The following is a 54,001-nucleotide window of genomic DNA, read 5'->3' on the forward strand; positions in this document are numbered from 1 at the left end:
GTGTGGCTATAGCCCAGGAATAGTCAGGGAAGCAGATAATTTAGTTAAAATGTCTCAACATAATAAGGGAGGTGGGCAGGTGGGGATAACTTAAAAGGAGTGCATAAAAGAATGTTGTCCAAGTTGGCACCAGAGTTGGGGAGTTTTAAGAGGTTTAGCAGCCTGGCCGTCAATATCCACAATGGCTATGGAGGCAAGTGAAACAGGACCTTGAAAAGAATACCTTCTTAAGGGTGGGGGAGATTACAAAGTACATCTATCAGTTAGGGTGGGGCAGAAACCAATCACAATGGTGGAATGTCATCAGTTAAGGCTATTTTCACTTCTTTTGTGGATCTTCAGTTGTTTCAGGCCATCTGGATATATACGTGCAGGTCACGGGGCATATGATGGTTTAGCTTGGGCTTAGAGGCCTGACAGTTGTCACTTCTCCAGAACAGCCAATCTTTTTTTTTTTTTTTTTTTTGAGAGAGAGAGAAAGAGAGCGAGACACAGAGAGATAGAGACAGAAAGACAGACAGACACACACACACAGAGAAAGAGGTCCAAACAGAGGAAAGGACAGAGGAGAGTAGCTTCTTGCAAGAGAGAGAGAGAGAGACAGAGAAAGAGAGAGATAGAGAGAGAGAGAGAGAGACAGAAACACACACACACACACACACACACACACACACCTCACAGAGGTCCAAACGGAAGAAAGGAGAGAGGAGAGCAGCTCCTTGCAGGAGAGAGAGAGAAAGAGACAGAGAGAGACAGACAGAGAGATAGCCAGAAAGAGAGACAGAGAGAGACACACAGAGAGACAGAGAGAGAGAGAGAGAAGGAGAGAGAGACGAGAGAGAAAGATCCCAAAAAATGGAGAAGGGCCAATCTTCAACCTCTCTCTGCCATTCTGGTTCTGCCCCAAACTCAACCCTACTTCCTCTTTTTCTTTTTGTTTTACCTATTTATATCTCTCATACAGAAGCTAAAAAGCAGACCTCAGCAGAGCTCTGGTTGTTTTATGTGAGCAGAAGCGGGTATCCTACTTAGCACATACACATGTGAGGAAAAGTGTGGGTATCTGTGTTTCTGCACTAAGGTGTGGGATTTGTTTTCTACAAGCCCCACACATAACCCAGCCCCCTCCACAAGCTGGGTCTTGATGCCTTTGCCAGTAGGTCACTTGGTGATTGAGGTCAAGTCTTGTGACCTCCCTGGGTCTTAGTATTATCCCCTAAAGAGTAAAGAACGACAATCTCTAAGATGGCTCCCAGTTAAAACGTTGAGTTTTGTTTGTTTTTTGTTGTTGTTATTGTTTTTCTTTTGAGACGGAGTCTCACTCTGTCGCCCAGGCTGAAGTGCAGTGCCACAATCTCAGCTCACTGCAACCTCTGCCTCCCAGGTTCAAGAGATTCTCCTGCCTCAGCCTCCCAAGTAACTGGGATTACAAGTGCCTGCCATCACGCCCAGCTAATTTTTGTATTTTTGGTAGAGACAGGGTTTCACCATGTTGGCCAGGCTGGTTTTCAACTCCTGACCTCAGGTGATCTGCCTGTCTTGGCCTCGCAAAGTGCTGGGTGGGATTACAGGAGTAAGCCACCACGCCTGGCCCATCTGTTTTTTAATGTTATCTCCTTCTAAAGATCTTCCCCTCAATATCTCTAAGGAAGAAAGGTTGGATCTTAATAGGAAATCTAGTTTCTTAAGACTTTTATGCTTCTCACAGAGCCAGAGTTACTTTTGTGAGTGTATTCACCAATTGCCTTTGGTCTAACTGAAAAAACAAACCCCACACCTTAGTGCAGAAACACAGATACACAGAAAGAGACAAAGTTCTCACCTATACCCCTTCCCCCATACTCCTAATTCCTGTGAAAGACCAGCAAAAAAATGGATTTTTATCCCAGTATGGATTTTGTGTATATTCACACTAAATACAATTCACAAAGTTTTATCTTTCTATGAAGAAACTAAATGCCACAGTGTATTCACACTTACAGGAATTTAAAGCTTTTATTGTAAAGCTAAGGCAGCATGAAGAGTAAGTGCTGTAATTTAATGTATAAATTCATTCTATGTTGATTTCTATAGTAGGAAAAAGCAACTTTGGTCTGTCTGTGGTTCCATCATCAATTCACTGAGTTAAATAGAAAGCTTCAGGAATATAGTATTAACAGAGACCCCAAAATTACAGATAAATCCAGTAATGGAGCTTACAATACAGAATTAGAGGGTGCTAATTAATGAATTTTGGGAACAAGTCAACAGTCAATAAATATTCATTAGGAAGTTGCAGTATATATTTCTCTAAGTTACCAAGTGACCTAGATATGGAATATTGAAAAAGATAATTTTGTATCTTTTTTAATTCCTGCTAAATTAATAGAAATATACTACTTGTATTTTCATCACCTACAACATTATTAACATTTTAGGGTGTAATTCTCCACACTTTTGTCTATGTGTATGATTTTATAAAATATGAAGTACTGTAACACTGCTTCAGATTCTGCTTTTTCTCTTCAAATGCATCTGGGGTCCTAGTAATATGTAATTTCTTAACCTGGATAGTGGTGAACACAGATCTGTTTGCTTTGAGCTAACTTATTGAGCTATGTAATTATGTTTTTTCTGTGTGTATATTTCAATTTTTTAAAGTTTATTTAAAAACATATCCTAGGCTGGGCTTGGTGGCTCACGCCGGTAATCCCAACATTTTGGGAGACGGAAGCAAGTGGATTGCTGGAGCCCAGGAGTTCGAGACCAGCCTAGCCAATAGAGGGAGACCTCGTCCCTACTAAAAATTTAAAAAATTAGCCGGGCATGGTGGCTCACACCTGTGGTCCCTGCTACTCAAGACCTGCCTGCGCAGTATAGTGAGACCTTGTCTCTACTAAAAAAAAAAATAAATAAATTAGTGGTCCCAACTACTCAGGAGGCTGAGGTGGGAGGATGGCTGGAACCCAAAAGGGTGAAGCTGCAGTGAGCCATGATCAAACCACTGCATTCCAGCCTGGGCGAGAGAGTAAGACCTTGTCACACACACACACACAAAATTCCATCCTATATATTCCAAGTCAACATATATCTATATTACTCTAAATGGCTCTATAGTATTTCATGTTATGGATATATCATAATTCATTAAACAAATTCTGTATTTGGGGACATTTATAAGATTTACAACTTGTTACATGTACACTGCCTTCAATAAAAACTCTTCTATGTCTGCATTTATACTCGTGTCATAGGGCAGATTCTCTACAAAAATAAACACTGAGATTAAGATGTGCATTTAAGATGTTTACTGCAGGCCGGGCGCGGTGGCTCACGCCTGTGATCCCAGCACTTTGGGAGGCTGAGGCGGGCGGATCACCAGGTCAGGAGATGGAGACCATCCTGGCTAACACGGTGAAACCCCATCTCTACTAAAAATGCAAAAAAATTAGCCGGGCGTGGTGGCGGGTGGCTGTAGTCCCAGCTACTCAGGAGGCTGAGACAGGAGGGAGAATGGCGTGAACCCGAGAGGTGGAGCTTGCAGTGAGCCGAGATCGCTCCACTGCACTCCAGCCTAGGCGACAGAGCGAGACTCCGTCTCAAAAAAAAAAAAAAAGTTTACTGCACAGCAATCTTGGGGCAATACCTGCAGAGGGAGTGAAGGAAGCATTATCGGGCAGAAGAGGTAGGATTTTGATGCAGTCACAACAAAGGCCTTGGCCAATCCCACAGGTATTCTAGCTTTCTTTAGAGCTAGATTGACCTTCAGAGTTGTTCTGAATTAAGGTAAAGGGACCAAGCCTTTATATCCCGTTACCATTTATTAGATGTTGACTGCCCTTGGGGAGGAGGCTTCACTTTTAGCAGGATGGTTCTCTGCCACTGTTACGCTCTTGCCAATGCACCACAATGTAGTAGTCTCTCGCTGCCCAAGGCATCATCCTAAGTTCTTTGTCTCATGACCAAGAAAGTTAAGGATCCTGGACACCAAGGGTGAGGTTGGAGTGAAAGTTTAATAAGCAAAAGAAGAAAGCTCTCCGCTGCAGAGAGGGGACCTGGAAGAGGACTGTTGTTTCTACAGTTGAATGCAAAGGTTTTTATAGGAAACCCTTGAGGGCTGGGAGTCTCCTTTGCATAAGGGGTGAATGTGTCGTAGCCCCACCGTGTCTTCCTAATGTGCATGCGGGCCCCTTATTGCACGTGTGTCAGGGGACGGAATTTTCCATTGCAGGCATGTCTAAGCAAGTCACCTGGGTAGCCCTTCTCATGTTTGTGGGCGTGTCTTAGGCAAGCCCCTGTGCAAATTCCCGTATCTGTGCCTGCAGGCTGTTGTTTTGTTTGAAAGGATTAAACCAAGGACCCACCCTAACTGCCTGCCTGACTGGTTTTTTTCTTTTCTCCTCTGTCAACACAAAGGGCTATTCCCAGAGAGAAAGAGACTCAGCTGAGAGCTAGCTGTTCATCACCATCACTAGTCAGTGGAGGGAATGAGTGCCGTGTTCCCGAAGTGGGGGAACTGGGACATGCACCACCGCATCCACTACACCTTGCCCAATTACTTCCTTGGCATATATTCCTAGATGTGTTTAGAGAACATGGACTTTTGATAAGGCTTTAGATAATGTCAATTGTCTTCTATAAAAGTGGTATTTCAGCGAGGTGGCTCACGCCTGTAATCCCAGCACTTTGAGAGGCCGAGGCGGGCAGATCACGAGGTCAGGAGTTTGAGACCAGCCTGGCCAATATGGCAAAACCCCGTCTCTACTAAAAATACAAAAATTAGCCAGGCATGGTGGCGGGAGCCTGTAATCCCAGGTACCAGGGAGGCTGAGGCAGGAGAATCGCTTGAAACAGGGAGGTGGAGGTTGCAGTGAGCCGAGTTCGTGCTGTTGCACTCCAGCCTGGGCAACAAGAGCAAGACTCTGTCTCAAAAAAAAAAAAAAAAGGTATTTCACTTCTAATAGGAGAGCAAGAGACCATTTTTTCTTCTGTGTCAAACAACAGCATGCCCTTGCCTGCTCTTTTATCTGTGATTCCACAGCATTTCACACTTTATTATACCATGTCTCACATTCAGTGGGAATTCTTTCTTCTCAGTCTCCCAAGTTACACTGTTTTCAAGAAAAGGAAGGGTGTTTTATTCACACATATCTCCTGATCATGTGCCATGTATACAGTTGGTCTCCAATTAATACATGTTAAGTAAATTAATGTCTCATTGTAGAAGGCTACGGAGTCACAGAAGATTAACTGACTAGAAACAAAGAAAATACTATACAAAAAATATTAGACATGGTGCAGAATCAAAAGGTGGTTGTGGAAGAGATGGAATGTGTTTTTCATGAAGGAGGAATGTAACTACCCAGTGGCTTCACCTTGCCCACAGCCTAGACAGAGCCAGTTTATCAAGACAGGGGAATTGCAATGGAGGAAGAGTAATTCACACAGAGCCGGCTGTGTGGGAGACCGGAGTTTTATTATTACTCAAATCAGTCTCCCCAAGCATTCAGGGAAGCAGAGTTTTTACGGACAGCTTGGTGGGTGGGGGGAAGCCAGTGAGCCAGGAGTGCTGACTGGTCAGTTAGGAAACAAGATCATAGGGAACTGAAGCTGTCCTCTTGCACTGAGTCAGTTCCTGGGTGGGGGACACAAGATCAGATGAGCCAGCTTATCAATCTGGGTGGTGCCAGCTGATCCATCAAGTGCAGGGTCAGCAAAATATCTCAAGCACTGATCTTAGGAGGAGTTTAGGGAGGGTCAGAATCTTGTAGCCTCCAGCTGCATGACTCCTAAACCATAATTTCTAATATTGTGGCTAATGTTAGTCCTACAAAGTGAATCTAGTCCCCAGGCAAGAAGGAGGTCTGCTTTAGGAAAGGGTTGTTATTGTCTTTGTTTTAAACTACAAACCATAAAGCAAGTTTCTCCCAAAGTTAGTTCAGCCTACCCCAGGAATGAACAAGGACAGCTTAAAGCTTAAAAGCAAGATAGAGTTAGTTAGGTTAGATCTGTTTCACTGTCTCAGTCATAATTTTGCAAAGGTGGTTTCAGAAAGGTGTCATGATGTGTACAATATCATCTGAAAAAGAATAAATGAGAAGCCTAGCTCTCCAATAAAAAGGCAACAATTAATGACTGCTACTGTAGAAAGGTGAATTATCAAAAACAGAGAAGTGGTGTAATAAATATAGCTCAGGTAATATAAAAGGTCAGGGAAAAAAGTATGTTTTTTCCCCAGCTCTGCTACTTATAACTTGATGAGACTTTTCGATAAATCTTTTTGGAAGCTCTTAAAAACTACCAATGCCAGCCAGGTACAGTGGCTTACATGTGTAATCCCGGCACTTTGGGAGGCCAAGGCGGGCAGAACACTTGAGGTCAGGAGTTTGAGACCAGCCTGGCCAACATGGTGAAACCCCTAGTTATAAATAAAGTTTTGGTGCCACAAAAGAAATAGCACTCGAATATAAAATTTTCTTTGTAATTCTCAGCAAGGCAATGTACTTCTATAGAAGGGTGCACCCTTACAGATGGAGCAATGGTGAGCACACACTTGGACAAGGGAGGGAAAGGGGTTCTTATCCCTGACACATGTGGCCCCTGCTGCTGTGTCGTTCCTCTATTGGCTAGGGTTAGAACGCATAGGCTAAACTAATTCCGACTGGCTAATTTAAAGAGAGTGACAGGGTGAGTGGTTTGGTGGGGAAAATGGTTATGGCAGAGGAAGTAATCGGAATGAGTCAGGGTGGAGCAGGTAATTGGAATGAGTCAGGGTGGAGCAGGTAATCGAAAAAGGTTGCTTTACGAGGAAGTTAAAAGTAGAAGGCAAAGAATTGAACATACTGACATACTGATTCTTTGAAGAGAAATTTAGAACTCATATCTAACAACCCCTCCTCTTATATTTCCTTACAGTTTTTTCTCTTCAAAGTTCTTTAACATGTCTCGGCTTAGTTGTTTTGCTTGATTTTCCAAAAGAAGAAGCTTCTCTGGATAAGGTGGAGGATAGTTAAGGGAGGTTTTAGTGAGTGCCATTTTTATGAGCCTCTGCACCAACCCATGGATGCATGGTGTGACACAGCACCTGACAAGAATAAGTACACCCATTACGGCTGTGAGGGAAGTAAGAATTGAGGCTATTATTCTTTTCCATTTACTGAACCACTTTCCTAGCCCTCCTATAAAGGGGTCATTTACCCCTGAGTTGTTGGCTAACTCATTGGACACAGCAGTCAGACCTTGCAATGCCTTTGTTGTACTTCCATCAGGGGCAGTGTTGTTTGGGATGAAGGTACAACATTGAGTTTTAATCATGATGCAAATTCCTCTTCATTCTGCTAATATGTCTAAGGCTATCCTATTTTCCCAAGCCATCTGGCTAGTAGCCTCTAATTGCTTAGCTATTCCTTTAACAGCAACTCTAGTGTAGTTAATAAATTGCTGTTGGTTGTAATAGATGTAGTTTATCCAATCTACATTTTTATTAATTGTCCCCCACCAAAATATTGACTCAAATCCTGCAGCTCTTTGATTTCAGGTTTTAAATTGATCTGGTATTCCCCATGGGATTCCAATTGCATTTAAATAGATGTGAGTCGAAAGACCCGTAAGTGGCTTCTTCTTGCTTTACAATGTCTTATTTTTCCTTCCTCCAATTGATGAAATGCCAGGGTGAAAGGGATAGCCAATTGTACTAAAGCACAAGTGCCACTCCAGTTATTTGGCAGAGCTTCCGGTAAAGGTCCACAATACCACCACACATCCGCTAAGGGATGAACAAAGGCTGACTAATTTGTAAGCTCTTGGAAAGTCTTAAACTCACTGCATCCCTTCAGGTCTCCAAGGAATGCTAAGTTTCCTCCCTGTCATGAGACACACTAAGTGAACTTAGTGTTGGGAGATGGAACACTCCCAACATCCCTGAGGGGATGGCCCTTGGGGGCTGACCCACAGGGTGCCAGACTTCAGGATATAGCAGAGAGAGAGAGCATGGCATGACTTGTTACTCCAGGCTGTAGAATCCTGGAAAAGAGCTACCATGCAGCCCATGCCTGGTCGACTGAAGGACCACCCTAGTGGAAAGGGGACAATCTGGGCCTCTGGCCTGCCATGCACACAAGCATAACAATTGCTTTTGTTTAACGTGCGGATGGAATATTTGATCCATTCCAACCAGGCATTTGCATCTTGGTATCCCGTCTTAATTGCCAGTTTGTTTTAAGTCTTTAACTTCTATGATAGCTATCTTGGTCTTGTCATTAGATGGAGGAGGAGCAATTGTTCCATGTGAGAGGGTTTGGAAGAAGGCTTAGAGGAAGGTGCAGGTGGTGGGGGATCAAAGAAACACATTGCAAAGAATCCAATAGAGTCTGTCCCTGAAACCTCAGCCCCCATACCATAAAACTGACTTAAAGAAGGGAACCAGCTTAGAAAAGTGGAAGAACTTTGAGGGTTTGAGATAATAACCTGTAGAGGATGGCACTGGTTTACCTGACAGTTGGGTGGCAGGGCTGTCCCTCTAGTAAAACGAATGTATGGTTTTAGGAAATTACAAAAAACCAGTTGGGACAGTCTATCCTTGCTCTTTAGTGGTCCATAGAACGTTGGACCAACTACGGCATAAAAGCTCTAAATTGGGGGGCAAGACTCCTGGTTGACACGGGGGTCTTTATCAAAATCTCCCCAGATTAAATGGTCCCAATTCACTAATGCCCAGTCTGAGGAGAGTCAGGGGGGACAGGGGTACTTTTCTGAAGTAGAGAGCTGTCTTTGACTTGGCCAATCCCCACAGGGTATAACAAGGCAAGCATCTAATGCAATAGCTTGAGGTGAAATTGACTTGGTTATGTTAATAACTAGATGGTCAGCAATAGAGTGAGGAAAGAAGAAAGAGTAATAGAATAGATGAAAGAGAGTTAAATTTTTCTTAGCTTTAGTTTGGTAGGGTTTTCCTCTGGGACTATGGCCCACGACTCTGGAGGGGGTGGTGCTTTCTTGACTAGGGTGTGATGAGTCCATCCCCTTTCCGCTGTATGAACAGCAGTCTCGGTGGTTAGCAGCACAAGGTAGGGTCCTTCCCAGGCTGGCTCAAGTTTTCCTTCTTTCCACACTTTGATGGGAACATGATCCTCAGGCTGGCTGGTTTACCGGAAATTCTAGGGGTGGTACCTGTGCTAAAAGACTTTTAGTTTTGAGGGCAAGGAAAGTGGAAGATAAACCAAGTATAAAATTTCTAGGAAATCGATATTTTGTTTTAAATGTGGGGACATCAGCAGTGGACTTTAGAGTCCTTGGTGCCTTCTTACTGAGAATTTCCTTTAGCACCTATTTTTATTAGTTTTTAGACCAAAGAAAGCCAAATACCATTTTATATTTGACAATGCTTCCTGTATGATTTTTATACCACGTAAGCTAAATTTCACCTTTATATTAGTGTGTTATTAATGTTAAACTTAATTTTAATAAAATCTTGTAGACATATTTATCTAATTCTTAATGTCTGACTGTAATGTAAGATTTTTATAGTCTTTTTAACCTTCTATAATTTTGGTTAAAGAGCAGGTTAGTGCTTTAAGAAAAACCTGTTGTGCTTTTATATTAATGTCCAGTTCACAGAAAAACTAGATTATACCCCTTTAACTTTAGCCAATATGTTTACACACAGAATTTCCTTTACAATTAATGTTTCAGAACTTGCTTAAACCTTTATAACCAGATATATTTTTTTAACCTTTTAATATAGGTAAAAATCCACATTCTTATGCCTCCTTATAATACTTTTACCAAAGGTATATCTTACTTTCCTTACACACCTTGCACATAAACTGTTTCTTCAATAGTTTTACATTCAGGAGGCCTAATTACTTTTAAATTATACAACATTTCTTGCATAAATTCCCTTTTACAACTTTTTTTTTCATGACTTTCACAGACAATTCTTCAAAATGCCTCAACTTTTTGACTTGTTGCAAACATCCCTTTCTTTAAACAGTTAATTTATCTTAAGACAAGAATTTACCATATAACATTCCTTTTCATAAATTCTCCCCACCCCCTTTTTTTTTCTCAAAGATGATAACCATTCTTTTCCAAAGCGAACTTCCTTCATGTCTGTGGACTAGGCTGTCTAAGGCCACAAGGTTAGAAGTTAGGATAATACATACACTGCTAACTTTTAGCAGACTTTACTTTTATTGAAAACCTTGTAAGTTTGGGATTTCAAGTATTCCTTGCTGTTAATAAGACCTCATTCAGTCCATATTAACTTAGAATTGTATAGATGGCTCCTTCCTGATTTGTAAGTACTTTAAGGCTTGGCTGAGCGCAAACAGCTTGCACATTTGAGCAGACCAATTATTAGGCAATTTTCCTAACTCTGCTTCTAGAAGAATTTCCTTGTCACTTACTGAATACCCATTGTGTCTTTTTCCCTCAATCACCCGGGGGCAACCGTCTATGGTCCTGTCCTGAAGGGAGTGTCCTCCTAGGTCTGGTCAGACCTTTGTATGGTAATTAAGATTTAGATCCCCTGTTAGGAAACCTGCTGGGTTAAGGGAATTTTCAGTGGTTAATGTTAAGTCACCTTTTTCTACAGAATAGCCTCACACTTTAAGGTTCTTAGTCAGTAAGCTACCTTTTTGCATTTTTTTTTTTTTTTTTTTTTGGACTTAGGATAGTTCTGACCTGATGAGGTTTGCTCACAATGAGGTTTCCTCTAGAAGTTATTTTTCTACTTTCTTCTGTTAGCAAAGCAGTTGCCACTACAGATTGAATGCATTTGGGCCATCCACAGGTTACTGGGTTAAGGATTTTTGATTAGGAAGGCTACGGGTTGTCAGTGGCCTTAGTGCTTTCGGGCTATGCCCTTGTTTACACTGACAACAAGGTGGTATTGGAGGGTTATAGGGTCACGGAGAAGACCTTCAATTATTAATTATAGGTTTTACATTTACCCTGGCTTTTAAAGAAATATAATACACTCTTTTCTCTTTACTACTTCTCTCTCTCTCTCTTTGACTCTGTCTCTTTCTCTTTGACTCCCTCTTTGTCTTTCTCTTTCTCTCTCTCTTTGACTCTCTGTCTCTTTCTCTCTGACCTCCTCCCCCCGTTTCTCTTTCCTCTTTGCTGGTCTTTCCCTGCCTCTGCCAGCTGCTTATGCTGCTATTCTCCCCTCTCCTTCCCCTTCCCTTTCCCCTAGGGGAGGGACCGGCGGGAGTGGAACTACTCTTTCTTCCCCCGAGGGGAAAGGAAAGGGGAGTTCTGAATATTTTTCTTACTACCAGAGGTTTGTATGAGGTTCAACCCCCTGTAATTTGCAGAAGGCTCAACCCCTCAAACCAGGGATGTCTTGCCTTGCTGCTCTGGAAGGTTGACCTGTTTCCTCCCTTTCCCCCTCTGAAGGTCCCTTGCACACTTCCCACTCATGTTGTCCTCTCTGGCTGCTCCCCAAAGGGAGAATTAGGCCCCTCTTAGTGTTGGCTTACGGGTATAAATCCCACAGCAGGATCTGCCCTAAGCCACAGGAGGCTTACAGAACCGCGGAGAGGACCCACTCACTCCATCCAGCAGTAGGACTTGTCGCCATCCACACGAACGACACCGCAAGTAGGGTTGTTTGTGATCATTCACGCACACACACATTTAGCCCTCCAGAATTTGACCACCAAGGAAGTACTTTACCGGCTCCTGCGGCTTCTCCTTCCCTGGTCTACGCACGGTCATCACTGCAGTATGTGAGAATCCTTTAAGTCAGGTTGCTAGCCAGTTTCTTTCTGCGTTGCTGAGAGCGCCGGTTATTCCTCACACTGGGTAGGTCCCACACTGGGTGGGTGTTGATTTCTCACCTCTGAGGCCACCACAAGGGGGCGGGGCATGCCTTCTCATGAGAGAGAACCAGAGCCCGCCTCCCGGAGGGGAATGTAATCCCTGGCGAAACCCCAAATTGTTAATAAAGTTTCGGTGCCGCAAAAGAAATAGCACTCGAATGTAAAATTTTTTTTTTAATTCTCAGCAAGGCAATGTACTTTCTACAGAAGGGTGCACCCTTACAGATGGAGCAATAGTGAGTGCACATTTGGACAAGGGAGGGGAAGGGGTTCTTGACCCAGACACACGTGGCCCCTGCTGCTGTGTCATTCCCCTACTGGCTAGGGTTAGACGGCACAGGCTAAACTAATTCTGAGTGGCTAATTTAAAGAGAGTGACAGGGTGAGTGGTTTGGTGGGAAAAAATGGTTATGGCAGAGCAGGAAATTGGAATGAGTCAGGGTGGAGAATGAGCAGGTAGTCTGAATGAGTCAGGGTGGAGAATGAGCAGGTAATCTGAATGAGTCAGGGTGGAGCAGGTAATTGGAATGAGTCAGGGTGGAGCAGGTAATTGGAATGAGTCAGGGTGGAGCAGTTAATCGAAGAAGGTTGCTTTACGAGGAAGTTAAGTTTAAAAGTAGAAGGCAGTTGAACATACTGACATATTGATTTTTTGAAGATAAATTTAGAACTCATATCTAACACCCTCTCTACTAAAAATACAAAACATTAGCCGGGCATGGTGGCGGGTGCCTGTAATCCCAGCTACCCTGGAGGCTGAGGCAGGAGAATCACTTGAACCCAGGAGGCAGAGGTTTCAGTGAGCCAAGATCGCACCATTGCACTCCAGCCTGGGTGACAAGAGCAAGAAAAAAATTAATTAATTAATTAATTAAATTTAAAAAGTCAAATAAACTACTGACGCCTGGATCCCACCACCAGAGTTTCCTGAGATAGTGTGGGGTAGACCTGCTAATCATGATGTTCAGATCTCTCCTAGTAATCTAGATGTTCAGCCACTGTTGAAATTTACTTTCATAGGCATGGTGGCTTATGCCTGTAATCCCAGCACTTTGGATCACCTGAGGTTAGGAGTTCGAGACCAGCCTGGCCAACATGGTGAAACCCCGTCTGTACTAAAAATACAAAAATTAGCCAGACATGGTGGTGGGCACCTGTAATCCCAGCTACTCAGGAGGCTGAGACAGGAGAATCTCTTGAACCTGGGAGGCAGAGGTTGCATTGAGCCAAAATCTCACCACTGCACTTCAGCCTGGGCAACAGGGCAAGACTCTGTCTCAAAAAAAAAAGAAATTTACTTTCACCAATTTACTTTACCTCATGTGTAAAATAAAAGAGGGAATAAAAAGATTTTAAAATGAGGCTGTTAGTATAGATCTCTAAATTCTCTTAAAACTCATTTGTTCCATAATTCTCTGAACTCAAGTGAAAAAGACAAGCAAATCCCCCAAATCCATAGGGCTGCTTGTGTGCTGTGTTTGGGGAAAAAGATCTGACCAAGGTTCTAGCTACCAAAGAGTTCTCTACTGAGGAAAGGTGAGCTCATTTCTTTCGTGTGTCCTCTCACAGCAGAAGAGGTTCTGAATGTCTTCCCAGAATCATGCAGGACTCTGTAATACTAGAAGTAGAAGCTGCAATGTTTAATGGGAGAAAGACTGAAAATAAGTTTCAGATACACAAAGATCTTACATAATGAATGATTCGTGGCCAGTGAGAACAAGACAATATACATGTATTCTAATGCATCTTTCTTATCTTGGTGGGGGGCTCTTACTGGGCATAATCTTTGAATTGAAAATAAATTTTTACCCCTACTTGACATATAACTAATTGTATTGCAATGAACACAAGCATTGAGTCTTACACTTACCTATGTACTCCCCCCATGAATCAAATATAGTTCTAGGAACAGAGTGGGTAAACACATTTTTCTTAAGTTAAATTGAAGTTTACCGATTAGTACAACAGTATAGATCTGAAGTCCAAGGTAAACGATGAAACAGACAATTAAACATGGCGATAGCTATAGTTAGATCAGCCTAGATTTTCATTGTCTCTCTGTTTGGGGATAATAGCTTAGTAATGGTGTCTGAAATTGTATTCTGGGTCAGACTAGATTGTAGTGATGATACTTCGTGTGAGTTACATTCTCTGGCGTATCTCCTTTGATAAAAATACTACAAGTAACACCAGATTAACAGATTTTATTTACCAATTGCTATTATTTTTTTAAAGAGACAGGGTCTCACAATGTAGCCCCGGCTGGTCTCAAACTCCTGGGCTCAAGTGATACTCCTGCCTCAGCCTCCCAAGTACCTGGGATTCCAGGCACATGCCACCATGCCCAGTGTATTTTCTAGTTCTTTAAAGTGATTAGGGAGTCCCAGGAACACATCATCCTCAGAAAAAGGCTAACTCATCTTAAGGTTCTACATTTGTCCTGATTTGTGTAGAAATCCCTCCTCTCAAAGTGTGCAACAAGAGAAAGGTTTTTAACGTGTCCTTTTCTGGGACTTTATCTTACTATTTATCTTTTATTTCATAGCCATTTTTTACGTAAGGTTCTTGTATCAGTTCAAACCCTGAGAACGTGCCAACAGACAACTTGAAGTGGTGTGGAGCAACATGCTGTTTTAATGAGCGCCTGAGTGCAGGCGGGCTGAGGCCTAAAATGGTGTCAGCACCAAACTGAGGAAGAGGCAGGGGTTTTATGGTCTCCTATAAACAGGAAGTGTCCCAGTTTGATGTGACCGCTACGTAGTACCCGGATGGCCTCTTTCTCGAACTTCAGGGTACGTGTCTTCCAGCCAGCTCTCTTCCTGCTTCTCCTATCTTGCTGGCACACGCTGCTGAAGCAAGTAGCCTTGCGCCTTGGGACTGGGCCTGAGAAGGGAGGAGTTACTCATCCCTTCAAGCTTTCAGGCCTCAGGGAGAATCTCATATTCCTGTCTATTTGGTTATAGAAAAAAGGGAAAAGGGATTACTTTCTCAATAACTACTTCAGGCGTGACACAGTGGGTGGTGAGAGCACCCTGAGAAAAGAAAACTTTAATTTTCGGGGGTATTCTTGAAAGATGGGTTGGTATCTACTGTGTCATTGTAGCAGGAGCACTGTCTGCATTGTCTGGAGACACATCTGTGCCTGCAAGACAGTTATGTTGAGAGGACAAGGAATTGTTGACAGGGAGAGTCATGGCCTTATTTGCTGCTTTACGAATGAAAGACCGTGTCTGGATTAAGGAAGGGAGGTAATTCTTGAGTGGCTCCGAGTCTGGTAAGGATGGAGGCCTTAAGACAAAATTTCAGCCATACATGATTTTGAAGGGACTATAAAAAGAGGATGCTTTTGGTGTTGTGTGGAGTCTCATGAGGGTGAAAGGGAGATTTCTTGTCCATGACTGATGGGTTTCAAGAGCTAGCTTGGTGAGTTGAGCTTTAAGGACAGAGTTGACTTTTTAAACTTTGCCTGAAGATTGAGGCCTGTAGGGTGTGTGGAGAACCCATTTTATTCCTAAGGATGTAGAAACGCCTTGCGTAATTTGGCTGTAAAGGTGGGCCCCTTATCGAACCGGATGGATGTTGGGAATCCAAAATGGGGAATTATATGCATGATGAGAGTTTCTGTGATGACATTTGTACCTTCTGAAGTTGTTGGGAACACTTCTACTTACCCAGAGAAAGTACAGACAAAGACTAGAAGATAGCGGAGCCATTTATCGGGTGGCGATGTGAGTGAAGTCTACTTGCCAATCTTGCCCGAGTACCTGGCCTTGAGCTTGGTGGGTAGGAAAAGGCAGTGGCCAGAGGGAGCCCTGGGGTGACACTGAGTGGCAGATAGAGCAGGACTGGATGATTTTTTTTAACATGGCTGGAAAGGTGAGGACAAGAGAGAATAGGGTGGAGAGGTTGTAAGAGAAGTTTGTAACTGACATGGAAAGGGTTGTGGAGACTTTGGAGGATAGGGATTATTTGAGAGTGAGGAAGAATGAAGCGCCCTTCCTTGACATACCATGGTCCTTGCTTTTGAAGGTTTTGGGCCTGGAAGTCCTCCTTTTCTTTTGAGGAGTAAAGAGGAGAGAACAAGGACAGGGACAGAGCGTGGCTGGGTTTAGATGGGAGCTGGTTAGTACGGTGATGTGGGGAGTTTCTATGAATAGAGCATATAGTTGGAGGAGCTGTGAGGCAGAGATGAGACTTAGTACACTGAGCTAGAATATCTTTGATGTTTTGGGTTGAACAAACTGTTAGGTTGGCATGGAGAGATAGTTTTAGGCTTTTAAGGGTGAGGACAGCAGCTGCCACCAATGCTTGGAGACAGGCAGGCCATCCAAGAACTGTGGCTTCAAGCTGTTTAGAGAGATGGCAACAACCTGGAGGGTGGGTCCTTTAGGCTGGGTTAGAACACCCAGTGCAACTCCATGCCGTTCATCGGTGTAGAGGGAAAAAGGTTTGGCGAGGTCTGTGTCTGGGAAAGTGAGGACGGGGGCTGAGGTGAGAGCCTTCTGGAGTAGACAGAAAGGTTGGGTAATAGGCTGTGCAGGGTTTAAAGGCTCATGGAGGGGGCCTTTAGCGGCTTGGTATAACCGTTTGTCAAGTAGAGTGAAGGAGGGAACCTCGAGGCTAAAACATCCTGCTAGTCCTAGAAAAGAGAGAATTTCTTGCTTAGTTTGTGGAGGTGGGAGGGAACGGAGGAGGGATATGCCGTTGGTTGTGAGCCTTCGGGTTTGTGGGGCAAGGGCTGAACTTAGGTAGGTGACTGAAGGGGTGCATATTTGTGCTTTCTTAGGGGAGACTTGATACCTTCGTTCTGCCAGGAAGTTTAAAAGAGAGATAGTATGGGTGTTGCAGTTTTTTTGAGAGGGGCTACCCAGGAGCAGATCATTAGCATATTGAAGGACAGTGGACCGTTTTAGGGATAAGGTACAGAGATTGCGAGCAAGGGCCAGTCTACAAAGGTGGGGGCTGTCTCTGAAACCTTGAGGTAGCACGCACCAGGTGAGCTGAGGTGAAAGGTGGGTGTCGGCGTTTTCCCACATAAAGGCAAAGAGGTTTTGGGAATCAGGGTGTAAAGGAATTGTGAAAAAAAAAGCAACCTTTGGGTTTAGAACAGAAAAATGGGTGGTATTGGAGGGAACTGAGGAAAGTAAAGTGTATGGGTTAGGAACTGCTGGACATACTGGGAGTACAGCTTGGTTAATGAGCCTGAGGTCCTGGACTGAGTGATTAAGTTCCAGCTGGCTTTTTAACAGGTAGAACTGGTGTGTTAAAAGGGGGGTTTGTTGGGCGGAGTAGGTGACAGGCAAGGAGGTGAGAAATGATAGGCTTTAGGCCTATGAGAGTTGTTTGGAGGATGAGATACTGCTTCTGTGATAGGAACTGGGTGGGCTCCTTAAGGGTAACGTGGACGGGGGTGTGGTGTTCTGCGACTGAGGGTGTGGAAGTATCCTAAACAGCAAGGTTAACTACGGTTGGGGGATAAGGAAAAGTTGCATGTTTTAATATGGGAGGTTGGAGGAGTAGAAGAAAGTTAGAAGCTCCGGAGGGGTCTGGGTTGATGCGTTGGGTACCATGGGGAACGTGGAGGTGGAGAGTAGTGTGGAGTTTTGAAAGGATGTCTCTGCCTAGGAGTGGAGTTGGGCAAGAGGACAGGACTAAGAAAGAGTGAGTGAAGGAAAAGGTGTTCAGGGAGCAGAAAAGTGGAGGGGGGCTCGGGGTTTGGAGACTTCTTCATCAATTCCTACAACAGAGACTTGGGAGGACTGGGTGGGTCCTGAAAATTTAGGAAAAGTAGGGTAGGTTGCCCGGTATTAATTGAAAAAAAAAACATACTGTCCTACCTGCCACCATCAGGGTTACCCTTGGCTCAGATGAAGCGATGGTAGTTGCCAGGGCGTCCATTCCAGGGCACCGTCAGTCTTCAGCAGCAAGGCCGATGAGATCCCAGTAGGAGGTTTTGGCCGGCTCAGGAAGGGATGGGGGCAGTCCTTGCGGGGGCTGCTCACAGTCCAACTTCCAGTGGGGTCCTCTGCAGAGGGGGCATGGCCTGGTGGGCTTACCTGGGTTTGGGCATTGTCTGGACCAGTGGCTTTCATTGCCACACTTGAAATAGGCAGCAGGTGGAGGTGGATTGCTAGGAGGCCTCCATGTGGAGCTGCAGCCCCGTGGGCCTGCAGGGCCCCTGATGGCGGAGGCAAGCATTTGAAACTCTGCCTGTTTTTTGCCTTTTACTTTCCTCATTATGATTGTTAAAGATTTTGAAGGCTAAATTAAGAAGGTCTTGTGGGGTTTGAGGGCCGTCATCAAGCTTCTGAAGCTTGCACTGAATATCAGGGTGGACTGGGAGATGAAGCCAAGGTTTAAAATAGTGGTTCCTTCTAGGTTGGCTGGATCTAGGTTGGTATACTTTCTCATGGCTTCAGTTAAACGAGAGAGAAAAAGGGCTGGGTTTTCGTCAGGACCTTAGGTGATTTCTGAAAGTTTTTCATAGTTGACTGCGTCTTGAGTCCTGCAAGGAGACACACAATTATTCGGTCTTGACAGCAGCATCCAGGGGCCCCATCTTGATAATCCTAGTGGGGGTCCTGGCTGAGGACTGCCTTTGTACCAGTGGGCTGGGCAGCCCAGTCATTAAGTGTATCAGCATGTGCCTGAGCTAGGGCCCAGATATGGTCTTGGTTTTCTGGGGTGAGGGTGGAAGAGAGGGTAATGTAGAGGTCATGCCAAGTTAGTTTATAAGACTGGGTAAGATACTGAAACTTCCTAATATAAGAGGTAGGGTTTTCTGGAAATGAGTCTTTTGTTAATTTGAGAATGATCAGTGAGGGAGAAGGGAACATGAATTTTAACAATACCTTTAGCTCCTGCTACTTCCCGAGGGGGGCACTCTAGCACTGGCGCTGAAGTAAGGGTGGGACATGGGCCAAAGATGATACCCAAGCAAGTATGGGCAGGAGAGAAGGAAGAAGCCAGAAGTGGTTGGTTCCTGCTGAGGGTTTGAAGGGGGAAGGGAGGTTGAGTTGATAGGCAGTGGAGGATAGATAGGGGCTTAAGGTGGTGGGATGGGTTTATAGGCCTCAGGAGAGGGCAGTGAGGAAAGAGAATGGGTACAGGCAATGCTAGAGTTGACCTGAGAAGGGCGGCGGGGTGTAGGAAGGGAAGTGGGTACATTTGGAGGTGATGCCAGCTGGGAAGATGGTGGCTGAGAAGACAAAGAACCTCTTAGGAGGTTAAAGAAGACGGTTGAGAGGGAAAGGTAGGGGCTGGGAGGGGTGGACAGCAGTCTGCTGGACCCAACGAGGAAAAAGAGGTAGGGTCAGGAGAAGAAAGGCGATCAGGGCGGCAAGAATGGAGGAGAAGGATTTGAACAGGTAAGCAAGAATTGTAGAGTTCGGGTTGTGATCTGAGTGCAAAAACGCCTGGACATAAGGAATTTCTCCCCATTTCTCCAGTCGTTGGCAATAATTGCTTAAATCAGTTAAAATTGTGAAGTCGAGTGCTCCATTTGCAGGCCATTTGGACCCATTATCCAATTCATATTGTGGCCAGACTGAATTACAAAAAAGACAACGTGCTTAGGGCAGATATCTTGGCTGAGGCCTAAGGTTTGCAGGTTTTTTTATGAGGCAGCCTAGAGGGCTATTTTTTGGAATGGACGACTGGGAGTTTTTTATAAAGGAGGGTAGGCTCGGGAAAACAGGGAAAAGGACACTGTCCTGGATGGCCAGAGGGAGACGATAAAAGGAGCGATCGTCACCGCTGCCTTTTTCATTCCTGGAATGGGATTGAATGGCTTAGAGGTGTCCCCCTAAGACCAGATGATCAGCAAGTGCTTGGCACACGCCAGAGCCTTCTTGGACCAATGTTGGATTTTCGGACCAGAGAAACCAAGAGAAACCATGCGGATTTTTCCCTGTTAACCAGGCTCCTGGGGAAACTTACCAGTAGGCGAGATCAGTGACCGGTGTGCACGCACAGAGAGGTGACTGGAGGCTGAGGAGCTTCCTTTGTCCGGCTGCTGTGGCCTGCTCTCCGGGGTGGAGGGGTAGGTCCACAGGGTATGCAGACCTGAGCCTCTCCCGGGTTTTGGCACCAAAATGTAAGGTTCTTGTATCTGTTTGAACCCCGAGAGGGAGCCAACAGACAACACGATGCGGTGTGGAGCAACATGCTGTTTAAATGAGCGCCTGGGTGCAGGCGGGCTGAGGCCTAAAATGGCGTCAGCACCAAAATGAGGACAGAGCAGGGGTTTTATGGTCTCCTGTAAACAGGAAGTGTCCCAGTTTGACGTGACTGCTATGTACTACATACTACAGTACCCAGACGGCCTCTTTTTCGATCTTCAGGGGTACGTGTCTTCCCACCAGGGCAGGGGTCTTCCAGCTGGCTGTCTTCCTGCTTCGGCTATCTTGCTGGTGCACGCTGCTGACACAAATAGCCTTGTGCCTTGGGACTGGGCCTGAGAAGGGAGGAGTTACTCATCCCTTCAAGCTTTCAGGCCTCAGGGAGAATCTTACAGTTTTTATCATGGACAGGTGGAAATCTAGATGGTTCTAATTCAGACCCCAAGTTTTGGAATGAGTTTGGCATCTCACTTTGAAGACCTGGGGATACTTAACTCCCAAATACCAGGAGGCTCCAAGTTTCCACTAGAGGGCCACACATACTTTGAGACAAGAAAGAGGTTGGCAAATATCACAGGAATTCTAAAGCAATAAGCTGCAAAAAGTAGGGGGAGGAGGAATGTTTTTATGCAGAGCCTTGTGAGAATGAGCTGCTGCTGGGAGGTGGGTGGGAGGGTGCACATAGCAGCAGAAGTGACTAAAACCACCACCACCTCCATCTTAGTTGTTTTCCTTTGTTGATGAAAAGAGTCAAACTCTGTAACGTATTTGAACAGGTTTGTTCTGAGCCAAATGTGAGTGACCAATGGCCCATGACACAGCCCTCAAGAGATCCTGAGAATATGTGCCCAAGGTGGTCAGGCTACAACATGGTTTTATATATTTTAGGGAAACATAAGCCATCAGTCAGTACATGTAAGATGTACACTGGCTCAGTTCAGAAAGGCAGGAAAACTGGAAGCGGTCAGCTTCCAGGTCACAGGCAGTTTCAAACATTTTCTGATTGACAATTGGTTGAAAGAGCCATTATTGGCTGGGCACGGTGGCTCATGCCTGTAATCCCAGCACTTTGGAAGGCCGAGGCAGGTAGGTCACTTGAGGTCAGGAGTTGGAAACCAGCCTGGGAAACATGGTGAAACCCTGTCTCTACCAAAAAATACAAAAATTAGCCAGGCATGATGAGGTACGCCTGTAATCCCAGCTACTTGGGAGGCTGAGGTGGGAGAATCACTGGAACCCGGGAAGCAGAGGTTGCAGTGAGCCAAGATGACACCACTGCACTCCAGCCTGGGTAACACAGACTGTGTCTCAAAGAAAAAAAATTATTATCTAAAGACCTTGGCCAGGCATGGTGGCTCACGCCTGTAATCTCAGCACTTTGGGAGGCTGAGGTGGGTGGATTACCTGAGGTCAGGAGTTTGAGACCAGCCTGGCCAATATAGCAAAACCCCCATCTCTATTAAAAATACAAAAATTATCTGGGTGTGGTGGCACACACCTGTAGTCTCATCTACTTGGGAGGCTAAGGCAGGAGGATCGCTTGAACCTGGGAGGTGGAGGTTGCAGTAAGCCAAGATCACACCACTGCACTCCAGCTTGGGCAATGAGCAATGAGCGAGACTCTGTCTCAAAATAAATAAATAAAATAAAGACCTGGAATCAATACAAAGGAAAGTCTGGGTTATGATAAGGAGTTGTAGAGACCAAGGTTTTATGACGCAGATAAAGTGTCCGGTAGCAGACTTCAGAGACAATAGATTGTAAATGTTTCTTATCAGACTTAAAGAGTCTGTTGTATTAGTCTTAAAGTCTGTGTTGATGTTAAGGCTGGTCAGCTAACCCTGAATTCCAAAAGGGAGGAGGGTATAATGAGGTGTGTCCAACTCCCCCTTCCCATGATGGCCTGCACTAGTTTTTGAGGTTAACTTTAGAATGCTTTTGCCTGAGGGGAGGGGTCCATTCAGATTGTTGGGGGGCTTAGAATTTTATTTTTGGTTTATACCTTCTCAAGAAAAGAAATAAAGCAAAACCCAGAAATCCAGACAGTCTTGATAATCAGAAGTACTTGGAAACCACAATCACTTCAAGAGACTTTATTTAAAACAAATGACTTGACAAGATTGAAAAAGTATGTTGTATGTTGATTTTTTTTGTTGTTTTTTTGTTTTTTTTTTTGAGACGGAGTTTTGCTCTTGTTGCCCAGGCTGGAGTACAGTGGCACAATCTCAGCTCACCGCAACCTCCGCCTCCTGAGTTCAAGCTATTCTCCTGCCTCGGCCTTCCAAGTAGCTGGGATTACAGGCATGCACCACCACGCCCGGCTAATTTTGTATTTTTTTTAGTAGAGATGGGGTTCTTCATGTTGGTCAGGCTGGTCTCGAACTCTCAACCTCAGGTGATCCGCCCGCCTTGGCCTCCCAAAGTGCTGGGATTATAGGCGTGAGCCACCACACTCGGCTATGCATGTTGATCTTTTAAAGGAATAGAAAAAATGTTTCCTTACTATACTAAGGGTATTTAGATCCGCATGACTAGTGGGTTTCATTTGACGAGCCAAATCTAGTCAGTCAGGCAGTTACCCTTAGGGTTTTGTAATCAATTAGCCAAGCTGACCACGAAAAAGTCAGAAAGAGTATCTAGGACTTACCAACATTTATCTACCTAGACGTACCCTCCCAAAATTAGAATCAGCAAATGATACCAGTAATATTTATTATTATTTGATATTGTTTCGGAAGTCCTGGCCAAACCAATAAGATATGAGAGAAAATGGTGGTTAGGGAATTTGAAAAGAAAGAAACTACTGTAGCATTTTCTGTAAGTAATTAAGTAGGAGAAAAAACATAGATCATTTTTAAGCTTCTAGAGTTATAGCAAGAGTATAGAAATGACCAGACACAGAGGTCCATATATGATTATCTTTTTGAAAATAGTTCTATATTTGAAGTAGTTATATATCAATTAGACGATTGTGCTATGAAGAAAAGGAGGATAAAGACACACACACACAAAAACTAATGTGACCTATGTTATAAAAATAACATTTTATTTGGAAATTGTTAATGTTTGAAAGCAGACAAAATAAGGATAGCAACACAAAATGCCTTCTGACTTAGTGTGATAATATTCACAATATAGCATTTACCTGGTGAATTATTCATCACGTATCATGGTGCTTAGGTTTGTTGGCTCAAGTTGTGACGTTGTTTTCAGAAAAAAAAAGGGGGGGGCTTAACCAAACTCATAGATTACTCAGATATAACCTAGAATGATATTTTTTAATATGTAAAGGATAACTGTCACACTTCCTGAAATACAGATGTCAGCATGACCAATGCAATCTAAGATTTTAATTAGAAGGTTGCTTGGTAAGCGTAGAATTAAAGGGAAAGGAGATAACTGAATAGTTGAAATGCTTTTTGGCCCCAGGCAATTCAGGTGAAGGTACAGCATTCAACGAACCCACAGCCAATTCTACCTCTTTAGTTCCTTGTTTTCATGTTTTATTTTTTATTTTTATTTTTATTTTTTGAGATGGAGTCTCGCTCTGTTGCCCAGGCTGGAGTGCAGTGGCGCGATCTGGGCTCACTGCAAGCTCCGCCTCCCGGGTTCACGCCATTCTCCTGCCTCAGCCTCCCGAGTAGCTGGGACTACAGGCGCCCGCCACCACGCCCGGCTAATTTTTTGTATTTTTAGTAGAAACGGGATTTCACCATGTTAGCCAGGATGGTCTCGATCTCCTGACCTCGTGATCCGCCCACCTCAGCCTCCCAAAGTGCTGGGATTACAGGCGTGAGCCACCGCGCCGGGCCTTCATGTTTTATTACTGACTATCCTTGCCATAACTCATCTGATTCACACACATTTTATTTATGTAACAAAGGTTTTTAAAAATTTATAGGTTAAAATTAGGCAGTGTGGTGAAGGGGAAACTTTTTTTTTTTTTTTACTGAAATCTTATGAGTTCTTAGTTGGAGAGGAGCCCTGAAACCAAAGACAGATTAACAAGAGAAAAACAAACACATTTATTTACTTGTTTATTTCCTATATACATGGGAGATACCCAAGGAATGAGTAATTCTTAAGGAGGTGGCTTTGGTTTTTTGTTTGTTTGTTTTGTGTTGTTGTTGTTGTTGCTGTTTAGACAGTCTTATTCAGTTACCCAGGCTGCAGTGCAGTGGCGCGATCTCGGTTCACTGCAACCTCTGCCTCCCGGGTTCAAGCGATTCTCCTGCCTTAGCTTCCTGAGAGGCTGGGATTACGGGCATGCGCCACCATGCCTGGCTAATTTTGTATTTTTAGTAGAGACAGGGTTTCACCATGTTGGTCAGGCTGGTCTCAAACTCCCGACCTCAGGTGATCCGCCCGCCTTGGCCTCCCAAAGTGCTGGGATTACAGGCGTGAACCACCTCGCCCGGCCCTAAACCCACTTCTTTTGTCTGAATTCTCAATTTCCTTGATGCAAGACGATGAACCTCGGGTATTTACCCCAGACAAATGACGCCACTTCACAAGTATGTTGCAAAATATTCAAAACCAGAGAATGAGGATGAGCACAAGAATGACTGGGACAAAAGGACATGAATGGGATATTCCTGAGAGATCCCCTAAGATAAAGACAGGATTGGATATGATACCTGGGTGCTCTGGCCTGTTAAAGGGCCAGAGGAAGTAGAAACAAATGAGAAGTAGGTGGAACCAGAAAAAACACACTAATTCCAGGAAACATTCCAGGCAAGTCTATTAAAAATAATGATTTACTGCTTGGATTTGTAGTGAACATGATAATAAATAACAGCACAGATTCACATGGAAATCCTGTTAGACTAATCTAATCTCCTGCCTTAGGTAGAATTAGGAAATGTGGAGAATATTTTGCATCTTTACTTCTGCAAAGCACTCGATAAAGTCTCTCAATGCAATGACTACCTTCCTAACTGGTTAAACCAGATCATGTGATGATGTGACACAGACCTGTCTCCACAGGCCTATCTTATTCATCATATTTTCAGGTGACTTGATGAAGATGCAAAATCTCATCACAATAATAGATGACATGATACTCAGTCAGGGAGAGCAAATAACACGGATGATGGAATCAAGATCCAAAGTTCTTACCAGTCTGAAGCAGTGGATTATATCCAGTAACAGGAAATTTCACGAGTATAAATTTTGTGCCCTTGAAACAGAAAATCAATTGCATAAGTACCGGACAGGACTTGGATGCTAACTAATAGTTTGTCATAAGTACCTTTACTTACCCAACATTAATTGAGGGCTTCCCCAGTGTTGAGGTTGTGTTAGGAACTGGGGATACAAGAGTGAGTGAGACACAGTTCCTACCTTCACTGATTTTGCAGTCTATTGAGGAATATAAACAAATAAACAGGAAATTATAATGTTACGTGAAAGACTCCTAGAGCTAGGCCAGGCTCGGTGGCTCACACCTGTAATCCCAGCACTTTGCGGGGCTAAGGCGGGCAGATCACCTGAGGTCGGGAGTTCAAGACCAGCCTGACCAACATGGAAAAACCCTGTCTCTACTGAAAACACAAAATTAGCCGGGTGTGGTGGCACATGCCTGTAATCCCCGTTACTCGGGAGGCTGAGGCAGGAGAATTGCTTGAACCTGGGAGGCAGAGGTTGCACTGAGCCAAGATCACGCCATTGCACTCCAGCCTGGGCAACAAGAGCAAAACTCTGAAAAAAAAAAAAAAAGAAAGAAAAGGAAAGGAAGGAAGGAAGGAAAGGGAGGGGAGAAGAGAAGAGAAGACTCCTGGTGCTAAAGATCCCAAAGGAGCACTTTACCCCACTCTGATAGGTTTAGGAAATTTTTCCTACGGTAAGTCACAGCTGAGTGCATACCCAAAGATGAGTAGCAGTTATGTAATGTTGAGGGAAAGAACTTTCCTGACAAATCCAGTAGCACGTCAATGGCCTGTAAACGAGGAGGACCTGGCTCAGTGGGCCCTGAAAGCCCTGGATTGCTTGCGTGGCTGAAGTAGAAGTCTACAGGGGCTGGAGAAGGGAGCAAGGAAGGACCAGACCAAGGAGAGGGGTGAACTGGAATTTAATCATGAGGAATAAAGACATTTAAATAGGGTGTCGGACTTATTATTTAAAAAGAGCACTCCGGCAGTAAAGTAGAGAATGGATTAAAGTGGGGACCAGCCTGGGAACAGAGAGATTATCAAAGAGGCAATTACAGTAAACGATCTAGGAGAAATGTGGATGGCCTTAAATAAGCCATGGGAATGAAAAGCAGTGGAAGTTAAAGATATGGAAGAGAGAAAAATCTACAGAACTTGGTGATTGATTGGTTTAGGGCAATGAGAGAAAGGAGGAAGTCAAATAGAACACAGGATTACATTGTCCTGTGTAGCAATTTAATTTTTTTGAACACTCCCAGTAACAGTAAGAGAGAGATGCTAGTATTATGTCTGCTTTACACTTGAGCAAGCTTGGAGAAGTTCACTAACTTGTTTAAGTTCAGGCTAGAAAGGAATATATATTCGCTATTCAAACCTAGACAAACTAAAATATAGACTGAGCTTTTATTTTCGTATATCAAGTACAAGACATAAGAAATAATAATTTTTGAAATATCAATTCCTGTTTAACATCAAAAGTTTTATGACTGTATCCTATTTTCTGAGTTTCAAGTCTTTGTCCATAAATGTTCATGGATACCCAAAAGTGTTGACATTTGAATCCCAGGTTATAGCAAAGAGGACAATAAAGCGACTTGCAGGATCTTCCTTTGTTACTAATGGAATGTCCAACAGCAGAAGAAGTGCAGAAGTCCTGGGAAGTGATGACTCTAGGGATTCTGCTTAGGCAACTCATTTATAAAAATGAGGGTCACAACAGGAACATTTACTATAATCAGAAAGATAAACTCCAAGGTTTTTAAGATTACTTTCAATTAAATGACAGACTGATTTCTGACTTCTCAAGAGACCAGGTAAACCAGAAAACAGTAACTATTATGTTTAAACTACTGGCTGGGTACAGTGGCTCATGTCTGTAATCCCAGCACTTTGGGAGGCCAAGGCAGGTGGATCACTTGGGGTCAGGAGTTTGAGACCAGCCTGGCCAACATGGTGAAACAATGTCTCTACTAAAAATATGAAAATTAGCCAGGTGTGGTGGTGGGCGCCTGTGGTCCCAGCCACTTGGGAGGCTGAGGCAGGAGAATGGCTTGAACCCAGGAGGCAGAGGTTGCAGTGAGCCAAGATCACACCACTGCACTCCCACCTGGGAGACAGAGTGAGACTCTGTCTCAAAAAATAAATAAATAAACGACTGAGAGAAAAGTACAGCCAACTTAAAATTATCTAACCTGCAAAAATGTCACTTTAAAATGAAGGTAAAATAAAACTTTTTCAGACCAAAAAAAACCTAATAGAGTTTATAACTAGTGGACCTTCACTAAAGGAAATTTCAAAGGATTTATTTCAGGCTGAAGAGAAAAGCTACTCGATGGAAATCTGAAGTTGAGGAAAGAATGAAACACAGAAAGCATGATAGAGCTGGGCGTGGTGGTATGTGTCTGTAATCCCAGCTTCTCAAGAGGCCAAAGTCAGAGGATTACTTGAGCCCAGGAGTTCAAATCCAACCGGGGAAATTAGCAAGATCCTGTCTCCTAAGGAAACAAAAACAAAAACAAACAAAAAAACAAAGCATGAGAAATAAATATGTGAGCAGCTGGGCGCAGTGGCTCACGCTTGTAATCCCAGCACTTTGGGAGGCTGAGGTGGGTGAATCATTTGAGGTCAGGAGTTTGAGACCAGCCTGGCCAACATGGTGAAACCCCATCTTTACTAAAAAATACAAAAAATTAGCCAGGCGTGCTGGTGCACACCTGTAATCTCAGCTACTGGGGAGGCTGAGGCAGGAGAATCACTTGAACCTAGGAGTCAGAGGTTGCAGTGAGCTGAGATTGTGCCACTGCACTCCAGCCTGGGCAACAGAGTGAAACTCCATCTAAAAAAAAAATAAAAAATAAATAAAAATAAAAAACAAATAAATATGTGAGCAAATATAAATTTTTTGACTCCATAAAGCAATAATGTCATATAGAATTAAAAACATAAAATTAAAATTAAAATTAAATATACAGCAGCAGTAACAATTTGAGAATGTTATAAATTGAGTCAAGCGGGCCAGGTGCAGTGGCTCATACTGTAGTCCCAGCACTTTGGGAGGCCAAGGCAGGAGGATCACTTGAGCCCTGGAGTTAGAGGCTGCAGTGAGCCATGATCACTTCATTGCACTCCAGCCTAGGTGACATAGTAAGATCCTGTCTCTAAAAAAAAAAGAAAAAAAATTCAGTCAAGTACAAGAGATGATTTAAAATATTAATTAGATTTTTATTTAAAATTAATATTTAAAATATTAATTAGATTTTTAAAATATAATAGATTTTTATATGTTTAGTATGCATGCTGAAATTTCTAGGATAAACAATTAAAGGAATAGAGACACCATGTATACATTCCAAACTAGCAGAGAGAATAAGTGAAATGTGAATCAGTTAGAATAGGCTTAGTTGTGCTGCAGTAACAAACAACCTCAAAATGTCAGTGGCGTAAGATTTATTACTCATTTCTCCTACATGTCCATCATGGTCCAGCAAAGGGGTTCTCCCTACCATAGTCACTTGGGAACACAGGCTGACACAGGCTTCATCCTGACACACAATTCCACAATAACAGAGGCAAAGGGAAGAAAGCATGGTAACCTGCAGGCCAACTCTTGATCCTGCTACAAGAAGGGACCTACATGACTTCTACTCACACATAATTGACCACAGAAAGTCATGTAGTCACATCTAAGTACAAGGGACAAAGAAGTGGGATCCTTCTAAGTGCCTGGAACAAGAGAACTAAACACCTGTGATTAGCCTTAATGGCTTTTATGGAGTGATATTGAAATACACAACTAATCCAAAAGAAGGGAAAACAGGAGACGAAAAAGAAATACCAAACAAACGAGACAAATAGAAAAGACTAAATAGATGATAGATGTACACTGAGGAAGATGGAGATGAATAATTGCAATAAATATAAATGGTCCAGTTAAAACACAACACTGATGGAGGAAAATCTAACTCTATGATGTTTACAAGAAATACTTCAAAAATGTAAGAATTCAGAACTCTGAATGTAAGAATGAAAAGATAGAAATGATAAAAATTGCAGCATAGCCATGCTTTAGAATCCTTTAGGGCAATAAAATTGAACAAAATATATCCACTTGTAGCAACATAAATGGATTGAATAAACATAAGGTAGTTCAGTCACAAAAAATATATATTCAATGAGATTCTATTTATATAACATTCAAGAACAGGTGAAATTAAACTGTAATGGTCAGAGATGGATACATAAGTGATATAATTATAAAAAGAAGAAATTGTTATCTCAAGCATAATTTTTTTTTTCTGGAGGGAAAGAAAGTGCCGTGGTCAGGAAAGAGCACATGGTTGACAGCTTCAGAAATACTGCCATTGTTCTGTTTCTGACCTTGGCAGAAGTCAAAAGGGTGTCTGCCTCATAGATATTCTTTAAACTTTGCCTACATGTATGATTTTGGCACTCTGGTACGTGTGTGTGACTGTGTGTGTGTGTGTTATATAATGTACCTTATAATTTTTAAAAAATGCTTAAGAAGTAAAGATTTTATTAGATGATTAGATGTGAAAATCAGGAGGTCATGGATTCTTTGCTACAGTAGTTTCAGAGCGTCCTTTTTCCAGCTGAAGAGAATATTAGAGCTAAAGGAACAGAGTCAACAAGGAGCTTGGCAATGAAGAGAAGGAGCCAACTGGTAAGTAGTTTCGGAAGGCTGGGTAGAAGGTGACATGAGATTGTCCATATCCTAAGGAGTCAGTACAGAAGACACTGGAAATACAGGGCACAGATACAGCACAGTCTCAGGAACTGGGCAAAGATGGGATCCAGCTCACAGGCAAAGGTACAGGAGAATGTCCTACTTATAAGAATGTTGGAGGCCAGGCACAGTGGCTCACGCCTATAATCCCAGCACTTTGGGAAGCCAAGGTGGATGGATCGCCTGAGGTCAGGAGTTTGAGACCAGCCTGGCCAACACGGTGAAACCTCATCTCTACTAAAAATACAAAAATTAGCCCGGTGTGGTGGCAGGCATCTGTAATCCCAGCTACTCAGGAGGCGAGGCAAGAGAATTGCTTGAACCCGGGAGGTGAAGGTTGCAGTGAGCTGAGATCATGCCCCCGCATTTGAGCCTGGGTGACAGAGTGAGACTCTGTCTCTTTAAAAAGAAAGAAAAAAAAAGAATGGTAGGAAGGGAAGTAGGTACCAAAATGGAAACGGACACAGCCAAGAAGCAAGGAAGTTGACCAAGAATATGAACAGAAGAGGAAGGTCCTTTGAGCAATGGAACCTACTTCTACAACTGGAACTTAAGTCACTATTCCCCTTTGCCTCCAACTTGTTCTGAAACAGGGTTCTGAGAATGTGCGCATCACCTGTGTTGTCTGGATCATGGGGAAAGATAACTGGTATGGAATGACCTGTGACCTGTCACTGAGAGGGCTCACTTCCTGCGCATTAAATCACAGCTACTGTATTCAGATTCATTACACATATTAAAACATGACATTCATCTCTCAGAATATTTCTTTTTTTTTTTTTTTTTTTGAGACGGAGTCTCACTCTGTCGCCCAGGCTGGAGTGCAGTGGCGCGATCTCGGCTCACTGCAAGCTGCGCCTCCCAGGTTCACGCCATTCTCCTGCCTCAGCCTCCCGAGTAGCTGGGACAGGTGCCCGCCACCACGCCCAGCTAATTTTTTTTTGTATTTTTAGTAGAGACGGGATTTCACTGTGTTTGCCAGGATGGTCTCGATCTCCTGACCTTGTGATACGCCCTCCTTGGCCTCCCGAAGTGCTGGGATTACAGGCGTGAGCCACCGCGCCCGGCCAGAATATTTCTTAAAATTCAACGTATATCACAACTGTAATTTCTTGTTTTTCTTTTTGAGACGGAGTCTCGCTCTGTCGCCCAGGCTTCAGTCCAGTGGCGCGATCTCGGCTCACTGCAACCTCCACCTCCTGGCTTCAAGTAATTCTCCTGCCTCAGCCTCCCGAGTAGCTGGGGCTACAGGCATACGTTGCCACGCCCGGCTAATTTTTTTGTATTTTTAGTAGAGACAGGGTTTCACCACGTCGCCCAAGCTGGTCTCAAACTCCTGAGCTCAGGCAATCCGCCCGCCTCGGCCTCCCAAAGTTCTGGGATTAAAGGCATGAGCCATCGTACCTGGCCCCAGCTCCGTGATCTGTAAAACAGACAAGCTGGATAACTCACAAAACAATAATAAAGAATAACTGAAATGTATATGTATATTGGGGGTGGATTTAAAGAGGGGTGTGGAGTCGGTTCACCTTTTTAATCATTCCTGTAATACTGACTGATATTTTTCTGGATGAGTACAGATTTACAGACAAAAGTCCTGATTTAGTATTTTAAAGATAAGTGATTTTTGATCTTCTGTAATTTGTTTCTTTATCTGTAAATTAAAGCACCTTATTCAAAGGGTTATTGTGTGAATTAAATAAAATAACCCAGGTAAAGCATCTAGAACAGTTCAGCCAGCTCAATGATCAGAGTTGCAGCCTTATTTGCCTGAATAATGAAATCATTATTGATTTAAGTTCCCAGCTATGAAACCATATGTCCCAGTTTGCCCAGGATCTGCTCTATGTATGCTGCTGTCCTGGCTTAATTACTGGTAGTATTCCTTCTCACTCTCAAAAGTATCACAGTTCAGACAGTAAATTAGATGGGCACCCTATTCAGAGCACATAGTAAGCCCTCCGTAGATATCATTATATTGTTATTATTACCAGTTTAATATAGCTTCTGAAAAGGTCACAATTAACAGGTAAGTTTGGCTGGCACGGCGGCTCATGCCTGTAATCCCAGCACTTTGGGAGGCCAAGGCAACTGGATCACCTGAGGTCAGGAGTTCGAGACCAGCCTGGCCAACATGGTGAAACCTTGTCTCTACTAAAAATATGAAAATTAACCGGGTATAGTGGCATGCGCCTGTAATCCCAGCTACTCAGGAGGCTGAGGCAGAAGAATCGCTTGAACCTGGGAGGCAGAGGCTGCGATGAGCCGAGATTGAGTCACTGCACTCCAGCCTGGGTGACAGAGCAAAACTGTCTCAAAAAAGAAACAGTTAAGTTTACATTCTGAATTAGTAGGAGTTACAACGATTGAAGTTTTTGACTGGGCAGGAAAGATAGACTGACAGTTCCCTCATTCTATCTTTATATAGAACTGGAGAGCAGCACAGAAGGAGGGGGACATGTCAAGGAACACCAGGCAGGCAGAGCCTGCTTTGAGGCATCTGCCAAAGGTTATGAGTCACTGCAGACACACTGAGAGTCACACTGGGGGAAGGTGCAGCAGACAGGGAGAAGTTCAAAGTGGTGTTTCTGAGAGAGACTTGGGGCACTGTGTACAATTAATCATCTCTCCACGTGGGTGACTGTGGGAGCCACAGCAGTGCCTGAGACTTCCAGGGGAAACACTGAACACGGAAATTTGTGGAAAGGAAACGTAGGAGGTGGATGAAAGCTGGAGGAACAAGTGTTTAAACAATGCAGCTTTTCTTGCCCTGGAAGGTTGTCTTTGGGTACTAACCTTCTGTGTGGTAGACAGAGGGCGGCCGGGGAGAGGAAGGAAACTACCAAGAGAGAGCAGCAGCAGTCTTGCCTGTGCTCCCCTGTGGTGCCCTTTCTTTTGAGCTCTTTCTTGAACCCTTAATCCCTGTCAGGCTCCTGGAGAAGCCTCACTGGGCAGCCTCAAATCTCCCCAGTTTGCCCTGTCCCCAGAAAAGCAGACCATTGAAATTGCTACTTCAGAGCTGGAAGCTGGTCAGCCAGCTCAGATGACCGGAGTTGCAGCTCTTATTTGCCTGAATAATAAAATCATTATTGACTTAAGTTCTCAGCAAACAGTGGGGTATTTGTTTCACATTTCTGAGCTGCTGCTCAAGTTCCAAAAAATGTCCCCTTCCAAAGAAAAGTATTTAAAATTGGATTGAGAGTGAAGAGTAGGTGGAATAGGCTATTGTGGGGGAGGTCCTGGGTTTGCAGTGAAGTTTCACTGACCTTTCAGCTCCTTAGGGCATGCTCCTTGTCATCTGTCCATCATGCCCAATGGCCAGCCTAAGGGGAGAAAATAGAGTGCTCTCTCCATGATGGCCAAAACTACCTGCCTGGCTGTCTGTCTGTCCGTTATCATCTCAGTCTCTAAACCACTTCTTGCTGCTCCTGATTCTATGCCCACTTAACTTGTCAACTGTGACTTTGTGGAACATAATATAACGAAAAAAGGCATGGGCTTCAGGGAAATTGGCCACAGTTTACGCATGAATTTGAGCCCCAGTGCCACTGCATAACCTAAAGCTAATAACATCATTTTGGTTATCTGTTATTGCATAACACACTTACTAAACAGTACTTTTTATTTTATTTTATTTTATTTTTTTAGATGGAGTCTCCCTCTGTCGCCCAGGCTAGAGTGCAGTGGCATGATCTCAGCTCACTGCAACCTCTGCCTCCTGGGTTCAAGCTATTCTCCTGCCTCAGCCTCCTGAGTAGCTGGGACTACAGGTGCAAGCCATCATGCCCAGCTAATTTTTGTATTTTTAGTAGAGACAGGGTTTTGCTATGTTAGCTAGGCTGGTCTTGAACTCCTGACCTCAAGTGATCCAACTGTCCCAGCTTCCCAAAGTGCTGAGACTACAGGCGTGAGCCACCTCACCTGGCCTTACTAAGCAATACTTTTATTAGTTCTCCTGATTTTATTATTTAGGTATAAACCTGCAGTCTTAACCAGGGTGAGTGGGGTGGGGGTGGAAAAAAAGTTCATATCCTGAACCTTTTTTTAGCAATCTTGTTTATTATAGTGGTATGAGCAAAGCATTCTTAAACTACTTTTGATTTATTATAAGAGTAAGCAAATAAGTACAAGGGTTAATGTTGTTAATCACGCTGTGGAAGAAAGGACATGCAATTATGGAAGGGAGGAAGGCAAGGAAGAACCCTGTGGGGATGGATTGAATTAAAGGTATCTCTGTAAACTAATAATTTTTTAAACATGTATATGTACATATGCATACACATTTATGTACGGGTATGTTCTTTTGTGGATAAATGCAGGCATATATTTCTTAACTCTGTTCACTAAAAAAGCCTTGAAACAAAGACACTCCAGCAGCAAAGAACACACCTACCAAGATCTTGGTCTCTAACACCATCCCCCACTAAAAAATCAGGGCACCTTAGGAAAATGACTGAGGTGGAGCAGGTGCAAGATGAGGCTGGAACATATTGCTATGCCAAAAAAAAATGAAGTCCTGAGAAAGCAGAAAGGATAGCATATCACAGAGACACGGAAGGTAGCTTGAAACGGATCTCAGTGGCCAATACTGGGACTATTTGGGCACCAAAATATTAACTACAATAGTGAATTATAAGCCATTGAAAAAATAAAAATTTGTGAGTCCTACTGGCAATAAATATAAACACAAATAAACCAATGTGAAGAACATAGGGTTTTGCTTACAGTAGAAAGCTGAAAGCTAGCTGTTAAATGTGGCATGCTGAAACTTAAAAATTATCATTTTGTCACTACCATAGCAAAAAGTGGATTAAGCAAGAATTATCAATGCATGCTAAATCTAGGGGAATTTTTTTTTCTTGAGCACTTTGCCCAGGCTGAAGTGCAGTGGCGCAATCTCGGCTCACTGCAACCTCCACCTCCCAGGTTCAAGAGATTCTCCTGCCTCAAGCTTCCCGAGTAGCTGGGACTACAGACATGCGCCACCACACCTGGGTAATTTTTGCATTTTTTAGTAGAGACGGAGTTTCACTATGTTGGCCAGGCTGGTCTCAAACTCCTGACCTCAAGGGATCTGCCCACCTCGGCCTCCCGAAGTGTGGGGATAACAGGCATGAACCACTGCACCCAGCCAATCTAGGGGAAATTTTGAAAAGAAACAGTGTGTTTGCAAAACCTTAATGTATCCCCCCAAAAAACTGTTTATTAGTAGAAATGGAGAAAAAAATAGCAATTATATAATGAAGATAACTGACAGCATCTTCCCTGGGTGATCACAACTGACATCATCATTGCAGGACACATGGATGTTTCATGCCTCCAGGCTTATTGCCCTGAGGACACAACATCACCTATGCAGTATTCTGAAACAGAATGCATAACCTGAATTTAATCATAAGGAAACATCAGACAAATCCAAAATGAAGAATGTTAAAAAAGGAGATGTCTTATAAAACTAAACACACTCAGGCCAGGTGCGGTGGCTCACATCTGTAATCCCAGTACTTTGGGAGCCTGAGGCAGGTGGATCACCTGAGGTCGGGAGTTCAAGACCAGCCCGATCAACATGGTGAAACCCCGTCTCTACTAAATACAAAAAATTAGCTGGGTGTGGTGGCACATGCCTGTAATCCAAGCTACTTGGGAGGCTGAGGCAGGAGAATCTCTTGAGCCCAGGAGGTAGAGGTTACAGTGAGCCAAGATTGTGCCATTACACCCCAGCCTGGGCAACAAGAGCAAAACTCCATCTCAAAAAAAATTAAAAAAAAATAACTAAACACACTCTTAACACATAATCCAGCTGTCACTCTCCTTGGTATTTACACAAATGAGTTAAAAACTTATGTCCACACAAACACCTGCACATGGATGTTCATAACAGCTTTACGCATAACTGTCAAAGTTTAGAAGCAACCAATGCGTCCCTCAGGAGCTGAATAGATAAATTACTGTGGTACATCCAAGTAATGGAATATTATTCAGCACTAAAACGAAATGAGCTCTCAAGTCATGACAAGACATAGCGGGACCTTAAATGAATATTATTAAGTAAAAGAAGATATTCTGAAAAGGCTACTACTGTATGTAGCTGCTACTACATACTGTATGTGCTGTATGATTCCAACTATATGACATTCTGGAAAAGGCAAAACTATGAAAATGGTAAATAGATCAGTAGTTGCCAGGGGTTAAGGAGGAAGGGAGAGACAAATAGGCAAACACAGAACATTTTTGAGCAGTGAAACTATTCTGCATGATATTATAATGGTGGATGCATGTCATTATACATTTGCCAAAACCCACAGAATGTACATGACCAAGAGTGAACCCTAATATAAACTACAGACTTTCAGTGATAATACTGTATCAATGCTGGCTTCTCCGTTGTAACAACTGTATCACTCTGGTGGGGGGATGTCGATAATGGGGGAGGCTGTGCTTGTTGGGGGGCTGTGAACCTGAAACTACTCTAAAAGATAAAATCTCTCAAAAAGGTGGGGTAAAAAGGTCTTCTCTTTTGTGATTTCTTTAAAAATGTTGAAGACCAAAAAGACACAGAAAGGCTGTGGAAATGATTCAGGTTAAAGGTAGCTAAAGAGTTTTGGCAGTTAACTGCATCCTGACGCTAGCCTGGAGCCTGCACTGGGGAGAGAAAGTGTACTACAAAAAAGATTGTGGGTCAACTAACAAATGTGAACACAAACAGTACACTTGATAAAATTATTACATCAATGTTAAATATAAGACTCTAGCCACATTTGTCTGTTTACCATCGTCTGAATTTTCCTTTTGAATAACATTTGCCATTCCCACTGCCTGGGGTGCCTTTTCCCACCTGTGCAAGTCCTACCCACCTCCAAATTTCACCTATTTTCCTTTTGAATAACATTTGCCATTCCCACTGCCTGGGGTGCCTTTTCCCACCTGTGCAAGTCCTACCCACCTCCAAATTTCACCTAACCACTCATGACCACCCAGAAGACTTGCCCAAACATTTCAGTCCTGGGTGATCTAGTCCTTCTCTGAACTCACAGAACCCGTTTCTACACTGCCGACTTTGTGCTTTTACAGCCTTGCACTCTCAGTTGTCTCTCTCTATAAACATATCATATCTCTCCACCTAAACCGAAAGCAAACTGGTAAAGGGAATGTTGCTTTATGCTTCTTTTTACCTTGTAGACCTTCCTACGATAGATGTTCACTGTAATTCATTTATTTGACAATTATTTATTAAGCACCTACAACGCACTGTCAGTATACAAAGATAAATAAGACGTGGTCCCTGTCCTCAAGGGACTTACAGTTCTATGTGGGGAACCAAACTATAAATAACAAGTTTTAAATGTGCAAGGAACATAAAAGAAAGAATAGGAATTATTCCAAGGTAGGCTCTGGAGTAGTTGATACTTAAATTCAGGCTTGAAATATGAGTAGGCATTCACCAGGTGACAGAGAACTGTTGGCAAGGTCCTAATATGGTACACGACTGAGAGAATGTAGGTGTCAGAAGAAAGACTTCTGCAGGTCTGTCCTTGTCTGTACCTGTGGGCTTTTTGCATGAGAGCCACACACCTCGCCCTATCCCATATTTGTGACTGGAATATACATTAAAGGGAGGTAGTGATGGGTGACCTCAGGAGATTAAAGCCATTGCTGTAGACAAGAGGAGTTAGAGTGGGGTAGGGGCAGTTCCAGGGTTCTCCAAGGGTGGAGAACGGAGAAGGAAGCCTTGCTACTAATTAGGGACATGTGCACAGTCTGTGAGATTGAGAGGGTTCAGTTAACCCATCTGGAGAACAAGCTCTCACATGGTTAGGCAGCCTTCGCACGGTGCCCAATGCACCCCAAGAGGACAGACTGTGTGCTCTTGATGTGAACAGACTGCTCAGGTCATGATCGAGGACAGAAAGACTCAATTCAGACTCTTCCCATTGTTCCAAAACCTCTCTCTCGGAAGAAGCATAGAGACCTTTATCAGAAGAAGAGAAGTAATCAGCTTTCATGCTTATCTGAGTGAAAGAGAACTAAAATAATTTTTCATGTTATTTTTGGCCGGGCGCAGTGGCTCACGCTTATAATCCCAGCACTTAGGGAGGCTGAGGTGGGAGGATCACTTGAGTCTAGGAGTTCAACACCAGCCTGGGCAACATAGGGAAACCCCATCTCCACTAAAAATACAAAAATTAGCGGCTGTGATGGCGCACACCTATAGTCCCAGCTACTTGAGATGCTGAAGTGAAAGGATCCCTAGGGCCCAAGAGGTGGAGGTTGCAGTGAGCCAAGATCATGCCACTGCATCAGTCTGGATGACAGAGTGAGGCCCTGTCTCAAAAAAAAAAAAAAAGAAAGAAAAGAAATTTTCCTGTTATCTTTGTGGATCTTCGTACTGTGAAAGTAAATGGCACCAGCTTTCAATTGGCATTTGAAAGCTTTCAGGTGTCATGGCTCTCATGAAATACTGGCATCGTGTGTAATGTTCAGGTTCACTACCTAGTGTGACACCAAGATTACACTGGACTGAACAGCAAACATGAGGAGGGAAAGAATTGCAGCCTCCAAAGGGGATCATGAAATATTTCAAGAGCATTTCCCAAAGTTTATCAGGAGTTATAGGGAAAGGTCTTCCAGGGCCTAAACATTTGTAAATAAAGAAAAAAGTTAACATAAATAGAATTTATTACAGAGCTTTTCATGTTCTAAGAGGCACTGTAAATATCTAAGAACCAATTACGGGAAGCAGATTTCCTAAATGTATTTGAATGGGTCCTATGGAAGAATCACTCTTTCTCCTCAACAGAGCATCCAGTAGGATCAGTGTTCCTGTAGTATTGGCCCTCTAGGATACAAGAGGATTAGGGACCCTTAAAAATCACTATCAGGAGAACAAAATGGAAATGAAATGAAGGTCATGGAGGAGACGGCTTTATTTACTTTTACCTCCTCAGAATGGTTTCAGTGACTATTTTGGTTATTCTTTTTAAAGCCTCATAAAGTGGTAACTATTGACTAATGTTAATCAGTAAATTTACTTGACCCCTTTCTCCCCCTTTACAGCACCTTGCGGGATTAGGGGTCCTACAACTTTGTGTTCTAAAGTAAAGAGGAATGAAAGAACTTTGAAATTCACTATTCAGGAGAGGAAAAGAAGCACAAACCAAGTGAGAGAAATGGCTCCATTTTAACTCTCTTAGAAGGTCCTAGTGACTTTTCAGATTGCCCTTTGTAAAGGCATGGTAACTATCGTAGCCATACATTAGTATGAATTAGAATCAAACATTCCATCACACCACCAATTTCCAGAGGATTCATTAGGATACTGAAGATACAAATGCATCTTCCAACGCTCCCTCTGTCATGCTCCCACATGACTCTTGGTCCCATGGAAACCCTTGAGATAGGTCACTGAGTAAAGGAAGAAGCCAGTTCTTGGTAGGATTGACTGAACTGGCTAAAGAGCTCATTCCCAAGGTGGATGGTCAGCAGTCCAAAGTAAAATGCCCAGTAGATTGAGGCTAATATCAGAATTCTAGAAGAACCAACCCAGTGGGGGAGTAGGTTTCAAGCACTGGCTAACGCTATAAGTCATGTGGGAGCCAGGGTAATGTTTCAGTGAGCAGTCCATTGACAGAAGCTCTGAAGGGTGTGGGAAACAGGACCCAGCCCTCAGCAGGAGAGCGCTGGTGAGAGATTTGAATCGCTAGGGTCTGGTCATGGTGTCAGTCCCAGAGGACATCTAGTGTTCAAAGCGGGAAATTCAGACAGACAATCACTGAGATATAGAACAGAGGGTAGTATAACATATAATTGGTAGAACATTCTAATTTACACATTTAATGACTTTTTGCAAACTCAGCATGCTAATGTACTACCTGTCTCTCCATTCATCAATGAAACACTTTCTGAGCATAGACTCTGTGCCAGGCAGACCGCTAGGTACTGGAGATGCAAAACACATAACCTAGTCCCAGGGAGCTTCTAGTCCGGTGGACTCACTAGACAGAGCCTTTCATCTTTCTCCACGCACAGCCAGATTCCAGGCATTAGGGAAGGAAGAGAGTATCTGCCACACTGGAAACTTCATCTTCTCATGGGCTTATTGTTTGTATCCCCTTGTATTCTTCTTTCCTCCTTTCCTTTTCTTGGCTCCTTTTCTTCCTTTCAGATATTTCATATCCCCTAATCTATTTTTTTTTTTTTTTTGAGATGGAGTCTCGCTCTGTCACCCAGACTAGAGTGCAGTGGCGCGATCTTGGCTCACTGCAACCTTCGCCTCCCAGGTTTAAGCGATTTTCCTGCCTCAGCCTCCTGAGTAGCTGGGATTACAGGCATGCGCCACCACACCCGGCTAATTTTTTGTATTTTTAGTAGAGATGGGGTTTCGCTATGTTGGCCAGGCTGGCCCCTAATCTATTGTATTACATGGCTCACATTTTATTGTAGCACAAGTGTGTTTCTGTCTTCAACAATGTGTACTGACTTGGACATCCCAGGGTCAATAATCTGGAGATACTCTGACTTGTATTATTAGTAGTAGGCCTCACGTATTTTTGTGTTTTTACCTAACAAACTTCCAGCTTATTAGAGAATGCTAATCCAGGAGATCCTGGTTTATGTTAGAGTTTGTAGACCACTACTTCAGAAAAATCAGGAGTGTTTGTGAATTCATGATCACACATAGTAGTGAGAGCAAAAAGACACAGTCTAAGGGCATTTGTTTTTTAAATGATTCTAATAGAAATATTCCACATTTTTATAGAATTATCTTGTTTCCCAACTAACAAAAATCTGTACAACAGTAACTTCTAACTTTTGGCAATGAGTAGAAAGGGTGGTTCTCAGGAATGCTACCACACAGTGGAAACTTCCCCATCCCCATTGAGATTGAGGAAGAGATAATCATCAAAAAAATCAGCCCCTTTCCCAGTTAAGGTTCTCTCTCTCTCTCTCTCTCACACACACACACACACACACACACACACGCCACACACACTTCAAAGCCCTTCTTTAAGTTAGGCCAGGAAAGAGCAACTGAGGCGCCCAACATACAGACCCCTTTACCTTTTCAGAGATTGTCTTTGCAAGTCAGGATCTAATACTGGGGTTCAAGGTAAATTTGATATTACACCCACATGGATATAATTTCGTATTCTCCCTATTCTGGACCCTGAGATGGAAAGAGCATAGAGACACGGCCCAGAGATTTTCCAGCAAGAAAATTAAAGAACATATGTGAGGCAGAATAGTTTGCTGAGATACTACTTTTTCTTTCTTCTCTTTGTATTTTCCTCATGCCTCTAGTTCCAAGCAGGGAGCCAGACCCTTTTGCAATTCCTTGGGATATCTGCAGAATGGAAAGGAGGAAGTGTATGAAGCCAAACTTAATCTTACTGTCTTTTGAGAACCCTGAAATTTGGTGAAAATAAATTGCCTCTTGAAAAGTGTGGCAAAGTTGAGATTGGAGAGAGACTGAGGGCGAAGTTGGAGGGGAGGAAAAATGCAGAGGAGAGGCAGCATGGTGAACCTAGGCTGACTCCAGGCACAGAAGATCCGGACTGCCATGAAAACCCCCACGCCCTCAAGAATGAAACAGAAGCAGCTCAGCTAAGGTTTCTGTGCACCTTCTAAACCCAGGAAGGGGAGCCAGGTCAATCAGGCTCAGAGGTAGAGAGGCCTAGCTCACTGCTTGCCAGCAGGGGGCGCTCTCCTATTATTGTATTTTCTTTTTTGAGGACATCAAGACTCAGTGTGCAAAAATTCTCATCAAAGATACAGATTCAAATGTGGTTGCTTTTGTAAAAATACCCATCTTCACAACCCCAGACTACTCCTCAACTCGTGCTTGCTGGAGGCTCCACCCTCTGCATTCTCTTCATTACTTCGGGTCTCTTTGACTTGTCTCTTGTAAGGACGAAGGCTTCGCCAGCATCGGCACACATCTGCTGCCTGATCTGGCCATGTGAACCACTGTCCATCCCTCAGAAGCAAATTCCTCCCACAACACCTGACTTACACCAGCCTTTTCTATCCAGAGACCTTGGCACCAGGATTAAAAAGCAAGTATCTCCTTTATTTGCCTCTATTTAGTGGCCAGATGCTAACACAGTACGATTTTCACCTTTTCTCCCTTCTCTTAACTCTCCCATTTAGCTACAAAGGTTTGAGGTTAAGCCTAGGATATAGTTGTACACGTTAATTATTATTTAACTTGACTTCAAGTAGACTTCTCAGGATATCATTTTGGACTGCTTTCTTGGGATGTTTACTGTGACTCAGAGATGAAAAGTCTTCAGTGACACAGTCCACCTTCCCCCTCCAAGGGATACAAAGAATCAGAAGAGTAAAGAGAGAGGTGTTTTTTGCCCCTTTGTCAAGTTGAGAGACAGCAGATTCCCTGGAAACTTCTTAGGTTTGTCTAAGCCTCCTTAGTTTACATTCATCTCTTCTCCTTTAGTCTATAGTGAAGATGGAGATCTCTTGACCTAAATAACATGTTCAAGCACTATCTGTCCCTGTCTTAAAGATTTATTCTTGTTCATTATATTATATCCTACAATCACCCTTGTAAGCATGGTAAGTATGATTTAAAGTCTTCACTTTCTGAGCTTCAGACTAAATAATTCTATTTCTTTCCTCGTTTTTCCATAAGCATGGACTTACAAATAATTCAATTCACTTTCTCCATTTTCTCCATCATCATGAACTTACTTAAATCCAGGTGTCCAGTGTGCTGGGTAAGGATGACTGACCAATAAGTATCTTTCCTGTGGGCACTCAGTTCATAGTGTGTGTGTGTGTGTGTGTGTGTGTGTGTGTGTACATGTGGTTTGGGAGTGATAGATCTTGTTTTACACACAGAGGTAAGACCCACTTTCCAGCTGGATAGGAAGATGGGGAATAATAAACACAGAAGCCCACCTCATGTCAAATGCAGATCCAGGTGCTAGGGAGACATGGATGAATACGTGTGTCTTTCTCCTGGTGATCTCTTAATTAAATTAAGCTAAGACTCTGGACACAGCAAACCTAAAGAGGAAATATTCTCCATAGAATAATGGGCATACTCTGTAGTTACCTCTCTCTATCCTCTAATCCTGTAGAAAAGAAAGTTCATATGCATCAAAAGATGAAAATGCATCAGGTCTGACAATAAGCTTAGCTTTGTTACCTAAAAAAGCTAATGTCATGCTAGCTTTTTCACAGCTATATACACCATGTGATTTTGTATATGTGGCTTTATTTCCCATATAGTCATGGAGCTAGTCGGGCAGAGCACCCTGGGTTGGGTTTCTGTTCTGTCATTTGCTTGCAGTGGCAGCTTAACAAATTCCTTTGCCTTTTCTAGTACTGACTGCCTTATTTTTAAGGGCCTTTCTGCAGCTAATACAGGCCATGGTATTGCTTCTTAGTGGCTCAGATGGGACAGGCACTTTGCTTAGGTCCCACAAGACTTTTAATGATATCTGTATCTGTTTTCAGACAACGCCCAAGCTTTCCTCCTAAAACCTAGCTTTGCCTTCTTAAGAATGACAGAAGACAAAGGGAAGAGTCAATAATAATAATTCTTGGAGAAAAATATTGTTTCAAAAGTAGTGGTTTCCTGACTAGAGTGTGTTACCAAGCAGCCTTCTGAAAGACAACAAAGAGGAAATTCTAGTTATCCAGTAGGTGAAGCATTTTTCTTGAGGAGGATGCACTGGGAGAAAGAAGTAGATTCACCCCATAAAAATTAGCCAAGAGTTCTCTGAGCAAATCCTGGAATTCCAAATATTCTTCTATTAGTATCACCTACTACTCAGAAGAGGAGCCCAAAATTCTAGGTGAATGTGCCACCTCCACTGTAGTAAGAAGAGGGAATTTGCAGGGCTGGAGAGGACCTCAGAATGTCTGATTTAAGGAGTCAGTATTTTAAATAACACGTTAATTTTTTTTTTCTGATTAGAGAAGTAACACATTTCAAATACAGAAATGTTAGGAAATTTGGAGGGGAGGTTCCAAGATGGCCGAATAGGAACACCTCCAGTCTGCAGCTCCCAGTGTGAGCAACGCAGAAGATGGGTGATTTCTGCATTTCCAACTGAGGTACCAGGTTCATCTCACTGGTGCTTGTCAGACAGTGGGTGCAAGACAGTGGGTGCAGCCTACGGACTGTGAGCTGAAGCATGGCCTTGCCTCACCTGGGAAGCACAAGGGGTCAGGGAATTCCCTTTCCTAGCCAAGGGAAGCCTTCAAAGATGGCACCTGGAAAATCGGGGGACTCCCACCCTAATACTGTGCTTTTCCAACAGTCTTAGCAAATGGCACACCAGGAGGTTAATATCCCGTGCCTGGCTTGGAGGGTCCCACGCCCACAGAGGCTCGCTCATTGCTAGCACAGCAGTCTGAGATCGAACTGCAAGGCAGCAGCGAGGTTGAGGGAGGGGCGCCCGCCATTGCCGAGGCTTGAGTAGGTAAACAAAGCGGCTTGGAAGCTTGAACTGGGTGGAGCCCACGGCAGCTCAAGGAGGCCTCCCTTCATCTGTAGACTCCACCTCTGGGGGCAGGGCATAGCCGAACAAAAGGCAGTAGAAACTTCTGCAGACTTAAACGTCCCTGTCTGACAGCTTTGAAGAGAGTAGTGGTTCTCCCAGCACGGAGTTTGAGATCTGAGAACGGACAGAGTGCCTCCTCAAGTGGGTCCCTGACCCCCGAGTAGCCTAACTGGGAGGCACCCCCCAGTAGGGCCCAACTGACACCTCATACAGCCAGATGCCCCTCTGAGATGAAGCTTCCAGAGGAATGATCAGGCAGCTACATTTGCCATTCTGCAATATTTGCAGTTCTGCAGCTTCCGCTGGTGATACCCAGGCAAACAGGGTCTGGAGCAGACCTCCAGCAAACTCCAACAGACCTGCAGCTGAGAGTTCTGACTGTTAGAAGGAAAACTAACAAACAGAAAGGACATCCACACCAAGACCCCATCTGTACGTCACCGTTATCAAAGACCAAAGGTAGATAAAACCACAAAGATGGGGAGAAACCAGAGCAGAAAAGCTGAAAATTCTAAAAATCAGAGTGCCTCTTCTCCTCCAGAGGAGCACAGCTCCTCGCCAGCAACAGAACAAAGCTGGACAGAGAATCACTTTGACGAGTTGAGAGAAGAAGGCTTCGGACAATCGGTAATAACAAACTTCTCCGAGCCAAAGGAGGATGTTCGAACCCATCGCAAAGAAGCTAAAAACCTTGAAAAAAGATTAGACAAATGGCTAACTAGAATAAACAGCATAGAGAAGACCTTAAATGACCTGATGGAGCTGAAAACCATGGCACGAGAACGACGTGACACATGCACAAGCTTCAGTAGCCAATTCGATCAAGTGGAAGAAAGGGTATCAGTGATGGAAGATCAAATGAATGAAATGAAGTGAGAAGAGAAGTTTAGAGAAAAAAGAGTAAAAAGAAATGAACAAAGCCTCCAAGAAATATGGGACTATGTGAAAAGACCAAATCTACGTCTGATTGGTGTATCTGAAAGTGACGGGGAGAATGCAACCAAGTTGGAAAACACTCTGCAGGATATTATCCAGGAGAACTTCCCCAACCTAGCAAGGCAGGCTAACATTCAAATTCAGGAAATACAGAGAACGCCACAAAGATACTCCTTGAGAAGAGCAACTCCAAGACACATAATTGTCGGATTCACCAAAGTTGAAATGAAGGAAAAAATGTTAAGGGCAGCCAGAGAGAAACGTCGGGTTACCCACAAAGGGAAGCCCATCAGACTAACAGCTGATCTCTCAGCAGAAACTCTACAAGCCAGAAGAGAGTAGGGGCCAATATTCAACATTCTTAAAGAAAAGAATTTTCAACCCAGAATTTCATACCCAGCCAAACCAAGCTTCATAAGTGAAAGAGAAATAAAATCCTTTACAGACAAGCAAATGCTGAGAGATTTTGTGACCACCAGGCCTGCTTCACAAGAGCTCCTGAAGGAAGCACTAAACATGGAAAGGAACAACCGGTACCAGCCACTGCAAAAACATGCCAAATTGTAAAGACCATCAATGCTAGGAATAAACTGCATCAACTAACAAGCAAAATAACCAGCTAACATCACAATGACAGGATCAAATTCACACATAACAATATTAACTTTAAATGTAAATGGGCTAAATGCTCCAATTAAAAGACACAGACTGGCAAATTGGATAAAGAGTCAAGACCCATCAGTGTGCTGTATTCAGGAGACCCATCTCATGTGCAGAGACACAGAGACACAAATAGGCTCAAAATAAAGGGATGGAGGAAGATCTACCAAGCAAATGGAAAACAAAAAAAAAGCAGGGGTTGCAATCCTAGTCTCTGATAAAACAGACTTTAAACCAACAAAGATCAGAAAAGACAAAGAAGGCCATTACATAATGGTAAAGGGATCAATTCAACAAGAAGAGCTAACTATCCTAAAAATATATATGCACCCAGATTCATAAAGCAAGTCCTTAGAGACCTACAAAGAGACTTAGACTCCCACACAATAATCATGGGAGACTTTAACACCCCACTGTCAACATTAGACAGATCAACGAGACAGAAAGTTAACAATGATATCCAGGAATTGAACTCAGCTCTACACCAAGCAGACCTAATAGACATCTACAGAACTCTCCACCCCAAATCAACAGAATATACATTCTTCTCAGCACCACACCACACCTATTCCAAAACTGACCACATAGTTGGAAGTAAAGCACTCCTCAGCAACTGTAAAAGAACAGAAATTATAACAAACTCTCTTAGACCACAGTGCAATCAAACTAGAACTCAGGATTAAGAAACTCACTCAAAACCACTCAACTACATAGAAACTGAACAATCTGCTCCTGAATGACTACTGGGTACATAATGAAATGAAGGCAGAAATAAAGATGTTCTTTAAAACCAACGAGAACAAAGACACAACATACCAGAATCTCTAGGGCACATTCAAAGCAGTATGTAGAGGGAAATTTATAGCACTAACTGCCCACAAGAGAAAGCAGGAAAGATCTAAAATTGACACCCTAACATCACAATTAAAAGAACTAGAGAAGAGCAAACACATTCAAAAGCTAGCAGAAGGCAAGAAGTAACTAAGATCAGAGCAGAACTGAAGGAGATAGAGACAAAAAACCCTTCAAAAAATCAATGAATCCAGGAGCTGGTTTTTTGAAAGATCAACACAATTGATAGACTGCTAGCAAGACTAATAAAGAAAAAAAGAGAGAAGAATCAAATAGAGGCAATAAAAAAGGATAAAGGGGATATCACCTCCGATCCCACAGAGATACAAACTACCATCACAGAATACTATAAACACCTCTACGCAAATAAACTAGAAAATCTAGAAGAAATGGATAAATTCCTTGCCATATACACCCTTCCAAGACTAAACCAGGAAGAAGTTGAATCCCTGAATAGACCAATAACAGGCTCTCAAATTGAGGCAATAATTAAGAGCCTACCAACAAAAGAAGTCCAGGACCAGATGGATTCACAGCCAAATTCTACCAGAGGTACAAAGAGGAGCTGGTACCATTCCTTCTGAAACTATTCCAATCAATAGAAAAAGAGGGAATCCTCCCTAACTCATTTTATGAGGCTAGTATCATCCTGATACCAGAGCCTGGCAGAGACACAACAACAAAAAAGAGAATTTTAGACCAATATCCCTGATGAACATCAATGCAAAAATCCTCAATAAAATACTGGCAAACTGAATCCAGCAGCACATTAAAAAGCTTATCCACCATGATCAAGTGGGCTTCATCCCTGGGATGCAAGGCTGGTTCAACATATGCAAATCAATAAACGTAATCCAGCATATAAACAGAACCAATGACAAAAACCACATGATTATCTCAATAGATGCAGAAAAGGCCTTCGACAAATTCAACAGCCCTTCATGCTAAAAATTCTCAATAAATTAGGTATTGATGGGAAATATCTCAAAATAATAACAGCTATTTATGACAAAATCACAGCCAATATCATACTGAATGGGCAAAAACTGGAAGCATTCCCTTTGAAAACTGGCACAAGACAGGGATGCCCTCTCTCACCACTCCTATTCAACATAGTGTTGGAAGTTCTGGCCAGGGCAATCAGGCAGGAGAAAGAAATAAAGGGTATTCAATTAAGAAAAGAAGAAGTCAAATTGTCCCTGTTTGCAGATGACATGATTGTATATGTAGAAAACCCCATTGTCTCAGCCCAAAATCTCCTGAAGCTGATAAGCAACTTCAGCAAAGTCTCAGGATACAAAATCAATCTGCAAAAATCACAAGCATTCCTATACACCAATAACAGACAAACAGAGAGCCAAATCATGAGTGAACTCCCATTCACAATTGCTTCAAAGAGAATAAAATACCTAGGAATCCAACTTACAAGGGATGTGAAGGACCTCTTCAAGGAGAATTACAAACCACTGCTCAATGAAATAAAAGAGGACACAAACAAATGGAAGAACATTCCATGCTCATGGGTAGGAAGAATCAATATCGTGAAAATGGCCATACTGCCCAAGGTAATTTATAGATTCAATGCCATCCCCATCAAGCTGCCAATGACTTTCTTCACAGAATTGGAAAAAAATACTTTAAAGTTCATATGGAACCAAAAAAGAGCCCGCATCGCCAAGTCAATCCTAAGCCAAAAGAACAAAGCTGGAGGCATCACGCTACCTGACTTGAAACTATACTACAAGGCTACAGTAACCAAAACAGCATGGTACTGGTACCAAAACAGAGATATAGATCAATGGAACAGAACAGAGCCCTCAGAAATAATACCACACATCTACAGCCATCTGATCTTTGACAAACCTGAGAAAAACAAGCAATGGGGAAAGGATTCCCTATTTAATAAATGGTGCTGGGAAAACTGGCTAGCCATATGTAGAAAGCTGAAACTGGATCCCTTCCTTACACCTTATACAAAAATTAATTCAAGATGGATTAAAGACTTAAATGTCAGACCTAAAACCATAAAAACCCTAGGAGAAAGCCTAGGCAATACCATTCAGGACACAGGCATGGGCAAGGACTTCATGTCTAAAACACCAAAAGCAATGGCAACAAAAGCCAAAATTGACAAATGGGATCTAATTAAACTAAAGAGCTTCTGCACATCAAAAGAAACTACCATCAGAGTGAACAGGCAACCTACAGAATGGGAGAAAATTTTTGCAATCTACTCATCTGACAAAGGGCTAATATCCAGAATCTACAAAGAACTTAAACAAATTTACAAGAAAAAATCAAACAACCCCATCAACAAGTGGGTGAAGGATATGAACAGACACTTCTCAAAAGAAGACATTTATGCAGCCAACAGACACATGAAAAAATGCTCATCATCACTGGCCATCAGAGAAATGCAAATTAAAACCACAATGAGATACCATCTCACACCAGTTAGAATGGCAATCATTAAAAAGTCAGGAAACAACAGATGCTGGAGAGGATGCGGAGAAGTAGGAACACTTTTACACTGTTGGTGGGAGTGTAAACTAGTTAAACCATTGTGGAAGTCAGTGTGGTGATTCCTCAGGGATCTAGAACTAGAAATACCATTTGACCTAGCCATCCCATTACTGGGTATATACCCAAAGGATTATAAATCATGCTGCTATAAAGACACATGCACATGTATGTTTATTGCGGCACTATTCACATTAGCAAAGACTTGGAACAAACCAAAATGTCCATCAATGATAGACTGGATTAAGAAAATGTGGCACATATATACCATGGACTACTATGCAGCCATAAAAAAGGAGCACTCGTGTCCTTTGTAGGGATATGGATGAAGCTGGAAACCATCATTCTGAGCAAACTATCACAAGGACAGAAAACCAAACACCACATGTTCTCACTCATGGGTGGGAATTGAACAATAAGAACACTTGGACACAGGATGGGGAACATCACACAGTGGGGCCTGTCGTGGGGTGGGGGAAGGGGGGAAGGATAGCATTAGGAGATATACCTAATGTAAATGACGAGTTAATGGGTGCAGCACACCAACATGGCACACGTATACATATGTAACAAACCTGCACGTTGTGCACGTGTACCCTAAAACTTAAAGTATAATAATAATAAATTTAAAAGGAGAAAGAAAAAAAATTAGGAAATTTGGAAAAGTCATAAATCTAAAAACAAAATTAAAAAAAAAACTAGTCAGCTATAATCTCACCAACCAAAGATAAACACTCTTCAAATTTACAAGTTTCCAGCCAGGTTTTTTGCTGATTATATTAAAAACTAAAATGTGGGTACTATTTTATGGCTGCTCTCTGTCTCTCTCTCTTTTTTTTTTATTGCTTAACAACATAAAGGGAATGCTTTCCCATTTCCATACATATTCTCCTCGAGTGCATTTATAATGGCAGCATAGTTTTGCATCCTACAGATGTGCCATCACCTGTTTGGCTTTTCTCTTATTGCTGAGTATTTCAATTCTTTTTCCTACTCAAGAAAACAGCCTGGGAGCTGATTAACTGTTTGAAATTTTGCCCTCAGTGGTAGTGGCCTCTTCCAAAGAGCTGTTTTGAGTGCATGTGACTACCAGGGTGGGAACTTGTTCTTGTTGAAGTTCTTGTTCCTTGTTTCAGTTTAGAGTGTTAAAAACATATGTCACTGCTGGCAAAAGGACACTACATGCAATATGAACCAAAGACCCTTATTTATTAACCCACTAGAAGATATCTACATCAGCCTACAGGGCTATTGACATTCTATAGATGAAGTCAAAGTGCAGGAGGGAGCAAGAACAACCTCAGACCCACGGTGTGCTTGCTTGACTTCAGATACTTATAATTTTGTTCTCCTACAAATCTCCAGGTGAGCATAAAAAAAAATGGATGTACTCTTCCAGAATTTTCCTTTACCTACCTTATGAAAATAGTCATTTTTCACCTTCCTCCAGATTTCAAAAACGCCAGCAAAGCTTGATTTGGGAAGTGGTGCCCCCTGCTGCAGAGATGTTGCAGGCCCTCTTGGAAGAGAAAATTCCTTGTGCTCTTCTGTCAGTGAGGCACTGCTCCAAGTCATTCACACTCCTTCACCTCGGTTTCTAGTAGGCTGATGACAGGGAGTGAGAGATGGAAACTCAGTTCCCTCAAAGGAATCTGGCCAGCTCAGGCTGTGGGCCTCAGTTGTGGGGAAGATTGAGTTATGATGGGAGATTCCTTATAGTTCTAAGACATGTGGAGATGAATTAGAAGGAAGCTATCCAATATTGCACAGATATTGTGCTGTGTATGATTCATTTATGTATTTATAAAGGATACCTCGTTCCCCACTAAAGTGCATTTGTTTTGATAGAGGGTTTTCACTCCACTTGGTCAAATTACAAATATGTTGTTATTAAGAAGTTTCATAACTATGTTTATGTAAAATGTGGTTTTAAATTTAATTTTTGAGAGAATTTATTTAAAAGTGAAAAACATGCTTATATGTGAAAAGTGGGTAATATAAACATGTTGCTTGTTTTTGAGAGAAAGTCTGTGGAAGAACTAATGAGAATCTAGGCTAAGGCTCCTATAAACTTCAATCTCTAGTGAGAGTTTTATCATAAAGTCCAGGCAGCTGTGCTGTCATTGAACATTGAGCATCAGTATCCCCATATCTCTAAAGGGGAATGCTAAGCTGAGTTTTCTGCAGACCACGACCACCAACTTTTGAGGTAACTTTAGCCTCCTTATGCAGAAATGAGGAAGAAAATCTTGTAGGTGAGGATCAATGATGCACTAGCTGGGCATCAGTGGCAGCCTGACAGTAAGACACTGATTGCTCCTCTTAAGTTGGTGTATGTCTGTCACTATTACCCTACACATTAGCTTGCTCCCTGCTAGCTTATTGACAGAAACAAATGTAAATGTTGCATCAATCAAGTGTATATGTGTCATAAATATTTTCTCTTAATATGGCCTATACTTTGAAATCCTGAACCTAAGGGTTTTGGGTTTAACCTTGGGTTATCACTCAAAATGAAACACATATGTTTTCTTATAGATCTTGTCCAGAATGGCCTGCTATATCCTTGAAAGCCATAAGAGAGACGTATAGCAACCTATTCTAAATCAACTTGTTCAATCTAGCAATTCTGTCACTCTAAGAGAATCTTCTCAGCCTCGTACTCCTTTCTTGGACAACCACTACTTTAAAACCAGGATCATGTTCAATGGCATTCTGGCAATACAGATGTCCATTAAGTAGAAATGCACAATGTCTACTTGTTGAATATCTAATTGTTCTCCAAATTTATTAACAGGATCTTCTATCTTGATAGGTAAAAAAATTCATATTTTGAAATCTATCTATCTATCTAGATAGATAGATATATTTTCTTTCTGAGAATATATATATTTTTTCTTTTTTAGATGGAGTTTTGCTCTTGTTGCCCAGGCTGGAGTGCAATGGCACAGTCTCAGGTCACTGCAACATCCACCTCCTGGGTTCAAGTGATTCTCCTGCCTCAGCCTCCCGAGTAGCTGGGATTACAGGCACCTGCCACCATGCCTGGCTTATTTTTGTATTTTTAGTACAGACGGGGTTTCACCATGTTGGCCAGGCTGGTCTCAAACCCTTGACCTCAAATGATCCACCCGCCTCGGCCTCCCAAAGTGCTGGGATTAGGGCGTGAGCCACTGCACCTGGCTATATATATATTTTTAGAACTCCTTCTTTCCACAGTGTAGAAAGTACACATTACAAAGCTCAGTCAAATGCCAGGAACTTAAACATCCACACATTAGAATAAATTGTTAATTAATTTCCCAAAAAAAGAAAAAAATGCATCTCACTTGAATTCCAGGGAATCAACCTAAAATATACTGAGATTCCTAAACTGAACCTTAAAACACAAGACACAGAATCAAAAGTCAAAGAACAAAAGGAACATTCTTCAGCAGGAGATAGGGAGCTGGTTTTAGAAACAGGTGGAATCACCAAGTCTCAGCATAAGCAAAAGCAACACAAAACCTAGGCTTTTGAAAAATGTCTAAAATACAGCAAAAGAGAAGGCATTTGAATGTTTTTGTGTAGTAATAGCAGGCTACCAATACAGGAATACAGACTATATTAATCCATGACATTTCAGTAAAACAATAAAAACAACTCTTTGGACATCCAGAAACAAAGGATGTTTTATCTAGTTAACTTTTTTTTTTTTTTTTTTTTGAGACAGGGTCTGGCTCTGTCTCCCAGGCTGGAGTGCAGCAGCCCAACCTTGGCTCACTGCGACCTCCACCTCCTAGGCTCAAGCGATCCTCCCACCTCAGCCTCCTGAGTAGTCGGGACTACAGGCGTGTGCCACCATGCCCGGCTAATTTTTGTATTTTTTGTAGAGATGGGGTTTCACCATGTTGCCCAGACTGGTCCCAAATTCCCGGACTTAAGTGATCCACTCACCTCACCCTCTCAAAGTGCTGGGATTACAGGCATGAACCACTGCCCCTGGCCAACTTTTTATTCATATGTGAAGACAATAGAAAGACATTCTTCCATCACTAATATTTATTTAATTAACATTTCTGAGTGCCTTTGATATGACAAGCACTATGCTAAGTGCCATATAGGGAGAGGTGAACAAAACAGACAGGTGCTTGTATCCTAGAAAACTTTGCCTCTGCACACCTTGCTTGTGATAATAATTATAGGGCATATGCCAAACACTGAGCTATAAATCTATGAAGGAAGGATGTTGCTTACTTATCACAAGTGATAACCAGTGATACCAGTATCTATGAGCCATAGAAAAAAAGATTGCCTATTTCCCTGACTAGCTCAGAGGGATACAGCTTAATTCAGAAGATAAAACCTTTTCTTTTTTTTTTTCTTTGAGATGGAGTCTTGCTCTGTCACCAGGCTGGAGTGCAGTGGCGCAGTCTCGGCTCACTGCAACCTCTGCTTCCCAGGTTCAAGCAATTCTCCTGTCTCAGCCTCCCGAGTAGCTGGGACAACAGGTGCAAGCCACCACGCCCAGCTAATTTTTATATTTTTAGTAGATACAGGATTTCACCATGTTGGCCAGGTTGGTCTTGATCTCTTGACCTCGTGATCCGCCTGCCTCGGCCTCCCAAAGTGTTGGGATTACAGGCGTGAGCCACTGCACCAAGCCAAGAAAACTCTTTCTTTATTGCAGCATTAGGCACCCCCAATA

At 42.8% G+C, this 54,001-nt stretch overlaps 1 pseudogene; it reads right to left on the reverse strand.

The window, feature by feature from the left end:
- Positions 1–17,656: 17,656 nt before the first annotated feature.
- LOC129393870 (transcription factor NF-E4-like) lies at positions 17,657–41,790 on the reverse strand (annotated as a pseudogene).
- Between the last annotated feature and the right edge of the window lie 12,211 nt (positions 41,791–54,001).

Source organism: Pan paniscus, chromosome 15, assembly GCF_029289425.2.
Source record: "Pan paniscus chromosome 15, NHGRI_mPanPan1-v2.0_pri, whole genome shotgun sequence".
NCBI classification, from domain to species: Eukaryota; Metazoa; Chordata; class Mammalia; order Primates; family Hominidae; genus Pan; species Pan paniscus.